The 72089-nt window shown below is 37.6% G+C and overlaps 3 protein-coding genes across 4 annotated transcripts; all 3 read left to right on the forward strand.

Moving 5' to 3' along the window:
* The first annotated feature begins 27558 nt into the window (after nt 1-27558).
* Nucleotides 27559-31803, forward strand: LOC104230273 (ABC transporter G family member 11). Its single transcript, XM_009783042.2, has 10 exons — nt 27559-28456; nt 28612-28901; nt 29007-29178; nt 29306-29428; nt 29761-29889; nt 29979-30173; nt 30416-30502; nt 30604-30876; nt 30977-31084; nt 31180-31803. The coding sequence occupies exons 1-10, from the start codon at nt 28052-28054 to the stop codon at nt 31534-31536; spliced, it is 2139 nt and encodes a 712-aa protein (XP_009781344.1). The 5' UTR covers nt 27559-28051; the 3' UTR covers nt 31537-31803.
* Nucleotides 31804-35033: 3230 nt separating this feature from the next.
* On the forward strand, nt 35034-36679 carry LOC104230274 (probable UDP-arabinopyranose mutase 1). The gene is made up of 4 exons (XM_009783043.2): nt 35034-35373; nt 35603-35853; nt 35935-36103; nt 36202-36679. Exons 1-4 carry the CDS (start codon nt 35071-35073, stop codon nt 36535-36537), a joined length of 1059 nt encoding a protein of 352 aa, XP_009781345.1. The 5' UTR covers nt 35034-35070; the 3' UTR covers nt 36538-36679.
* A 10625-nt stretch (nt 36680-47304) lies between these two features.
* Nucleotides 47305-52453, forward strand: LOC104230276 (SUMO-activating enzyme subunit 1B-1-like). Of its 2 annotated transcripts, none has more exons than XM_009783044.2 (11): nt 47305-47397; nt 47615-47719; nt 47926-47977; nt 48291-48486; nt 49292-49371; nt 49497-49613; nt 49818-49868; nt 51017-51083; nt 51748-51851; nt 51939-52043; nt 52127-52453. In XM_009783044.2, the coding sequence occupies exons 2-11, from the start codon at nt 47631-47633 to the stop codon at nt 52235-52237; spliced, it is 972 nt and encodes a 323-aa protein (XP_009781346.1). In that variant the 5' UTR covers nt 47305-47397; nt 47615-47630; the 3' UTR covers nt 52238-52453. The 2 variants fall into 2 exon arrangements, with proteins under 2 accessions (XP_009781346.1, XP_070027249.1); XM_070171148.1 differs by lacking the exon at nt 47305-47397 and adding an exon at nt 47522-47540.
* Nucleotides 52454-72089: the final 19636 nt, after the last annotated feature.

Below are 72089 nucleotides of genomic sequence, written 5' to 3' on the forward strand. Positions count from 1 at the left end.
TGCTCGTTATTGGTTTCTCATCAACCGAAGATGGAAGAGGCCTAGTACCTAGCCTCACAGTACCGGGAGCAGTGACTAGGGTTCGAAAGTGAGAATTGGCATCTTCCACTATATCACACTCTCCCCATAGCGCTTGGACATCGTCCTCAGTTGGTGTTATTAGCTATTTAGTTTAAGAATTTTGTTGAGATGATGAAGGTCATCGTCTCCTCTGTAGGGAAGCCTCTTTATCACTGGCTTCCCCATCATCATCGATCACCATACTGATTGCAGCTGACTCGGGCGTAGTGTTTTTCACCCTTTTATTTTTACCCTCGGCCGTGGAGGAACGTCGCCTTTCTTGTTTCTTGTTCTCCGGCCGAGGACTTCGATAAGAAGAATCAACACCGAATGACAGTTTAATGGCCCGCATTTGGGTGAAAGCCTCTTGTAGCAACCTCTCCGCATCTGTGGGATCAGCCAAAACATCCTCCTCGTGGATGGTAACAGAGCCCTGTGGAAGATCTGAATTCAACGGAAGAAAAGCTAGCCAATTTTTTTAAATGCAAGGTAAAAACAAAATTAGCTCAAGAATCATCTTACCATGATTTTTGGCCTTTCACCCGTATTTGAGGGTCAGTTCTTTTTACCGGTGGGTCTCAAGCGTGGTAATATCCAAAATCTTTTGGACCCACTAGTCCAAACATTCAACCCTTAGTGGTGTCCACCGAGTTACTGAAATAGTGAAAAGAGATGGATCGGTAACAACATAAAACAACCTTTAATCAAGGAAAAGATAGATGTTGAACTTACGTGTACGAGTCCATGACTTGGGAAAAGATGGATTTGTGGCCTAGATGATGTCCCTGGTTGAAACTACAATGAACCGCTCCATCCATCTACGGTCGTTGTCATCATCCATGCTAGTGTCACGACCCGGATTTTCTACCCTCGAGAGTCGTGATGGCGCCTACTCGTAGAATCTAGGCAAGCCATGAACTTAGAAATCATTAACACCTTTATTTTAAAACTTCTTACCAATTAGATTAACAAGGAACTAAACAGTTGAATAACAGCGGAATATGAAATTTAGCGGAAATCTTAAATAAATATAAAACCAGAATGTTTCGAAAGTCAATACATGCCTCTACCCAGAACCTGGTGTCACAACATCCATGGACTACTAAGAGTACTAAATACAATCGTTTGAAAGAAATATAACATCGTTTGTCTCGAATACTTGAGATAACAGAATGTAAATAAGAAAGAGGAGACGTCGGGCCTGCGGACACCTGCAAGGTTACTTCGGTGTCTTGGTGAACTGAAGACTAGTTCCCCTACTCCTGCTGATCAAGTGTCGCTCCGGTATCTGCACAGAGTGCAGAATGTAGTATCACCACAACCGACCCCATGCGCTGGTAAGTGTCTGGCGTAACCCCGGCGAGGTAGTGACGAGGCTAGGACCAAACTCCAGATAAACCTGTGCAGTTATATAATATACAGCGGAAATATAAACAGGTAATAACAGTCTAAAGGGGAGTGGGAACATGCTTCGAGGAAACATATCAATTTTATCAGAAACTTAATAAAGTATGAAAGAACACTCGATGTCTACAATCAATACAATGACAATAATATTGCGGCGCGCAACCCGATCCAATATAATATATGTTGCGGCGTGCAATCCGATCCACATATATAGTTGTTGCGGCGTGCAACCCGATCCAATATAATATTTGTTGCGGCATGCAACCCGACCCAATATAATATATGTTGCGGCGTACAACCCATTCCAATATAACTTCTATTGCGGCATGATAAACCCTAAACCCTAAATCCTAAACAATAAACCCTAAACCCTAAACCCGATCCACATATATAACTATTGCGGCGTGCAACCCGATCCACATAAATGACTGTTGCGGCGTGAAACCCGATCCAATATAATATCTAATAATGTTGCGGCGCGCAACCCATTCCAGATATACAGTCATCAATAATCATAATTAATTGTCCCGGCAAGGGATCAACAATAGACTATATATCCCGTCAAGGGAACTCAAAAGTACAAGTATATACGTCCCGACAAGGGAGAAACAACCATAACCAAACTTGTTTCAACATCTAACTATCTCAACTATAACTCAACTAGTTTCAACATCTAACAACCTCAGCTATAACTAAACTTGTTACAACACCTAACTACCCAGCTATAACCAAACTTGTTAAAACACCTAACACGAAGAATCATCAACCTAAGCGTCCGTGGTATCAATTAAGAACACAATGCAAGGGAATCTCAACTCAACAATAGCCCGGAAAGGAGGCAACACAATGATCTCTTCTCTTTCTTACTTTTACTTCACAATTCACTTCACAACTCGAGCCAATGCTCTAGAGTTTCGATTATAACTTATACTTTCACAATTTTTTATATAACTAGAGCCAACGCTCCTCAATGTTCATAGGTCACAACTCTTTCCACAACTTTACACAACAAATAGAAATCTTCACCAAGGCATGAATAATCAACGAGATCATGAAAATCACAAGATAAGACTCACGGTCATGCTTGACACCAACGCATAGATACTCGTCACCATGCCTATACATCGTACTCAACAAGAAAAAAATAGCAAATAGGACACAACTCCTAATCCCTCAAGCTAAGGTTAGACCAAACACTTACCTCGACACCTCGAACACAACTCAAGCTTCAATTATAGCTTTACCCCTTGATGTCACTGCCAATTCGCTAGTATCTAGACATAAATTACTTAATTACATCAACAAACTCTAAATGAATCAACCCCAATGCATGAAAAATGCGTTTTCCAAAGTTTTACCCAGAAAGTCGAAAATCACCCCCGAGCCCACATGGTCAAAACCCGAGGTTCAAACCAAAACCCAATTACCCATTCCCCCACGAACCAAATATATATGATTTGTTTTGAAATCGGACCTCAAATCGAGGTCCAAATCCCTAATTTTTGAAAAACCTAGGTTCTACCCAAAACACCCAATTTCCCCCATGAAAATCATTGATTTGAAGTTTAAATCATGTTAAAAGATGTTAATGATTAAAGAAAACTAGTTAAAAATGACTTACAAATGATTTGGAGAAGAAAGGTTGTTTGAAAAATCGCCTCTTATGTTTTAGGGTTTTAAAGAGTGGAAAATAACTGAAAGGTCCGTTTAAATATACTCTTCTCAGACCCTCACCGCAGACCGCACAAAAAGGCTGCGACCGCGGAGCTCCACCGTGGACTGCATAAAAAGGACTGCGGCCGCGAAAGCTCCACCGCGGACCGCAACAAATTGAGATTTGCCCAGAGGCTTGGCCTTGCTCACCGCTGACCGCACCAATCCCACCGCGGTTGCGGAGTCCCCACCACGGCCGCGAAGCTTCCATCGTGGACTGCGAGGCCTGGCTTCAGAGACATGCAACTTTTTCCTAAGTTCAAAACTTCCCAAAACACATCTGAAGCACACCCGAGCCCTCGGGGCTCCTAACTAAACACACATACTAACTCAACAACATCATACGAACTCATTCGTGCGTTTAAATCACCAAAATAACCTCAATAACAATGAATCACACCTCAAAATCAGGAACTTTCTTTTTCTCAAACTTCATCAAGTATCAAATTTAGCAATTTAGGTCCGAATCACGTCAAACGACGTTCGTTTTCAACCAAACTTTACAGAAATGATTTAAACCATATATAAGACATGTACCGGGCGCCGGAACCAAAATACGGGCCCGATACCATCATGTTCTAAGTAAATTTCATTTCAATTTTTCTTAAATAGTTTCAGAAAATAATTTCTTTTAAAAATTCATTTCTCGGGCTTGGGACCTCAGAATTCGATTCCGGGCATACACCCAAGTCCCATATTTTCCTACGGACCCTTCGGGACCGTCAAATCGCAGATCCGGGTCCGTTTACCCAAAATGTTAACCGAAGTCAAAATATTCATTTTACAGTCAAAACTTATTATTTTTCACAAAATTTCATATTTAAGCTTTCCGGCTATGCGCCCAGACTGCGCACGCAAATCAAGGTGACTCTAAATGAGGTTTTCAAGGCCTTGGAGACAACGAATTCAATTAAAAGCAAGTGATGACTTGGTTCATCACATTCTCCACCTCTAAAACAACCGTTCATCCTCGAACGGACAGAAGAAGGAAGTACCTGAGTCGGAGAAAAGATGGGGATAACGGCTTCGCATATCAGACTCGGACTCCCAGGTCAATGCCTCAGAAGACTGACCTCTCCACTGAACACGAACAGAAGGAAAACTCTTCAACCTCAATTGACGAACCTGCCGATCTAGAATAGCTATCAGCTCCTCCTCATAAGACAAGTCCTTGTCCAACTAGACAGTGCTGAAATTTAACACGTGGGATGGACCGCCGTGATATTTCCGGAGCATGGACACATGAAACACTAGATGCACGGCTGATAAGCTCGGCGGCAACGCAAGTCTATAAGCCACCTCTCCCACTCGATCAAGTATCTCAAATGGATCGATGAACCTAGGGCTAAGCTTGCCCTTCTTCCCAAATCTCATCACGCCCTTTATAGGCGACACTCGGAGCAATACCCGCTCTCCAACCATAAAAGCCACATCTCGAACCTTGCGGTCTGCATAACTCTTTTGCCTGGACTAAGCTGTACGAAGCCTATCTTGAATAATCCTGACCTTATCTAAAGCCTCCTAAACCAGACTATACCCCAACAATCGAGCCTCTCCCAGCTCAAACCACCCAACCGGAGATCGACACCGCCTACCATATAAAGCCTCATAAGGAGCCATCTGGATACTCGACTAGTAGTTGTTGTTGTAGGCAAACTCTGCCAAAGGAAAGAACTGATCCCACGAGCCTCCAAAGTCAATGACACAAGCTCGGAACATATCCTCCAAAATCTGAATAGTCCGTTCGGACTGCCCGTCTGTCTGAGGATGAAATGATGTACTCAACTCAACCTGGGTGCCTAACTCTCGCTGAACGGCTCTCCAAAAATGTGAAGTAAACTGCGTACCTCGGTCCGAAATGATAGATGCAGGCACACCATGAAGGCGAACAATCTCCCAAATATAAATCTCAGCTAACCTCTCGGATGAATACGAGACTTCTACAGGAATGAAATGCACTGACTTGGTCAGCCTATCAACAATGACCCACACTGCATCGAACTTCCTCCGAGTCTACGGGAGTCCAACAATGAAATACATAGTGATCCGCTCCCACTTCCACTCGGGAAGCTCTATCCTTTGAAATAAACCACCAGGCCTCTGATGCTCGTACTTAACCTGCTGACAATTCAAACACCGAGCTACAAATGCAATGATATCCTTCTTCATTCCCCGCCACCATTAATGTTGCCGCAAATCTTGATACATCTTCACGGTGCCCGGATGAATAGAGTACCGGGAGCTATGGGCCTCTTCTAAAATCAACTCTCGAAGCCCATCCACATTAGGCACACAAACTCGACCCTGCAATATCAAAACTCCATCATCATCTACGGTAACCTGCTTGGCACCTCCGCGCTACACAGTGTCTCTACGGACACACAAATGGGGATCATCATACTGCCAATCATGGATACGCTCCAATAAAGAATAACGAGTGACCGTGCAAGCTAATACCTGACTAGGCTCAGAAATATCCAACCTCACGAACTGATTGGCCAAGGCCTAAACATCCAAAGCAAGCGGCCTCTCACCGACCGGAATATAAGCAAGGCTGCCCATACTGGATGACTTCCTACTCAAGGCATCGGCCACCACATTGTCCTTTCCCGGGTGATATAAGATAGTGATATCATAATCCTTCAACAACTCCAACCACCTCTTCTGCCTCAAATTCAACTCCTTTTGCTTGAACAAATACTGAAGACTCTTGTGATTCGTGAACACCTCACATGCCACGCCATACAGATAATGCCTCCAAATCTTCAATGCGTGAACTATGGCTGCCAACTCTAAATCATGAACTGGATAGTTCTTCTCATGAATATTCAACTGCCGTGAAGCATAGGCAATGACCTTGCTTTCCTGCATCAACACTGCACCAATCCCAATACGAGATGCATCACAATAAACTATATAAGGCCCTGAACCCGTAGGCAAAACCAACATCGGTGTCATAGTCAGAGCTGTCTTGAGCTTCTAAAAGCTCGCCTCACACTCGTCTGACCATCTAAACTAGGCACCCTTGTAGGTCAACCGGGTCATCGGGGTTGCGATACATGAAAACCCTTCCACGAACCGACGATAGTAGCCTGCTCCCAAGAAACTCCGAATCTCTGTAGTTGATGCTGGTCTAGACCAGTTCTTGACTGCCTCAATTTTCTTCGGATCAACCTGAATACCCTCTACGGACACAACATGACCTAGGAATGCAACTGAACTCAACCAGAACTCACACTTCGAGAATTTAGCATATAACTGACTATCCCTCAAGGTCTGAAGAACCACTCTAAGATGTTGCTCGTGCTCCTCCAGTTGCGGGAATATATCAAAATATCATCAATAAAGACTATCATGAACAAATAGAAATAAGGCCTGAACACTCGGTTCATCAAATCCATAAAAGTTGCGGGGGCATTTGTCAGCCCGAATGACATAACCAAGAACTCATAATGCCCGTACCGAGTGCGGAAAGCTGTCTTAGGGACATCGGATGACCTAATCCTCAATTGATGGTAGCCAGATCTCAAGTCAATATTCGAAAATACCCTGGCACCCTAAAGCTGATCAAACAAATCATCAATCCTCGGCAATGGATACTTATTCTTGATTGTAACCTTGTTCAACTGTCGGTAATCAATACACATTCTCATCGATCCGTCCTTCTTCTTAACAAACAAAACTGGTGCACCCCAAGGCGAGACACTCGGCCTAATGAAACCCTTCTCAAGCAAGTCTTGCAACTACTCCTTCAACTCTTTCAACTCAGACGGGGCCATACGATACGGCGGGATAGAAATGGGCTGAATGTCCGGAGCCAAATAAATGCAAAAATTAATATCCCTGTCGGGTGGCATACCCGGCAAGTCTAAGGGGAAAACATTAGGAAACTGTCGAACAACGGGCACAGAATCAATAGAGGGAACCTCGGCACTAGAATCACGAACATATACCAAATAGGCCAAACACCCCTTGTCGACCATACGCCAAGCCTTCACATAAGAGATAACACTACGGGTAGAATGACCCGGAGTCCCTCTCCACTCTAAACGAGCCATACCCAGTAAAGCTAAAGTCACAGTCTTGGAATGACAGTCCATGATAGTGTGGTAAGGTGATAACCAGTCCATCCCCAATATAACATCGAAATTGACCATGTCTAAACGCAACAAATCCACACGAGTCTCAAGACCCCCAATCACCACAATACAAGAACGATGGACTCGATCAACTACAATAGAATCACCCACCGGTGTGGACACATAAACGGGAACACTCAATGAATCACTAAGCATAACCAGATACGGTGCAAAATAAGATGACACATACGAGTAGGTAGACCCTGGATCAAATAACACTGAAGCATCTCTATCACAAACCAGAATAGTACCTATAATGACTGCATCTGAAGCCTCAGCCTCGGGCCTAGCCGGAAGGGCATAACATAGGAGCTGGGGCCCACTACCCTAAACTACATCTCTGGGACGACCTGCAGCTGGCTGGCCCCCACCTCTGGCGGTCTGAGCTTCACCTCTAGTACCTCTACCTCCACCTTTAGCACCTCTACCCCCACCCCTAGATGGCTGGGCGGTTTGTGGAACACCTGGTGTCTGGACCATAGCACGGGAACCCTGTTGGTGCAACTAAGTACCCGCCAACCTCGGACAAGTCCTCCTGATATGACCATACTCACCACACTCAAAACATCCACCTGAGTATTGTGGCTGAGGAAACTGAGACTGACCCTGGCGACCCGAATGACCACCCCGAAAACTTTGGAGCAGTGGTGCACTGATAGGAGCTAGTGGTGCACTGTAGGACTGCTAATCGGAATACTGTATCTGTGAACCACGGCTACCTGAAGCACCGTAAGAGACCTAAAAACTAACTGAAAGGGCTTATGAGGATGGCCTCTACCATGTGAATCTTTGCCTCCAGACGAGGCACCACTAAATATACCTGAATGACGGGGCCTCTTATCCGACCCATGACCACCTCCCTGTGACAGGACCATCTCCACTCTACGGGACACATTGGCCGCCTCCTGAAAAGTGATCTCACTCCCAGCCTCCCTAGCCATCTGAAGGAGAATCAGCTGAATAACTCACCCCATCTCTCTCTCGGTAGGAAGTATGACAAGAGCATGGCGAGCTAAGTCGATGAACCTATTCTCATACTGGGTAACCATCATGGAACCCTGCTGGAGATGCTCAAACTGCCTTCGATAGGCCTCTCTCTGAGTAACGGGGAGAAACTTCTCCAGGAATAATACTGTAAACTGCTCCCAAGTCAAAGCTGGCGATACGGCTGGTCTCACTAAGCAATAATCCCTCCACCAAGTCTTGGCGGATCCAGAAAAGCGAAATGTAGCAAAATCAACCCCATTGGTCTCAACAATACCCATGTTCCTAAGAACCTCATGGCAGTTGTCTAGATAATCCTGGGGATCCTCACTAGATGCACCGCTGAAAGTGGAAGTGAAGAGCTTGGTGAACCTATCCAGCCTCCACAAAGCATCGGCAGACATAGCCGCTCCATCACCAGGATGAGCTACCACACCCGACTGTACTGCTCCAACTGTCTGAACCGCTGGAGTCTGAATCTGAGGAGCTACCTGCTCCAGAGTGCGAGTAGCAGGAGTCTGGGCTCCTCCTCCAGCCTGAAAAACGGTTAGTGCTACAAGAAGCAAGCCTGCTCGGGTGACACTCTCCATGAGGCCCACTAATCGGACCAGAGTATCCTAAAGAACTGGGGTAGCAATAAATCCCTCTAGGACCTGAGCTGGGCCCACTGGAACCGCTGGAACCAGAACCTCATCATCAAAGTCAACCTGAGGCTCCGCTACTAGGGCTGCTGCTCGGGGCTGAGCTCTACCCCTACCTCGGCCTCTGGCACGGCCTCGTACTCTACCCCTTGTGGGAGCTACTGATGGGGGCTCGGGATACTGAGCGGTAGATAAGTAAGTGTGTGCTCTCGCCATCTACGAAAGAACAGAGTAGAAATTCAATTAGCATTGAGAAACAAAACCGCATGATAGGAAAGAATAAATGTGAAGTTTTTCCTAACTCTATAGACTTTGGGGGATAAATACAAACGTCTCTGTACCGATCCCTCAGACTCTACTGAGCTTGTTCGTGAATTGGGAGACCTATATAACCTAGAGCTCTGATATCAACCTATCACGACCCAGATTTTCCATCCTCGGGAGTCGTGATGGCGCCTACTCGTAGAAGCTAGGCAAGCCATCAACTTAGAAATCATTAATTCCTTTATTTTAAAACTTTTTACCAATTAGATTAACAAGGAACTAAACAGTTGAATAACAGCAGAATATGAAATTTAACGGAAATCTTAAATAAATATAAAACCAGAATGTTTCGAAAGTCAATACATGCCTCTACCCAGAACATGGTGTCACAACATCCAGGACTACTAAGAGTACTAAATACAACCGTTTGAAAAAAATATAACATTGTTTGTCTCAAATACTTGAGATAACAGAATGTAAATAAGATAGAGGAGACGTCGGGCTTGCGGACGCCTGCAAGGCTACTTTGGTGTCTCGGTGGACTGAAGGCTGGCTCCCCTACTGCTACTGATCAAGTGCCGCTCTGGTATCTGCATAGAGTGCAGAATGTAGTATCAGCACAACCGACCTCATGTGATGGTAAGTGTCTGGCCTAACCCCGGCGAGGTAGTGACAAGGCTAGGACCAGACTCCAGATAAACCTGTGCAGTTATATAATATACAGCGAAAATATAAACAAGTAATAACAGTTTAAAGGGGAGGGGGAAATGCTTCGGGGAAACATATCAATTCTATCAGAAACTTAATAAAGTATGAAAGAACACTCGATGTCTACAATCAATACAATGACAATAATGTTGCGGCGCAACCCGATCCAATATAATATATGTTGCGGCGTGCAACCCGATCCATATATATTGTTGTTGCGGCGTGCAACCCGATCCAATATAATATTTGTTGCGGCGTGCAACCCGACCCAATATAATATATGTTGCGGCATGCAACCCGATCCAATATAACATCTGTTGCGGCGTGCAACCCGATCCACATATATATCTATTGCGGCATGCAACCCGATCTACATATATAACTGTTGCGGTGTGCAACCCGATCCAATATAATATCTAATAATGTTGTGGCGCGCAACGCATTCCAAATATACTGTCATCAATAATCATAGTTAACTGTCCCGGCAAGGGATCAACAATAGACTACACTATCCCAGCAAGGGAACTCAACAGTACAAGTATATATGTCCTGGTAAGGGAGAAACAGTCATAACCAAACTTGTTTCAACATCTAGCTATCTCAACTATAACTCAACTAGTTTCAACATCTAACTATTTTAGCTATAACTAAACTTGTTACAACACCTAACTACCCAGCTATAACCAAACTTGTTGCAACACCTAGCACGAAGAATCATCAACCTAATCGACAGTGATATCAATTAAGAACACAATGCAAGGGAATCTCAACTCAATAATAGCCCGGAAAGGGAGCAACACAATGATCTCTTCTCTTTCTCACTTTTACTTCACAATTCACTTCACAACTCGAGCCAATGCTCTAGAGTTACGATTATCACTTATACTTTCACAATTCGTTCTACAACTGGAGCCAACGCTCCTCAATGTTCATAGGTCACAACTCTTTCCACAACTTTACACAACAAATAGAAATCTTCACCAAGGCATGAATCATATAACGAGATCATGAAAATCACAAGATAAGACTCACGGTCATGCTTGACACCAACGCATATATATTCGTCACCATGCCTATACGTCGTACTCAACAAGAAACAAATAGCAAATAGGACACAACTCCTAATCCCTCAAGCTAAGGTTAGATCAAACACTTATCTCGATGCCTCGAACACAACTCAAACTTCAATTATAGCTTTACCCCTTGATGCCACCGCCAATTCGCTCATATCTAGATACAAATTACTTAATTACATCAATAAATGCTAAATGAATCAAACCCAATGCATGAAAAATGAGTTTTCCAAAGTTTTACCCAAAAAGTCAAAAATCGCCCCCAGACCCACATGTTCAAAACCCGAGGTTCGAACCAAAACCCAATTACTCATTCCCCTACGAACCTAATATACATGATTTGTTTTGAAATCGGACCTCAAGTCGAGGTCCAAATCCCTAATTTTTGAAAAACCTAGGTTCTACCCAAAACACCCAATTTCCCTCATGAAAATCATTGATTTGAAATTGAAATCATGTTTAAAGATGTTAATGATTGAAGAAAACTAGTTAAAAATGACTTACAAATGATTTGGAGAAGAAAGGTTGTTTGAAAAATCACCTCCTATGTTTTAGGGTTTTGAAGAATGGAAAATAACTGAAAGGTCCATTTAAATATACTCCTCTCAGGCCCTCACCGCGGACCGCACAAAAAGGCTGCGACCGCGGAGCTCCACCACGGACTGCATAAAAAGGATTGCGGCCGCGAAGCTCCACTGCGGACCGCAAGAAATCGAGCGCAACCGCGAAGGCTTGGTTTTGCTCACCGCGGACCACACCAATCCCACCGCGATCGCGGAGTCCTCACCACGGTCGTGAAGCTTCCATCGCGGACCGCGAGGCCTGGCTTCAGAGACCTGCAACTTTTTCCTAAGTTCAAAACTTCCCGAAACACATTCGAAACACACTCGAGCCCTCGGGGCTCCTAACCAAACACACGTACTAACTCAACAACATCATACAAACTCATTCGTGCGTTCAAATCGCCAAAATAACCTCAATAACAATGAATCACACCTCAAAATCAAAACTTTTTTTTCTCAAACATCATCAAGTATCAAATTTAGCAATTTAGGTCTGAATCACGTCAAACAACGTCCGTTTTCAACCAAACTTTACATAAATGACTTAAACCATATATAAGACCTGTACCGGGCGCCGAAACCAAAATACGGGCCCGATACCATTATGTTCTAAGCAAATTTCATTTCAATTTTCCTTAAACAGTTTCAGAAAATAATTTCTTTTAAAAATTCATTTCTCGATCTTGGGACCTCGGAATTCGATTCCGGGCATACGCCCAAGTCCCACATTTTCTTACGGACCCTCCGGGACCGTCAAATCGCGGATCCGAGTTTGTTTACCCAAAATATTGACCGAAGTCAAATTTATTCATTTTACAGTCAAAACTTATCATTTTACACAAAATTTCATATTTAAGCTTTCCGGCTACGTGCCTGGACTGCGTATGCAAATCAAGGTGACTCTAAATCAGGTTTTCAAGGCCTCGAAGACACCGCATTCGATCATTCGATCCAAGGAGATCTCTTCCCATGTCTCCTGGCATAGTTGTCGCAGACATGCTACCGTCCGCCACATAGAAGGGCTCACCTGTGCCAAACAGACTTGATACTAGAAGAAGAACTCCAAGATTACGGGGTCAAGTCCCCCACTCAATGAGAATGGGTCCAAAGTAAAGGGATACATATAAACATACATAAAACCCTTCTTAGGGAAGGTTACTCTCTCCGCTAGGTCAGGAGCGATATTGTCTAGGTCTTGGCAACCACAATCTTCCTTCACATTAGGAATGCTAGAAGGACGAAAGGAAGAAGGGTATACACCAACAACCCATGTACGAAAGTTGGCAGAAGGAAACTTCTCTTCAAAATCCTTGGTTGTACTGAGCCTTCTAGGAATGATGGTGCTCGCCGTGGGAGGAGCAGCATTGGTACTTTCTTTGATTTTTGAAGAACATGAGTTCTAGAGGAGGAGGCTATGGTTAGCAGAAAAAAGTAAGAATCCTTTGAAGAATAAGGTTAAAGAAGAGGGGGGAGCAAGAAAGAGTTGAGTAAGAGAAATTGAGAGAGTTCGGAAAATTTGTGAAGTGTAAAAGAAGAAGGATGAGACGTATAAGTAAAGGAATGGACGGCTAAAATCGTGGCCATGATTACCTTGAGAACCGGCAAAAGTATTGCTAAATTGCAGAGTTATGCGTGTTCAGGGCATTAAATGCGGAGAGACGTGCGTTTAATCAAGCGTCATAAACTTTTTAGAGGAGATCATAAAACTTCTTGCCAAAAAGGTATCTTCACCAACTTCCCCGGTAACACAAAGATGTACCACCAGAAAGCAGGGGGACTATCTGTATAGGGTAAAAGTAGTTCATATTAAATACTCGTATAATAGAGTGACATTTGGAACCGAAGACAGACGGAAAGCGAGACAGGTGAAAACCAAAACCGGGGGCAGTAGCTTTGGTTGGCACTGGAAACCCCCGAAGAGAATATTGCTAATGAAGACAAACGAATGCCTACCACCCGATAGCATTCAATGAAGAATATTCTACAGTATTAAATACACAGCCCGTTATAGAGAATTTTGACATTCATAGCCTGTCGTTACACATTCGTCAATGGACTTCATAATTATCATTTAAGAGGGGCTTGATCCTAGGACCTTATTCTCTAGGTACAACTATAAATAGTGACTTCAACAACCATCGTAAATGAGAGAATTTTTTGACAAACTTATACTCTATACTATTCAAGAGCTCAATAATACTTATTTCTTTCTTATTGGGATTTATATTACTGCCTTCTGAAGCTATGCTCTAGGAAACAAGCTATCGGCTGCCTTATCTCGATTTCAATACTAAGTCTTGTATTTTTATTTAATTCATTTATCATTTGGGGATTAAATCGATTTGTTTGTCTATAAACCACGTATAAATTTAAATTGTACTGTTTTACAGGTAAATAACAATAATACATGAGAAGATTATTCTGAATAAACATAATATAAATAGTTAGAAAAATGTTGATAGATTTATAATTAGTTTAAAAGTATAAATTTGATCCTTAAAACGAACGAAAGTTAAATACTTGAGAAAATTATTATGAAAAAATATCAAATAAATAGTTAAGAAAAAGTCGAAAGAGAAGGAAAACAAGCTTTCGTCCGAATTCTTTATTTCTAAACTATCCAAAATTAGCGCCATTAAATCGTATGGGTAAAGCAATTCAAAAGCCAAAACTCCCAAATGTCCAAGATTTATACAAAAATAACAATAAGAGATGTATCTATAAAAATAAATAGAAACATTCAAACCTTGTTGCCTAGTATGTACATGAAAATATGCAAAATTTGGGAGTTGTTTTATGTAGTCATTGCTGGTACCCATACCTTGAATGTCTTCTCTCTCGATATCTTTGACTTATGCTAGGATTGTATATACTAAGCGAGTCAAAATATGTGCTAATAGTTTCTAATAGCATAATTATCTTTTCTACCAAAAAAAGCGGCAATCACTAGGCCTATTGGGAGAATATATCAAAATTATTTAAAGTTCTTGTTTTCCTCACAAAATGAAGTCTACAACAGCAGGAAAATTACAACAAGTTTTTGGTATGGGCATAACCAAGCTCACTTTTATTACTCCACTACAATAGACTGAGGACCATAGATAGGGATAAAATGTGAATTTTATTAAATATCATATGGGGGACCAAAAGGGGAATGTACTCGTTGAACTGGTACTACTACTCTTACTCAGCCTGGCCCAAATACAATATCTGACAATGGCCTTGACCCAGCCCAATGAAAAAGCCCAAATGTATTTGCTAACTTGTTGACAAGGACTATATAAAAATAGCACGGGCTAGTTAGTTTTCGGACTGGTCATTCAAAAATAGCCAGCATTTGCAAAGTTATTGAAAAATAGCCACTATTTTGCTGTAACACGGAAAGTTCCAGCATAATATACTGGAGATCAGTGCGTCTATGTATGAACTTCTAGCATATTATGTTAGAACTCCAACACGCAGAAAGTTCCAGTATAATATATTGGAGTTCCAGTATATTATACTGGGTTATTTTTTTGGATTTTGAACAGTATTTTTGTTCAGATTTATCTTTATATGAAAAGTGGCTAAATTTCGATTATTTTTGAAACCGTGGCTATTTTTGAATGACCACTTGTAAATCTGGCTATTTTTGAATTTCTCCCAAGGACTGTATATACATGTTTTACATGAGCATGGCTCAATCTCCGTAAAAATAGGATGGACTATGGATGGGCCAATTTTTGAATCGGTAATTAAAAAATAAAGATCTATATTAAATAGAATCTATCTAATCTCATAAAGTAAAAATAGTCAGCGATGTATTATATATATATTCATGTATAATATATGTATGATTGTATATAATTAATGTATAAATTTTGATTACTTTTGAATTTGTGACTTATTTTCAATGAGTGTATATAATTAATATATAAATTTTGATTACTTTTGAATTTGTGGCTTATTTTCAAAAACCAGCGATAAAAATTTGGCTATTTCTGAATTTTACTCTCCGTCTGCGCTATGTTCTTCCATTATGGGTTCATAAGATGCCAGCATGTACTATTGTACCCGCGGCAAATTATTAGTATGAGAGTGATGTAATAGCAAAATAATTAAATATCTTTTATTAAAATTACACCATATTAAAGATTATAGTTGCCATTCTCAGTTCATAAGATGCCAGCATGTACCCACTGCAAAATATTATAAGATCGATATAATAGAAAATAATTAAACAATTTTGTTATTAACGATAGTATTCCGCTTTAACTTTTTTATTGGGTATGTGCTATCTAGGAATGTTAAATTTGACCCAAGCCCAAATGACCCGCCCAACCCGTTCAAGGTTGGGGTAGAAATGGTGTGGGATAGCTATTTTTTAATGTGGTATTTAGTTTTTATTCAATATTTTTAATGTTGAGCAAAAATAGTCAATACTCTATTAAAATTAATATGAAAAAACGTTTCTAGCCTTTCTTCATGAGTGTTATGTAAATATTAAGGACATTTTGTCCTTAATAGTTACACAACACTCATGAAGATAAGGACATCATGTCCTAAAGTTTAACAACAGAAGGTGTAAATACAGGACACTTTGTCCTTAATATTTATACAACCCTCATGAAGTTAAGGACACCATGTCCTTAATATCTACACAACGCTAATAAAGTTAAGGACATTATGTCCTTAACATTTACGCTACACACATGGATTTAAGGAGACTATGTCCTTAACATTTACACTGCACATATGAAGTTAAGGACACAATGTCCTAAAGTTTAACAACAAAAGATGCAAATACAAGTTAAGGACATTATGTCCTTAACATTTACACTGCACACATAAATTTAAGGACACCATGTCCTTAACATTTACACTGTACATATGAAGTTAAGGACAAAATATCCTAAAGTTTAACAACAAAAGGTGCAAATACAAGACATTTTATCCTTAATATTTGCACATCACTCATGAAGTTAAGGACATCATGTCCTTATTATTTATACAACACTCATGAAGTTAAGGACACCATGTCCTGAATATTTACACATCACCATGTCTAGCACTGGGGGTAGACACTGGGGTATTTTCGTCCGGGTGGGTAAAAATTTATTAAGCACTGGATAAAGAGTAAATACATTTTAAACAGTGGTTAAAGTATAAAGACATCTCTAATTAGTGGCTAACTGTGCACTTCCCCCAAGGTTGGACTGGTTATTGACCTGCCTATTTATTGAACTTAGTCCATCTCGACCTAACACATCTCAACCCATTTAAAGTTGGGCTAATTTTTTGCACAAATTGATCCATGAGTAACTTTACCAAAATATCTTATAAATAATTTTTTTTTTTGATATGTTATATATGACCATAAGAAAAGGAAAAAGTTTTATTTAGTAATTATACAATTTATAAGAAAATAACACATATTAATTAAAGCTTAATAAGAGTTTGGCGGGTTGAATTATGACCCGAATTTTAGCCCATTTTAGCCCAAATAACTTAATAACCCGCCCAATTATTGACTCAACTCATTTTTGCCGCCTATTTGACACCCGTGGTGCTATCTCACCGGTAGATGTAAATGTAATTCTATACACTGAGAGAAGTAGAAAAGAAAGAAATTACCAAATATAATTCTACACAATAAGAAATTGCTAAATGTTTCTTTGTCTGAGTTAAAATTGGAACTTGACTCACCCATGCTTGTTATCCCACTTCAGTCACTTACAACTAAATAACTAAATACACAAATTTAAGGGTGTGTTTGGTATGAAGGAAAATATTTTTCAATTTTTCCATGTTTGGTTGGCTTAAATGTTTTGGAAAACGTTTTCCTTATGAACTCATTTTCCTCCAATCGGAGGAAAATATTTTCCTTATCAAGAGAACGAAAAATATTTTCCAAAACTCCTTCTCAACCTTCCCCACCCTCACCAACTCACCCACCCTCTCTCCAAAAAAGATTTTTTTTCTTCGAATTTCAGTTTTTCCGTTACCACCCACTCTACTACCCCTCCACCCCCTCCTCCCGCAAAAAAAAATATTTTTTTTGCCTTATTTTTTTTTTTTTTGCAATTTCAAATTTTCATTTTTTCGTTTTTCTGCACCACCCACCACCCACCCCAACCCCCCCACCCAAAAATTTAAATTTCTATTTTTTTCGATTTACTGCCCCCCTTCCGTTACCACTCACCCAACTACCCCTCTATCCCCGCACAAAAAAAAAATTAAAATATATTTTTCAGTTTTAATTTTATTATTTATCGGTTTAAAGGCTCAAAATTTTACAAGTTCCAAAATTATGAGTTCAGAGGTTTATGTGTTTGGAAGTTTACGGGTTTAGAAATTATAAAGTTTATGGGTTCGAAATTCCGTGGTATTAAATGCTTAGTAGTTCGAAAGCTTATGAAATTTATGGGTCTGGGAGGTTGTTGGTTTGAAAGTTTATGGCTTCATATTTATTATATCTAAATTATTTATGAATACTCTTCAGAAGTCATTTTCCTTAATTTGCGTACCAAACACTGAAAAATGAATAAAATTACTGCTTATTTTCCAAGAAAACATTTTCCATTATATCAAACACACCCTAAGTCTTATCCACAAAGATGCCAAAAAAAAAAAAAAGTATCCCAACTCTTACATGCTGTCCATTATTTATTTTTCAAATGATTAACCTTATATGATTAGTATAACACATACTTGAAGGTTGGTAGTTAGCTTTAAGTCATCTAATTGTATCAATTATTTTTATTACTCTCGATAAATAAAACTTAACTCAAAATATATATATCTTGATGTACTGGAAAGAGGCGTCCCATTAGTACTTCAAATTCGCTAGTTGTAAAACCAAACTCGGTCGAATTTTGTCATGTTCAAATTAACTCCACTGAATAAACCTTCTATGTTCAAATTACTCCACTATAGAGTAGCAAATCTAGCTAAAACATAGCTACTGCCCATCGATAATTCAATGAAAGTTGTTAGGTTTATTTACTACTCTCTTAGTCGGCGTAGCTACTTTTAGGCCATGCTATTAGAGTTTGGTCTATTTTTAAAGAAATTTTACATGGTATAACAAAATTATACATTATATTTATCATAAATAAATATACTTAAAATTAATTATAATACATAGCTACATATTGAATTTTATAGCAAATACCCTCTCTAAGGGATTTATAACCCTAAAGTAACTATTTCCTCTCTTCCTACTTACATCTTGGTACTATAGTCTAGTCGCCTCCTCCATCTCCCTTAAACTCTCTATCTACCGACCTCTTTTTTATTTTTCTCTTTCCTTTGTATTCTCTCTTCTCTCACCCCCTATGAAAATTCCTCAATTTAGTACCTAAAATTTCTCAATCCAGATCGGCCTCGTCATTACCTCCACCATCGACCTTATCTCTTATTGGAATCCATGGCCAACGGACCGGATTCCTCAAATCCGTGTATTTTCTTAAATTTGAGTATATTTTATTTCTTGTCGCCAAATTAAATACAATGAAATACACATTCTGACCAGAATTTGGTAGATACAATGTGATAGTGTATCCTCAGATCTAGCCGGAATTTTTTTCGTCTTCATTTTTTAGTTTTAATATAATATATACAGTGTTTTGCTTGGCCGAAAGACGTCATCTCCGACGAACTTTCTTTTCTTCTTTACTATTAAATCACATGCAATGATACAAATACACTCAAATTTGAGTACTGTATTCGGTATTTTTCAATGCAAGTATAGTTTTTTTTTTTGTATTTTTGCTTGTATTTATGTATTTCGAAGGTTATTTTTGTGATAAATCCTGTATTTTTAAATTTTATTATTTAGATGCGGCCAAATTAAATGCAATATAAAAGTAATTACGAATGAATACACTGAATTGAATACAACCGAATATCATTGTTTTTATGATTTTTTTTGTTGTTTAAATACAGTGAAATTGAATATAATGTAAAATAGTTGTTGATACCCAATTTTTCCCTCATATATTTTTTAAATACATATACTTTCAAAATAGTTCATGAACATCAACCAATATTTTTTCATAATTTTCTATAATATTTAAAAGGATTTTAATTAATTTATTCCAACATTTTATTATCTAAATTATTACTAATTGCATCACAAATAATTTTATATTGATTTATTACTTGATTTTTATTATTTATATTTATATTAAGCTTTAATAATTTTATGCATAATTATATTTGTATCTTTAGGCTATAATTGCAATAACTTTGCAATAATAGACCATATATGTATAATTATATTATTTATACGGAAAATGACTTTTTATATTTTTATAATATTAAATAATTATTTTAAATTATTTTAATATAAAAATGATATTTTTATCATTTATTATCTACTTTTATAAATTATTTTATCAAATTAATTGAGTATTTAACATATAGCCTCTTTTAATTTGATTTTCGGACCTTCGCCCAATTTCCACCCCAGCCTAATTAAATTAACCCATAACTCATAACCCTAATCCATACCCGCCCCAACCCAGGTTCAATCCTGGCCACCGATCTCAAAAGATCAACGGTCCAGGATTTACCTTCCATTTTAATTAACCAAACAACCCCCAAACCCTATTCATTTTTTTAGATCCGCCGTCACTGAAATCCTTCCTCCTCTATTCTCTCCCACCCTCCTCCTAGCCCTAGTCTACCATCACCAAAATCCCTTCGATCCATGGTTTTTTTTTTCGATTCCAGGTCTTATCTGGCCTCCTATCTCTACTGGTGTTATGATTTTCGTATTGGAGATTCGAACCGGATTTGGTTCAAATCCCTCATATTCTCAATGAATCCGTCTATATTCATTCCTATGTCTGTGAGTACTAATATCTTCGTGTTTATGGCTTCAAATCTGTGGTTCAAACCAGATATTTCTCACATCTGTTTATTTTTTATAACCTAGCCATTTCTGGCTAAATCCGTTCAGATCTCTTTAGACCCAAAGCAGTTTGAGTTTGTTTGTTACTTTTCCTTTAAGATTCTGTTGTTTTCCCTATTACTGTTAACCGATTTTTGTTTATTACCTAAAAACTAGGGTTTCAATTTTTTTAAAGAAGTTTCTACAAAAATGTTTTAAAACGTTTAAGTGTCTAACTACGGTTTTCTTCCTTTACCTTTCGACTGATTTTCATCCCTATGTCTTTATGCCCTAAGATTTCTAATTATTCTACTGCTTGCTATAATGTTCGCCCGTTTACTTTGGCTGTCAATTAAACTGAGTATTTAATTTATTTGCCTAATTAAGGTTTGAAATTACAACTTCGTTTACCCATTCTTTCCTTATATAGATGATTCGTACTACTTTCCTTAATTATACTGGCCTGATTTCTGGGCCTTGATTGTTATGACCGACCTTTGAGGGATATCTGGACTTATTACTTATCTTATTAAACTTCAATCTTGTCTGCTAATTGATTTCGTATAAGATTCTCCTTTGTCTGTGTAATAATTCCGTAATTTTGTCTTATTAAGTGATTTGCGTTTAACCCTAATTGATTGATTAACTGATTTCTTTGACTTATTTATGTACCATTGATTCTCCTACCTTATTTGGTTTTACTCTATTGTATGCTATAAAACCCTTCATTGTTCTGATTTTCAAACACACACTCAGACACACAAGCTCACACCTACAAACCTACACTTACACATTTACACTCACACAACTTGAGTTCTTTCTATCACTCTGATTTGCTGCATTGTCTAGTCGGCTGAAAGTCAAGGCTAGATTCTTGGATTCCAATTGCCTTCACCTTTGAGTTTACTTTCTCCCTAACTGGTATGCCTTAATTCTTGTTATCTTGTTCTATTCTCTATGCTTATGTAGTCAGTTTTATCATAGACCTCAACATGCTTCTGTTTGATACACGATTCCTGACCATCTCTTTCTCAACTGTTATGCTTTAGTTCTTGTTATCTTGTTCTGTTCCATGTGATTATATGATTAGTTTACTTCAAACCTCGATGTGCTTCTGTTTACCATATGTTTTCTGTTTGCTTTCTTCCTAACTAGTATGCCTTAATTTTTGTTAACCTACTTTGTTCTATGTGCTTGTGTGGTTAGTTTACCTTAGCATGCCTGGCCCATGATTTTTGTTTACTTTATTCTAGACTAGTATGTTTTAGTTCCTACAACCTTGTGCTATGTGTTTGTTGGTTAGTTATTTCAAACTTCAGCATGTTTATGTTTAATACACGCCTATAAGGTCCCACCTAGTGATAATTAATAAACTAAGTAATTTTTAGTAATGTGAAACATTAGTGGATTCAGTTATATGCTCCCTATTTAGAATAGGTTTAGGTATTGCCAATGTGTGTGGTCAATCATGTCTGTAATTCAACTATCTCTGCTCTTGTTGTGATTGCTTTACTTACTAGTATATCATCCATGTCTGAACTAATACCAATCTGTTAAATATGGACTTTGTTCTATTTGTAGTCTTGTAATTTGAACTTGTTTCTTCCTAAAAATCAAATTGTTTTCTAAAATTGTCCCCTACCCCTTATATATACTATTTTTCAAACTTCTACTATTAGCTATCTAGGTTCCTACCACCTCTAAGTGTTAGCACTCTCTAGGGTCCTTGAGACTCCTTTGAACTCTGACACATTGGAGCTGGTTTTCCAATCTCTTATGAATTCTGTGTTGAATGTGCGGATCCAGTGTGAGCATTGCCCGGGGTCCTTGAGGCTCCTTGGGAACTTTGACACACTGTAAGCCTTTCTTAAGGTGTTCTGGATCCCTGCTACTGTTTCAAGACTGTTGTGCTGAAGACCTGACTCTCAGGTTTATATTGTGCCTGCTAAGGTTTCCTATAATGTAATAGGTACTGTTATATAGTTTATTCATTATGGGTTGTAATAATTTCTGTAATAAATAGATCTGGGGTATGCTAGTAAAAGCTGGGGGGAAGGGAGGTTATTCTATATCTTTGCTTGAAACTCGGGTAGAAAACATGCCTATAGGTTCATTGGTGATTATGTGAGTGTTACTACTTATTTAGAAATCATGTCTATAGGACTTTCTGATTGTTTTGTTCTGTACTTCACTCGCATGCTATAAATCCTGTTCATGGATTCTTTGCATTAATAATCCTGTCTATAGTATCCATGCACATTTTTACATGCATTAGTAACCGTGTCTATAGGATCATATCTGTTCGAATAATAATTTTCCTGGCAATGTGCTTAAAGAATTCTGCCCACATGTGATCAATAGATATCATGCCTATAGGAACTAAAAATCATTTAGATATCATGCCTATAGGAAATAAAGGAATCAATTTCAAACCTAGAAATCATGTCTATAGGATTTAATCTAATAGATATCATGTCTATAGGGTGATCAGTTTGTAAACTTAGGAATCCTGCTAATAGAAATTCAAATCAAGTCAACACTTAGAGATCATGCCTATAGGATTTTAAATATATACAACAATTGGAAAGCATGCCTCTAGGATCTAAAGAGTTAAAGCCTACCTTTACGAGTTAAAATCAGTGACTTGCTTAGAAACCATGCTATAGGTTTATAATTGTAGATACCATGCCTATAGGATTCTCTTAATCACTCAGGCAAATTTGTAGGGTATTAATGATTCCGACATTTTAAAATGCTGATATTTACTGCCTGAAGATGCCCAAATTCAAGGCTTAATAAAATCAATAGGTAAAATTAATAGGTCCAGATGCCCGCCTCAGTAAGCTGCTGTTCTGTATTTTGTTTCCGCTCATCTAGATATCCTGTCTATAGGATCCCTAATTAAAAAAACATGTGGATTCAACTGCGTGCGTTTGTTGTCTATTTGTGGAGGTTAATATGAGCCCTTATTTTCTCCTTACATGATAGTCCTATCTGAATTTTGTTTGTCGCCTAACTTTTCTCATTTCTAAGCAATATAGGTCGGTCTAGAACCACCCTAAGTAGAGGTCCTAAATACCTCCGGGACCATAGGTAAGGGATGACTAGTTCACGCATAAGGTACGCATTAGAAGCTACTAGAACCCTTAGGTAACAACTGAAAGATAGTAATTGGGTAGTAAAGGAAAAGATGACCCGTGCGCTAATGCTATGTGTAGCACCCCTACTTGAGAAAAGTTATCAAGTATTGCATGGAAATGATCCTATAGGTTAAAAAAAATCTAGGACCCCTTTAATTCCTGTTTTAAAGTAATGTCTATTTGTCTGAATTGTTTATTTTCCCATAAGACTAATTCGCTTAATTTAAGTTCGGCTGGAACCCACCATTGTGGGCCTCAAGGGATGTCTAACACCTTCCCCTCAAGGTAATTTCGAGCCTTTACTCGATCTCTGGTGACGCAATTGGTTATATGAGTTAATTGTTCTAGGTGCCCTAATGCATCTTAATCCGTTAGTTGGCGACTCTTCAAATCCCTTACCCAATCCCAAAAGGAAAAGAGTTGTCCCAAAAAAGTCGAAATCCGGACTCCGCGAGGAAAAAGAGGGCACGACAATAGTTAAGAATGCATATAACTGAATTGAATACAAAGTATGCAGCCGAATTGACTAGAGGGGTATACACCCTATATCTTTATTTTGTTTTGTTGTTTGAATACAACTGAATTCAATATTGTGAAGTTGAATATAATGTAAATTGTAAAATATATAAGAACGAATCATCCGAATTGTATATAGTGTATATAACCGAAATGAATACGGCGACATACATCCCATAGCAAGCAATTAGTAGCTACGGAATGTAATTAGCTAAATTATAGTGATTTATGAAATTTTTCCTATTTTTAAATGCATTGGCAACAGAGCCACCGATCTGACTAAATCAATATTTTTCTCCCCAACAAAAATATGAAATACTACTCCAGCAATCGATATTGCAGTTCGAAGCTCCGAAAATAATTCTCGATTTTTGAGCCTTTGCTAATGTAAAATCAAAGAACAATTCCTTGAGTTCAAACCAAGGTATCGGAAGCAATATGAAAGATTCAAACCACGGTAAACGTTACTAGGGTTTGAACCTATAAAGGTAACCCCAATAATCGTTGTCAATGTTTGAACCTATAAAGGTTTGAACTCTAGTAGTTGTTGCTGGGATTTGATCTAAAAGGAATATTTTCACCAATACCATCTCTTTTGAACTCAAGGGTAATATCGTGGAGTTTCAACTTGTAGAAGTTCGAACTCCATGACACAATTATGGAGTTCAAAATAAGATACCATTACTGAATTTTGAACTTATAAATGTTTGAATTTCAATATTGTATGCTAGAACTTTACGTTTAATAGCTCTAAAGTCTTGTACCGTATATTTTGAGTTTCACATGTATAGAGTTTTTCGGACTCTAGCATATTATACTGGAATTTCACTTGTAGAATAATTGAAATTCATTTGCGATTGTTGAAGTAATTTAATGTGTTGGGGGTATTTTGTCCAAAATATTCCTGCGTTTAAATAGAATAGCTAAAATCTAATAACTTTCACATTGTCGCTAACGTAATAGTAAGGGTAAAAAGTGGCTAATTACTAATATTGCGCCAAAAAAGTGCAATCACTAGGCATATTGGGAGAACATATCGAAATTATTTAAAGTTCTTGTCTTTCCTCTCACATTGAAGCCAACAACAACAGGAAATTAGACCTAGTTTTTGGTACGAGCATAACTACTTCATACTACTTTGTTTCATATTACATGTGTTATTTTTAAATTTTTTTTTTAATGAGATGATTTATAATCATACAAATATTTATATTTTATTTTAGATCATAAATTTTAAAATTATTTATTCTTTTTTAAACACTATGCCTAATCAAATATTAGCATATAAATTGGACGGAGGAAGTAATAAACATGATAGACTGAGGACCATAGATAGGGATGAAACAGAAGTTTTTTAATATTATATGGGGGACCAAAATAGAAATGTACTCATTGAATGGCACTTACTACTTGCTATTTTGCACCAATCTGTAAGTTTGAGCCTCGCAAAAATATAGAGGTATTATTACTTTTAGCCAGGGTGGTTTACGGTTTGACGGAAAACGATCCAAATCGAAAATTGATCCAAATCGATTAAGTAAACCGATATTTTTTTTAATTTGGATTGGTTTTGGTTTTAAATTTTAAAAACCGATAATATTTGGTTTGGTTTTGGTTCTATTATAAAAAACCGGAAAAACCGAACCGATTAATTATATAAAAATATTAATAATTATTGATATATAATATAATATCTTTTGGTTCTATCAGTTATTTTTTTCATTGTTCCCAACATGTCAATATTGGTATTAATGGTACGTACAATTAAATAACTTTTATCTTAATGATAATGAACGTGTATACATGTTAATTATTTGATTGGGTATATATAGTACCTCTCACCAATGCATGTAACGGTAATCCTACCTACTAAGAAAAGTAAATACACAAGTTTAAGTTTTATCCACAAAGATGTTTTTTAAAAAAAAAAAACTTACGTCCATTATCTATTTGAAATCAAATGATTAACCTTATATGATTAGTATAACACATACTGGAGGGTTGTAGTTAGCTTTAAGTCATTTAACTGTGTCAATTAGTTTTATTAATCTCGGTAAATAAACCTTAACTCAAACAAAATATCTTGATGTACTAGAAAGGGGCATCCCATTAAGACACTTCAAATTTACCAATGGTAAAAAAATCTTGGTTGGAATTTTGTCACGCGTATTAACTCCGTAGAGTAGCAAATAGAGCTAAAACATAGCTACTACTGCCCATCGATAATTTAATGGAAGTTGTTAGGTTTATTTACTACTCTTTTAGTGTCCTCCCCTTATCATCTTTCTTCCAGAAAGCACACGTTGACACATAGAAACTATTAAAGACTGCCATTCATCCATCCCTAGCACAAAACTTCGAGTCAATATTTAAATTTTATGTGTTTGAAATTTAATCCTTTTAAGTTATTAAGTTTTAAATTATTAATTTATATACATTAAATAATATTTTTAAAACAAATATAAAACTTGAATGAAAATTTTACGACAAATATAAAACTTGAATGAAAATAAGTTCGATCGAATCTGTACCTTAAAATCTCGTCCCCTGCAAAAATTGAATTATGAATCAAATATACTACAACAACAACTACAACAAAAAATCCAGTGTAATTTCATAAGTGGAGTCTGAAGAGGATAATGTATACGCAGACCTTATGCCTACCTTGAGAAGGTAAAAAACTATTTTGAATAGACCATCGACTCAAGAAAAAATGAAGAAAAAAAAAGCGAAGCAAATATACTCTGCACATGTTATAAAAAATGTGCAGCTACCATACTTTTTATCCTTTTAAAATGAATTTTTTAAATAGAATAATTTGTGCAAAGTTCATTAATCATACGGTGCTGACAGCTGAAGAATACTGTAGTAGCAGAAGTATTTTAGAGCATGATACGCCTTGTTTGAACTACTTAGTCCTTGAATATTCGATGGAAAAAGAAAAAGAAGACTAATAAGAGTCATTATTTGGGTCGGTTTGGAATAAATGCCCCCCCAACTAACTCCTACCAGTACCCATTTAATGAGCCCACAAAACTAAGAGAAAAATGGATTGATAGGAAAATGTCAATTTCTTCTTCTATTTATTTATCCTTTGGGAATGGAGTCGAGTACAAAAATTTATTAAGGGTTAAAATTGGAATTCCACCCAACTTTTTATTATAATATCTTCCATTTTTCTACAATTCATAAACCAATGGCATCGCACTCAAAAATAAATAAAAAATTAACGTATCCATGACATTGACCTAATAGTCAATGAAATGAAAAAACTACAATTGAAGATCAAAGTTCAAACTCATGTAGAGATATAAAAAATACTTCCTTAATACTTGTACTGGTAAAAGATACTAAATATACATAAAATAATCGAGGAGTATACAAATTAACGGGGCACAATTTTTTTTTTGAAAAAAAATACTTAATGATTAAGGTATCCATAATTTCTTCTTCCCTTAATTGAAGTGGATGGTCGATAGTTGTTATGGGCATGTGAAGCAGTGAAGAGAGTGTGATGTGAAAGAATTCAAGCCAACCAAAAATTCCCATATCCCCTTTTTCTTTTTGCATGAACCATTTTCAGTCAAATTCATAACAATTTCATTTCCTCTCCCCTTCACACATACAATATTCATTTCACCATTTTGTTGCCATATTCAGCACACAAAAATAATAGATTAGTACCTCAGCTTGTCCATACCTATTCTGTAGGGGTAGATGCAAACCCATTCTTGGTTTTTTCTTGTATCTAAAACCGACCATGCTTATGCTACATTGAGCATTCCCTTTTAATTTTTCTGCTTTCAGATTCAAGAAAAGTCCAAAACTTTAAGTCAAAAATTTCTTGGCTGTCTGTTAGCTGTTGTTTCTTTCTTACTTCATACTCTATATCTTTTAGCTGTTCTGTCCTCTTACTTCATATACTCAAATCTTGTCCAAAACAGAATTAAGTAGAAAAAAACATAAGGATGAGAAACACGTCATCATCAACAACATCAGCAAATGATGTGATGATGGAAATTGAAGCAAGTAAACCACAAGGTCATGGTATTGTTGTAGGTGGATTAAGTCCTTTAAGTGAAACATTATGGAAAGAAAAAACAAACACAGAGTTTATTGGAGATGTTTCGGCTCGTTTAGCTTGGAAAGATCTGACTGTAATGGTTACTCTTAATAATGGAGAAACACAAAATGTTTTAGAAGGACTTACTGGTTATGCTGAACCTGGTACTTTTACTGCTTTGATGGGTCCTTCTGGTTCTGGCAAATCTACACTTCTTGATGCTTTATCTGGTCGTCTTGCTGCTAATGCTTTTCTCGCTGGACGAATTTTACTAAATGGTCGTAAAGCTAATCTTTCTTTTGGAACCGCCGTAAGTATATCTTATTTGTTTATGGGTTCTGAACTTACCATCGAACTCATACCTAATTTTAGTTACTGGTTTCACGGTTAAAAATGGACTAATACAGATACAAGATTTAAGCAGAAGCTACTGTGTTGAAACTTATGTTTTTTGTTAATGTACAGGCATATGTAACACAAGACGATACGTTGATTGGAACTTTAACAGTTCGGGAAACAATATCGTACTCAGCTCAACTACGGCTACCTGATCGGATGCCGTGGTCGGAGAAACGGACATTGATTGAAAGCACTATTATTGAAATGGGACTTCAAGATTGTGCTGATACAGTTATTGGGAACTGGCACTTGCGTGGTATAAGTGGAGGTGAAAAGAGGAGAGTTAGTATTGCACTTGAGATTCTTATGAGACCTAGATTGCTTTTTCTTGATGAGCCAACTAGCGGTCTTGACAGGTAATAATATTTTCAAGCTTATCTCTTTTTTTCTTGTTCAGCAAATAGATCTATGGATAACATTTGAAATGAAATTACTAAATGTTTTTCTTTTTTCTTTTGTAGTGCTTCGGCTTTCTTCGTTACACAGACGTTGCGTGGACTGTCCAGAGATGGAAGAACTGTGATAGCTTCAATTCATCAGCCGAGTAGTGAAGTATTTGAGTTGTTTGACAGATTATATTTGCTTTCTGGAGGCAAAACAGTTTACTTTGGTCAGGCTTCTGAAGCATATGAGGCAAGATTTCTCCTCGCCATCGTATTAACTTATATGCATCGACAATATTATTGTTAAGATTTTTGCTAACACTCAGATCAAGAACCGCGAAAGTCTCAAAAAAATTGGTTGTGTTTTCACTTTGCAGTTTTTTGCACAAGCTGGATTTCCTTGTCCTGCTTTGAGAAATCCATCAGATCATTTCCTACGTTGTATCAACTCTGATTTCGACAAAGTTAAGGCAACTCTAAAAGGGTCGATGAAGCTACGGGTATTCAAATTTCTTTCCTTTGATCATCTTGTTTCACTTCAAAATTCCAAATCTTTGTTAGCTTAGTGTTCTACAAAATTAGTAAATGTTTTTTTATTTGCTATTGTTGCTCTGTTTCACGGAGGGAAACAACTGAAGTATGCGTACCATGTGCTTTTGTTTCCGATAATGTGCAATAAAATAATCAATAAACTATACAATCTGCACCATTCTGCTGTTCTTTCTTTTAACCTAATGACCTATTCTTAGTTTCTTTAAACCAAAGTAAACTACTTTTCGCAATATTAACCTTGTTTCCTTCGTCTAACTTTATATTTTCTGATTCTTATCAGTTTGAGTCCAATGAGGATCCTCTTGACAAAACAACAACAGCTGAAGCTATACGCACTCTAGTTGACTATTATCGTCGTTCTCAGTACAGTTACTCAGCTAACGAAAGGGTTGAAGAAATGTCGAAAGTTGTAAGTTTTGATGTTCAATACTCTGTCATCGTCTAACCATTTTCTCCTATCAAAGATGATTATTAATTATTCATTTTGGTGAGTAACAGAAAGGAACAGTGCTGGATTCTGGAGGAAGTCAGGCTAGTTTCTTCATGCAGTCCTTCACCTTAACCAAACGTTCCTTTGTTAACATGTCAAGAGACTTTGGTTATTACTGGTTGAGGCTTGTCATCTACTTAGTGGTCACTATCTGCATTGGAACTATCTATCTTAATGTTGGAACCAGTTATAGTTCCATCCTGGTAATATCCTTCTCCTTGAATTAAACAGTAATTAAAAGATTTAACTTTTATATTTTGACAGTGCAAAAGAACTTTTAGACGATTAGGTCAGCTAAAAGATAACTACAGCAGGTTAAAAATCCACTCTTTTACACTTTAAAAGCAAAACAACAACATAGTTGAAGGATTTTAACTTGTTAATTTGTAATAAATGAAGACAAGTTGACCTCATTTGTGCTGTATGTTCAACTGCTATGAAACAGGCAAGAGGAGCATGTGCATCATTTGTCTTTGGATTTGTGACATTCATGTCAATTGGAGGATTCCCTTCTTTCGTTGAAGATATGAAGGTTAGTACCTTGTATCCTAATCTTGAAAAAGCTATCCAATTTTTCGACACACACACACACTATATATAACAACTTGAGCCATTTTCCCCCATTGAAAACAGGTTTTTCAAAGAGAGAGGATGAATGGACATTATGGTGTTACTGCATTCGTCGTGAGCAACACCTTATCCGCGATGCCATTCCTGATATTAATCACGTTCCTCTCAGGCACTGTCTGCTATTTCATGGTCCGTTTACACCCGGGTTTCACACACTATTTGTTCTTTGTGGTGTGCCTCTATGCTAGTGTTACTGTTGTCGAAAGTTTGATGATGGTCATAGCTAGTATTGTCCCTAATTTCCTCATGGGTATCATTATAGGTGCTGGAATTCAGGTACTAAAAAACTTTATTAGTTTCCCTTCAATTAGTCATATTACAACCATTTCCAACAGTCTAAATTAATGTTATTGTTCTGTTTTCCTCTTGATGCTAGGGCATATTTATGCTTGTGTCTGGATACTTTAGACTCCCCAATGACATCCCAAAGCCTTTCTGGCGTTACCCGATGTCTTACCTCAGTTTCCACTTCTGGGCACTACAGGTAAGACTACAAATTCAGTTTAACTTCTATACACTGACAGAATTATCTGTACATTGCACGTCTTATTTGTGTTAACCAAATGGTGGATGGTGCAGGGGCAATATCAAAACGATTTGATGGGGTTGGTGTTTGATAACTCAAGTCCTGATCTTCCAAAGATTCCAGGTGAATTCATACTAGAGCAGATATTCCAGATCGATCTGAACAGATCAAAATGGATAGACGTAAGTGTCATCTTCGTTATGATAATCACCTATCGGATCATCTTCTTTATCATGATCAAGATCAACGAGGATGTCACGCCTTGGATCAGAGGTTACATTGCCAGAAGAAAAATGCAGCAGAAAAATGGGAATCAAAAACAGACTATTGCTCCTTATGGTCTCACTCAATCTCCTTCTCTTAGAGCCTACGTGGGAAATAACCATGGATCAAATAGCAATCGTCACTAGATAAAGTGAGGCATAGTAATGTTAACTAATAATGTCAAAAAGACCCCCAAAAAAATCGAAAGGCTTATTATTCGTTACTACAAAAATTTGTATCAAATTATATACGAGGAGATGGTATTTTTTTTTATTTTCCATATTTAACCATTCTTCAGCTTGGTGCTTTAAATATGCGCTAGTATGAAATTATCATATGCCAAGTGTTGCTTTTTTTCTTCTCCTTTTTGTATTATTGTTTATGCAAGAGAAACTTCATATTTTGTATGTCAATAGTGTTGGGCATATACTATTAATCATGCATTTGGATATAGTATATTCTAATAATTATCATGGTTAAAAGTCTAAGTGGGAGATTGTTGGGATATATACTATTAACCATGAGTTTGGTTTAGATATAGTATTTATTATGAAATAATTGTTTATTCAGTTTTAATAAAGTTTTAAATAGATCATATAATAGTCTGTGTCCTTTGCTTATATAGTAGATGATTTAGTGTATAGAGTTTAGCTTATACACGGAAGATTAAATCATCGGTTCTTATAAGTATAAAGTTTGAGTTCACAATCTAATGATGGAATTGGACAAACCATCAGGAATGATTGTAGCACAAGATTAAATATAATTAATCTTGATTATGGGAATGGTTTAATTCCAACTTCTTGTGCTAGTACATTTTGTATGTATTGAACGGACCAGGTAGAGATAAGTATTTTATACTGACTTAATAAAATAAACTCTCTAGCCATTAAATGTACTTATACTCTTAATCTTGATATAATTATTATTAGCTGTGTATATTATTATTGTTTTGATTTATTAAAAGGCGAGATTCTTTCGTGGGTCAATATGCCTGGTAAATTGGATAATAATAATATACATTGGCGAAGTAATAGTTAGTTGATGGAATCCATGTCTCGGTTTAGAGATTGATGATATACCTTTATGAAAGCTTATAAGTTTTCATGTGTAAACCCGGCCGGTGGATTTTGTATCCGACACATGAAATAAGTTAAGCGAAAGTCTAAAGGAAATAATCAATAAATTAAATCGTCAGTAATTTAATTTAATTGATTCGTATCTGAATCTTAACATGGGGAGTTAAATAAGATTTAATGGATGAATTTCGAAATTGAATAAGGAGTGTAATTACGAATTTTTAGTGGAATAATTCGTAATTAATTATGGTGGATATTAATTTCGAAAATTACAAATTAATTCCATAATTGGAAGCCTTGTTAATTAAATTCTGTGGTCCCTACTGTGCCTAAATAATAGGAAATAAAAGAATCTTTTTTCTGGTGGAAAAGAAAACCTAACAGGTTTTGGAAAAGGGTCTTATCCCTTAAAACTTGTGCTATAAATACATAAGGTTTTCCACCTAGAGGGATGAGTACATGGTGGCTGAAATTTTCAGCCAAGTTTTCCTAGAAATTTCGCCCACACGAAATTGCTATTTTCGGGTATTATTTGGGTAACACAGTAGAAGACCGTGGAACGTTCGAGGATCACGATTGTGCGGGTGATGGAGATTCCATTGAGAAGTTATGGAACTGAAGGCTCACGTGGTAGAAGAGATATGTTCACGCTTCAAGAGGTAACCCGTGAAATCCCGTTTATGCTAGTTGTCTAAATTACATGTGATTTTGATATTGGGATTGCTTCCGCTGCATATAATAATCCATCAAATAGGTGTGAGTCTTTGTTGTTTTTTTCTTTTGCTAAATATTTGGTCAAACACTTCAACTTTAAAAAAAAGTAATTTTTTTTTTGAAAAAGAAAAGATACATTTGACTTTGGAGAACAAGCTATAAGTATCATTTGCTGTTGTTTTCAAGTTTTAATACGTAGGAGTATTCCTTTTGTCCAATGTATGTGCACCTTTTTGCTTAACTTTGTTTAACTACTTATATAGAGTTATAATTCTAATTTCACTATTAATATTTTATAGATAATTATGACTAGCATTTTTTAAACTAGTACTCCTATTCCATCATTTGGAATGAAATTATATGGGTCAAATACTTGTAAAACACATATTAGCAACTTAGCATTACTTGAGACACATTTATAAGCTATTCTGATTTCAGTTATTAACCCCAGATGAGACATTTTATATCTCAAACAATTTGAGACGATGCTAAAAGCTCGCACATGGATCGAGACATATACACTTATTACATTAAAATAAAATCTGAAACTTTTGTACAAAAAACAAAGAGTTTAGACCATTAGTGAAACAATGAGACTACTACCGAGACTTATAATCTAGTGATATCGGTAAGAGTCTATCACACAATAAACATTAATTCAATTCTTATTGTTCTTTTCTCTGACATAATAAAAGGTAGTAACAGAAAAACAACTAGAACCTCATCAAGGATCTAGTGTTAGAATGCATACATACTTTTCTTGTATCTCATAATTAATCCACCGAAAAAAACCCTGTAATGTTAGTAAATTTTAGGTAAATTCCACTAAACACCCTTCTAATATGACTTAACCGCAGATACACCTCATCTACTCTTAAATTAACCAACTACACCCCTATATTATGAAAATCTTATACAAATTTTAGTTTGAATAACATTTTCATTTTACAAATATGTTATATATCTTCATTCAGTCAACTAGTCAACGAATGAAGATATATGTAAGGTAAAAACTTTAAATATTTCTTCCCGTGAGAAAGCAATTATCTTTCAAAAGAGCACATCTCATTAATTTATGACTTACTAATAATTTAACATCTTGGTTTGATTTACTTGTTCGCTGATTCAAGTGGTACGTGAGTTGGGTTTAGAACGTCGTGAGACTCTTTTCTCTATTAAACTATGGAAAGCACTTTATAGTAGCGACACGGATTCACCACAACTTATGACTTCGCCAATGGGGCAAACGAAGGCTAACCCGTTCTGGTTGTTATGACTGGCAAGAATCCGCCAGAGAAAATGCAAGACGATAGAAGAGTTCGCTCCGCCGTGTTCTTGGATTTCTTGTTTGGGCTCATCATATGTTTACTGTGGGCGCGACCCCAGTCAGCTCGAAGAAGTAGCTCTTTCAATTAATCCATACTTTTCTTGACGCGATACAAAAGGCGACTTTCGAGAGTCACTTAGCCCCTTGACCTCTTCTCTCAAAAAAGACGTTGTGCGGGCAAGTCGATCAAAGTCAGAGCGGGGAGGGAAAGTTTATTTACAGTTGTTGTAGTACGACTTTTCATTTCCTGTTCGGTCTATAGTTGAAACAAGCAAATTAGCAAGTTAATTACAAAGTATCAGATTTCTAAACTATAAAAGAGTAAATAGTAAAAGAGCTGCCATTTTTTACTTGGAAAGAAAATCAACATCATACTATTAGAAACATAGTAATAGAATATGAAATAGTTTGAAAATCTAATCTAGATTAAGTTTAAAGTAACAACTTAAGAGTTAACATCAGAAGTTACACCTCTGATAACTATATATATCCCTCCCTATATGTCATGATACTCACAACTCAAGAAAAAGAAACACCATTTGCAAAAAAAACAGAAGAGAATGGCTCCTATTTTGAATGGTGAGGTAGACATTGTGATACCAACAATAAGAAGCTTGGACTTCTTGGAAAATTGGAGGCCATTCTTTGAGCCATATCATTTGATCATCATTCAAGATGGAGATCCTACCAAGGTGATTAAGGTCCCTCAGGGCTTCGATTATGAGCTCTACAATCGCGATGACATTAATAGGATTCTTGGTCCTAAGGCTAGTTGCATCTCTTTCAAGGATGGTGCTTGTCGTTGCTTCGGGTTCTTGGTTTCCAAGAAGAAGTTCATTTACACCATTGATGATGATTGCTTTGTAAGTAGCACTTTCTCTTATTGTTCATGTTTTTTTTTGCATAGATGTTCATTTAGTGTCGAGGGTCAATTGGAAACAGTCTCTCTACCCACAGTGTAGGAGTAAAGTCTGCATACACACAAACCTTTCCAGACCCCACTTGTAGGATCATACTGGGTTGTTGCTGTTTTGTTGCATAGATGTTGATTTATTTGGGATATGAGATTGATTTTTTCGTCTTGTGATAAAGGTGGCAAAGGATCCAAGTGGGAAAGATATTGATGCATTGGCACAACATCTTGACAATCTGACAAAACCATCCACACCCTACTTCTTCAACACTCTGTATGATCCATACAGAGAAGGCGCTGATTTCGTTCGAGGGTATCCATTTAGCTTGAGGGAAGGTGTGCCAACTGCTGTGTCCCATGGCCTGTGGCTTAACATCCCTGATTATGATGCTCCTACTCAGCTTGTCAAGCCTCGTGAGCGTAATACCAGGTTAGTTCATATACAAAAAATCGAATGCATACATACTTTTCTTTGAAAATACTAATGGCTTTCTAGTATTGGCTCAAACAGGTATGTGGATGCTGTGATGACAATCCCAAAAGGGACACTCTATCCCATGTGTGCTATGAATCTTGCATTTAACAGAGAACTTGTTGGTCCTGCTATGTATTTTGGGATTATGGGAGATGGCCAACCTCTTGGCAGATATGATGATATGTGGGCTGGTTGGTGTTCTAAGGTATGATAATCTGTTTCTTGATTTGTTTTAAATTGACACAACGTGATGTTTGAAGCAATCGTACATTATGTTTAACGTAAAAATGCTGAAAATTGAAGGTGGTGTGTGATCATTTGGGCTATGGAGTGAAGACAGGGTTGCCATACCTGTGGCACAGTAAGGCTAGCAATCCATTTGTGAATTTGAAGAAGGAATTCAAAGGGTTGTTCTGGCAAGAAGAGATGATTCCCTTCTTCCAATCTGTTGTCTTACCAAAGGAATGCACTAATGCCCAACAATGCTACCTTGAGCTGGCTAAGATGGTGAAGGAAAAGCTTGGTCCAATTGATCCCTATTTCCACAATTTTGCTGCTGCTATGGTCACTTGGATTGAGGCTTGGGAAGAATTCAATGCACCAGCAAAGGCTAAGATTGACTCTGTGAAATCTGCTTAGACACCAAAGTTCATTTAGTTTCTTGATGTTGTATCTTGAAACTTTATTGCTATCGCTTTGATTCAGTTCAGTTCTGTTTTTGTTTTTGAATAAAAAACCTTTTCTTAGTCAGTGTACTAGGAAATGAGTTTCAACAGCAGCAGGTTAGTTTTAGGCTTACTTCTCCTGTTTTGCTTAAGAATAAACAATGAATTTACTTTTTATGTCCAGGGTTTGATATATAGCATTATTCATAGCATGTCTTCAATCTACAAAAAAGGGCAGCCCGGTGCACTAAGTGCTATACACAGCCTTACCCTGCATTTCTGCGAGAGGCAACAACTTTACTAGTTACGCCAAGGCTTTCCATCATGTCTTCAATCTATAGACTAAACAAATTGATATTGCCAAAACATTTCCTAACCATTTCTTAAGTCTAAGGAGAAACATATATAAAAGATCCCAACAACAAAATGTGCAAGTTTAACAAGGTAGCCTCATTATTCTCAAGTCAAAAATTGAAAATGAACAACAGTTATATGAACAATACCACCTAAACAATTGTAAGTTTTATAAGTAAAAATGATTATTTCACTCGAAATACATCTCAAACAAGCTTTTCAATATTTCAACTATCGAAATTCATTATTTGCAAATGTTAAACATCAATACAAAGGTCATGTTGGGAGTTGAAAAACCTCTTCAGCTTGTTTTCCTGCTATCAAGAATATGCCTTGCGAGAATGCTGATATAGTAATAGTTAAAAGAGCCATGAAAAGCAACCATAAACAAGTTATAGAATACCAACTCCTCCGTTTTGGCAGATTAACTGATGCCTTGACATCACCTTCAACCATCCTGATTTCTCGATCTTTTGATTCTTTTTCAGTTGCAAAAGAAGAGGTTGATGAGCAAGAAATTAAGGAATCATTTCTGTCCATTTGTTTAAGTAAACCAAGACAATCACTGCATATTTCCTCTTCACTAATACAACTTCTCTCATCATTTTCCTCGAACAAGCGTCTTCCTTTAAGTTTACCACTGACTAAAGCAGTCCTTCTGTCCCTTAGTATTTCTTCAACAGCCAAATCATTCTTCTTCACTTTCCAATTAAACCCTTCTAATTCTAGTGGTGATTTGCTGTCCTGTAGTGAAGACATTAGACTTCTTGGAGAGTTTCCAAGAAGTTTAAAAATATCCAGGCTAGTACTAGAAGAGTCTGATTTTGCAGAAATCTGAGAAAAATTCAGTGATTTATAATTGGATTGCTTGAAACTGTCCCAATCTTTTTGAAGATTTATGAACTGTTGGTACAGTGCTTCATTTTCACTTTTTTTGTTCCCTCCTTTTGATCTTCTCATTATGACGGTTTGTTCTTTACAGTTTGCGACAAATCTTGCTTCTTCTTTTTTTGTTGTTGTGGGGTTGGGTTTCTATAGTTTTAACTTTAAAAAAGTTAGTTTTCCAAGAAAAGAAGGAATGTGTTGTAAACTGCTTGAAGTTAAATCGGGATTTTAGGCTACTTAGCCACGATGCGTAATCATCCTGTGACCTGTCTTCTGGTTTTTGAAATTTGATTTTGTGTGATAAGAGTGGTTAAAATCTTTAAAAAGTGTTAAACGGTGTTACCGGTCTATTTCGAACTAATAGCCTTTGGATTCTCTAACCCAAACGAACATAGTAGTAATTCTATTAATTATTATATATTCGGTATGAGGCTCCACGACCAAGGAATGTTTCGGAATTGTACCACAATCCATTTGATTTGATGGATTCGAAATCAGTAATTTAACATATACTTAACGAGTTTTTTAAATACATATACAAGGTTAAGCTAAAAGTAGTGAATTAGGATGAAATCATACCTCACCTTCTACATTTGTCCTGCGTGTACATAGAGTTGCATCAAGTAGCAGCCTAATGCCCTGAAAACGACGGAATTTGGTCATGGGTATAGTATTACTTGGTACTAAGACTTTCTACATGTGTATAATTTCTTATTTTATCCTACTTTCTCTATTTGGGAACTATCTATTGCTCGCAAGTATTGGACATTCCAAGATTGATTAACCTTTTACTTTATCATATTATAGTTGAGAATGACATGCGAACAATACAATAAACAACTTCTTCGGAACATATAAAATCCTTCCAGGATGGTAAGATCTATCGAAGCAACAAAAATTAAAACTAACCAACTAGACAAAAACTTAGGGTAATAATTAAATTTAGTTACAGCTTATAACATAAATTTTGTCAAGTTGACCCTTCGTTCACTTCGTATTATACCTATAATAGAGTACACGTTGACATTAAGACCTTTAGAAAATTAGATACGGTTTTTGGGTCATTCATATAGTTGAAATAATTATGCACATTTCTCCCTTATACAAAGCACACAAATTAAAATAACTCTAGATTGGTCTTAACATTGTTTTAAGTTACCACGCTTAGGAATGATGTTGGTCACAATAGGTATTGTTAAAGTGTAAAACAGCTTTAGCTTTCACATTCCAACTAATAGCCCTTGGTTTACCAAGGAAGTTGTGATTGATAAAATTCTATCTGTATCACGATATTTACATCACGATATTTACATCAAATCCTATCAATTTATCATGATTAAGTATTTAATAAAGTAATAATATGTATCAAAGAATCATGATAAGGTGAAAGAAATCCATATGCAAATATATTTTATGCATCTATTCATTTGGTATAAATATCGAGTGTGGATAAGTTTTTACCCGTTTATAACTCTCAATAAGTAAAACGTGCATTCTTGTGCTTTTGAATCTTGTTGACATGTGTCACAGTAGGTATCAACCTGGAACTGTTGCATAAAAAAAGTAATTTATCTTATTTGGCACAATAACATAACCTTAGTCCATGTGATTAAACAGTTTGGTATGTGATAGAGCCTTAATACCAAGTCCAAATCCTGGTTGAGCTTACTAAGTGTTGGGCCTTTCCTTATTGGGCCATCTTTCATTTTGACATTTCAGGGAACCGAGCCTTATCCGGATAGTTCCACATTCATTTGTACATATAAATAGAGTTAGTTGACTCTATTTTTAATTAATGGATTAATTTCTAGTTACTTTATCGTCTCCCGTTCTTCTCTCTCACCGACTTAGGCGATTAGGGGTTTCTACTTGATCCAATTCTCAAATTCCTCGTTGATTTTATAGGTTAACATGGTATCAGAGCATCGATCCGAGTTGTCAGCAACGCTCTTCATTATTTCATCAGTTTAGTTTCTTTGGTTTCGTCAATCACGATCTTCCCCGACGATTTCAACGGTTCAGACAATGTTTGGGGTTATCTGCAAATTTCGCCTTTGGAGGATCAAGTTTCACTTTTCTTGAGTTCAATCAAGGAATTCCGGTAACATCTCTTCGATTCCTTACAGTAATTGATAGAATGTTCAAGTTTGTGCTCTAATTTTGAAAATTGTTCATATTTGTGTCTGATCTTCTGTGTACTTGATATGAAACATTGGGTTTGAGACTTTGTTGTATATGTCAAATAGTTTCAATCTCTATTTTCAACTTTGAATTGCACGCATGGCCCCAGACTCGATTCCTACCTCATCACCTACCTCTACTGCAATTCCCCTTAACACCTCACTTGATCCTTCTCATCCGTTGTATGTGCATGCATAAGATAATCTGGGAGTTACACTGGTAACTATTCCTTTTCTCTGGTACTGGGTATGTATCTTGGAGAAAGAATGTTCTTATTGCTCTATCTGCTAAGAACAAGGCTGGGATGGTTAATGGGAGAATCACTTAGCCATCACCTGACTCTCCTTGGTATGGCCATTGGCTAAAATGCAATGACATGGTCTTTGCATGGTTGAGTAATTAAATGTCTAGGGATATTGTTGACGGTGTACTTCATTGTGACACTGCAAGGGATCTTTGGAAGGATATAGAGGAGAGATATGGTCAATCTAATGCTAGTAGATACTACCAAATTCAAAGAGAAATTGGTGGAGTCTCTTACGGTTCTACTGACATTGCTAGTATTACACTAGGTTAAGAAAATTGTGGGATGAGTTAAAACTGTTTCATTTGGGCCAGCTTGTACCTGTGGAGCAGAACCACATTGCAGTGAAGGACAAAAGCTCATTCATTTTTTTACTGGGTTGAATGAAGCATACTCCAATGTTAGAAGTAACATCCTCATGATGATTCTTGTGCCTTCTTTGAGTAAAGCCTATTCAATGTTACTACATGATGAGAGTCAAAGGGAAATTCAAGCTTCAGGATCTCCATTTCTTTCTGAATCAACTTCCTTTCATGCCAAATCTACTCCTGTTCAAAACACTTCAACAAACAAGTTTTACTCTTAAAAAATCAATTTTGAGAATAAAAGGTCAAATATTGTGTGCAAATATTATAGAAAACCTGGTCATTCTGTTGACAAGTGCTATAGGCTGCATGGGTTCCCTCCTGATTTCAAATTTACCAAAGGGCATAAGGCTGTAGCCTGTGTTCAGCTTGATGACCCTAGAACTGATTCCTTTTTACCTCCTGAAGCTCTACCTGGAAGTCCAGTCCATGGTTTCAGTAAAGAGCAGTATCAACATCTCATGAGTCTATTCCAACAGTCTCAAATTTTTGCTGCAACTCAGGATCCCAGCATTGCCTCTTCTACTATGGGAGCATTTCTGGTGTGTTTTGTAGTTTTGTTATGTATTCTTTTGCTTTATGTTGTGTTTCTCAATTAAAGGTTAATATTTGGATTCTAAATTCAGGAGCTACCAACCATATGACCCCATATAAAGAACTCTTACACAATATTCAACCATTACCTTGTCCTTACTTAGTAATACTACCAAATGGTTACAAAGTAAAAATAAATTGCGCTGGTTCTTTAAAAGTATAATGATCTTGTTTTAGCAAATGTTCTTTTAGTTCCTTCCTTTCAATTCAATTTAATTTACGTTCCACAGTTAGTTGATCAATTTCAATGTATAACCCTTTTTACCAATATCTCTTGTTGTATACAAGCCACTTCTCTGAAGAGGCCACTGGAAATTGGTAGAGCTGCTAGTGGATTGTATATCATATCTCATTGTGGGATAGTCTGTTTCATCTGTAAATACCATATCAGCTATATTTTCATCTCTTAAATGTGATTACAGTGCGTGTACAACTACTTGTAATCATGTTTCTTCTATCAATAAAGCTGATCTTTTTTGGCATCAAAGACTAGAGCATATGCCATTTAATAGAATGAAATCTATTTCAGTTCTTTCTGATAAATTGTCTTCAAAACAATCCTTTATTTCTCATGTTTGTCCCTTAACTAGTCAACAAAGACTCTCATTACCTGATAGCATTATCAAGTCCACTCACTCCTTTTAACTTGTACATATTGATCTATGGAGTCCTTATCATACAAGGACATATAATGGGTTTAGGTATTTCTTGACTATTGTTGATGATTTTTCAAGAGTGACCTGCACAAACTTACTTTCTTGTAAGAGTAATGCTTTTTCTATTATCAAAGCTTTTGTTTCCATGGTCCAGAATCATTTTAACTCTAAAGTTCAAACAGTTAGGTGTGATAATGCATTTGAGCTAGGCTCCAGTGCTCAAATCTTATCCTATTTTGCTGATTCTGGGATTTTTCACCAAACCACAATTCCCCACACTCCTCAACAATATGGGGCTGTTGAGAGGAAACACAAACATCTTTTGAAAACATCAAGAGTATTTTTATTTTATTCTAAACTACCTGTTAATATTGGGGTGATTGTGTGCTTACTGCCACCTACCTGATCAACAGGTTTTCTTCTAGTGTTTTACACAACTTGTCATCTTTTGAGAAACTTCATGGTCATCTTCCTACATATTCTTATCTAAGAACCTTTGGTTGTCTTTGCTTTGCTACCTTGCGAAAGGTGGGTAGGGATAAATTCCAACCTAGAGCATCTCCATATGTTTTTCTAGGTTATCCTTTGGGAAAGAAAGGGTATAAGTTGCTCAATCTTACATCTCAATCCATCATATTTTCTAGGGATGTCAATTTTCATGAGAATATATTCTCTTATCATTCTTCATCTCCTCCTCTTGCTTTGTCCATTTCACCTGATCCCTTTACAGACATTTCCCCTACTGCAACAACTTTTGCACCTTTACATGTTTAGGTTCTTCAACCTGCTTCACCAGTGGCTTCTTCTCCTCATGCTCCTCATTCCTATTCTCTTTTTCCTTCTCCTTCTCCTACCCTTTCCACTGTTCCCTTTACTGTACCCCTTGGGATATCCACTAGAGAATCTAACACACCTGCCTATCTTCAAGACTATGTCTACTACACAGCCATTCCCACTTTTTTGTGAATTCCAAGGTTACCTCTATTGAGATTCATATGCATGAACATCAGCTTTACCGTCAAGCAGCACCTCATCCTGCCTGACAGGATGCTATGGTTAAAGAATTTCATGCCTTGGAGGCAAATTATACTTGGGATATTGTTCCTTTGCCTCCAAGAAAGAGGGCCATACCATGCAAATGGGTATATAAAATCAAACAAAGGTCTGATAGTTCAATTGAGAGATACAAGGAAAGATTAATGATTAGAGGTGATTCTAAGAAAGAGGGCATACACTAGTTTGAAACTTTCAGTCCAGACAACTGTTAAGTGCCTTCTCACCTTAGCAGTCAAATATGGTTGGGCAGTCCACTAATTGGATGTCAACAATGCTTTCCTACATGGTGATCTCCATGAAGAGGTATACATGAAAATCCCTTTAGGCTTGACTGTTGCTCCTTCTTCCTATGATCCTCCTTTGACTTGCAAATTGAATAAATCCCTCTATGGTCTAAAGTAGGCTTCTAGATAATGGTTTGCAAAGCTCTCCCAGTCTCTTCTTTCCATAGGTTACTCCTCTAGCAAGAATGACTCCTCTTTATTCACCAAAATCACTGCCTCCTCCATTGTTATTTTGGTAGTGTATGTGGATGATATCCTTTTAGCTGGTAATAATGGTCAAGAAATTGCAGATTTGAAAGCCTTTATAGATTAACAATTCAGAATCAAAGATCTTGGTTCTATTCATTATTTCCTTGGCCTTGAGTTCTCTTTTGTAGAAGGTGGTTATGTAGTACATCAACACAAGTACACAAATGATCTCCTATCTGAATTTCACTGTCAAGATGCCAAGCCTGTTATTACTCCTCTTGATCCCCAGAACAAGCTCCATATCGATTCTGGTGATCCTATTTCTGATCTTTCTATCTATAGAAGGTTGATTGTCAAGTTGAACTTCTTGCAACACACAAGGCCTGACATCTCTTTCTCTGTTCAACATTTTAGCCAGTTTCTGGTATCTTCTAAAGTTTCTCATATGTTGGCTCCACTACATGTTCTTAGATACATTGCTAATGACCTTGCTCAGGGTATTTTACTCAGCAGCTCTTCTGATTTCACCCTCAAAGCTTACTCTGATTCTGACTGGGCTACCTGACCTATCTCAAGGAGATCTTTTACTAGATATTATATTCTTCTTGGTGATTCTCCTATTTCTTAGAAGTCCAAGAAACAACCTACTGTTTCGTTAAGCTCTGCTGAAGTAGAATATAGAGCTTTGAGACAGGTGGTTGCTGAGATTTCCTGGCTGCTTAGGCTTCTTGCTGATATGGGCTTGTCTATTACTTCTCCTGTTTCTATTTTTGTGATAGTCAAGCTGCTGTACATATTACTAGAAATCCCGTTTTCCATGAGCGCACCAAACACATTGAAGTGAATTGTTATTATGTTAGGGATGTTCTTTCTTCTGGGTGATTTCTCTTCAGCATGTGCATACTTCTGCCCAACTAGCTGATATGCTTACCAAAGCCTTAACTGATGTTCCTCATCATAGAGTTTTATGCAAGCTTGGTGTTCAATCACCCTCAAGCTTGATGGGGGGGGGGAGGGTGATAGAGCCTTAATACCAAGTCCAGATCCTGGTTGAGCTTACTAAGTGTTGGGCCTTTCTTTATTGGGCCATCTTTCATTTTTACATTTCAGGGAACCGGCCCTTGTCCGGATAATTTTAATTTTAGCCACATTCATTTGTACATATAAATAGAGTTAGTTGACTCTATTTTTAATTAATGGATCAATTTCTATTTACTCTGTCGTCTCTCAGTTCTTCTCTCTCACCGACTTAGGCGATTAGGGTTTTCTACGCGATCTAATTCTCAAATGTTGATTTCATAGGTTAACAGTACGTGTGAACAATTCCTCTATGTTTTTAGATTTAAAGGTCAACGTATCTTTGAAAATATAGTTATTTCTTTCGTTTTTAAAAGTAGTTGTAAATAAACTATGTAAAAATCTTAAAATTGTCTATCTTATGAAGAAATACAATTATCCAATCATGAACGGAAAAATAAATGTCAGTAAAATTTAATATCTTTAGCCATTTTCATTAGATTAATTACGCGACTATTGCACTTCATGTTCCTAGAACATTTCTAGTTTCCCAACATATTGTTTATGAATGGAAATGAACCCACCCCCCAAAACACCCCACCTCCTCTCCTTCTGGATTTTCATTCGTTTTACATTCTTTCTACTTCACCTGAATTATCTGTTAAGAGAAAAGATACCAAAAGCAGCATAAAAACGGAGGTCCTCTTCTTGTATAGAAACATTGACCATGCCTACTAATCTAAAGCAAGATTATGACCAAAACCTTGGTAAGTTATTCAGTTAAATTTCATCATGATTAACGTAGTAAACTCCATACATTATATATATAAAGCTGGAGTATATATATGAACTCCCAACGGATATAGAATTATTTTAATTCATTTATTTATGTTGGGCTTCAGGTTTGAAGACGTTATTATGTCATGTAGAAGAAGAAATTGCACAACATGTTATTTTAACAAGATGTCAGATGCTCATTCCCATGTTTACCAGGTACTATATAATATCAAGCTTCGCTCTCTACTTTGTTTCCCTACTAAATAATAACAAAGAAAAAACATAACTCGATGGTTGTAGACAGCGGTGGTAAACGAGCGGGTCGGATCGAATATGGTCATATCGAAAACGTGTATTGTAAAAACGAATAAAAATATCGGCCCGGACTATATTTAATACGGATAGAAAATGACCAGTTAACCAACGGATAATAGGAATATCCATATTGTCTATGATTTCTTGAATATGATCAGTGATCACATTTGGCAGAATTTCTAGTTTCCCAAACTTGAAGAACACCAAATTTGTGTCTTTGCAAATTTAGAAGTCAAACTCATTGGTTATCCATTTTTAAGTGAATTATAATATGGATCTTATCGATATTTGGCCTATTTCTAAAAAGTTCTTATCGATTCAACGCCGGTATCTAATCTTTTTATTTATGTTCGCGAAAATACACATAACAACTTTTGTCTAGTTAAAGATTGAACATCAATACGAACCAAATAATAAAATTGTACTAAAATTGTTTAATATGAATGAAATTTCTTCGCCCTTAATCTAACTTCTGGATTTGAACCTTGAGAATGAGGAGACTCCAAATAGGAAACACTTCACTTTAATTGGCTATAGATTGCTCGACAACTAATTGGTTTTCGAATAACGAATTTTTTGTTAAAAGAAAGAAGAGAATTGTTGACTTCTATGGATGTTTTATACTGTACTCTATACTTCTTTACTTAGAGATTAATTATGGAGATCTCTATGACTAATTTCTTTTTGTTCAATAAGGTTTTCACTTTTTCTTAAGAAATTCCCAACAGGAGGATTTAATTTTTGCAAATCTCGTGTGTTACTCCAGATGTGCTCCTTACTCCTTAGACTCTCCGCAATTTGATTCTCTAATTTTCTTTATAATGTTTAATCGAACTTTTGACTTGAAATTTAATGTGAATATAAGCATGTCGAAGAAATACTTATTCTTATTATTTTTTGGGTACATTTATTATTTTATTTTGTTGTGAAAACATCGCTATAATCTCTCTGTATTTGTTACACTTTTGTTTTTTTGGTTCCTAAATTGGTGTCTAGTATATGTTTTGAGACTCGACTAATTCGATCGATTTTGTATAAAAACATTCCTAAACCCTATGGGCGAAGCACTTTTTACCAAGAGGACCTTCGTTCTCATAGAGTAAAAACTTACTCGCATCAGATGTTTACACCAAACCAATAAATATATGACACACGTCTTTTTAGGTATTGTTAAATTACTAAACTATAAATATATGACATACGTCTTTCTAGGTATTGTTAAATTACTAAACTATAATTACATAGTAATACATTTTCTCTTCTTAATTTCTGACTTTACCATGATATAAGATCTAATATAAACATTCGGTAAATTTTTACTATTTTCAGCTCGAACGTAAAATCTTTTGTTAGGATAGAAATATTAATTTGCAAGTTCGACTCTGCATAGAGTGTAACTTTAAAGAATATAACATCAATCACTGGAATATATCCGTTTGACCATAAATTTTGGCTCAAATATTTGAAATAATGTTTAAAAATTATTTTAAATAATATCAACTTGGCACATTGTTTCAATTTCAAAATAATGAATTGAAGTTTGAAGCATGAACTTTTGGATTAATTTGATAAACTTTTTGAAATTAAAAAACACTAGATTAATTTCATTCTTTTAAAATTATATTTCCTAAAAAATCAGTAGTAATAAATTGCTTAAAACTTTTCTCATATCAAAGTTTAAGAAATTAAATCTTGAAAAATTAAATCAGAAGTCGTCATTGATAGGAGTACTAATTTTCACAGTTTTACTTTGACTTCATTATTTGACCAAACAGAAAGCAAAACCAAAGAGAAGAAAACAGAGACGCTACGAAGTAGAACCCTTTATTCTTCTGCAAACAAGCTCAGTTCTTCTGTGTATGCTCTCTTTCGTCGTCTTCTTTTTTCTTTCTTTTTTTCCAATTTTCCTTCTTCCAACAACCCTAGAACCGAACCCGACCCGGAGGTTTTTTGAGCTGAGTGTGGGGGTTGCGGGTCGGGGAGTTTCTGTTTGTTATTGCGTGGGTTCCGACTTGGTTTTGAGGTTATAATGTGTTGTTATTGCTTTATACTTGAGTAATGCTATTTTTTTCAGGCTGCAATTGGGACAAATGGGAACGGAAGGTGAACAATTGACGGAGCAGGAAACTGCCATTTATGATCGTCAAATTAGGGTTTGGGGTGTTGATGCCCAGAGAAGGTGAATATTAATATGACGCGTCACGAACAGATAGCTGTTTAACATGTACATCCACTCGCTGAGTAAAAAAGAAAGAAATATACATCGACTTAAACACATAAATTTGTATACCAGTTTTTTATTTGGAAATAAAGAAAATAAGTAGTAGAACATCTCTATTTGGTCAATTTGGATTTCAATCTGTATTATGTGTTGTTTTGCTTCAGGCTCAGCAAATCTCATGTATTTGTCAGTGGACTGAAAGGAACTTGTGTTGAGGTAGCTTTTCTACTTTTGGACTCTTTTTGTTGTTAATATTATTTTTTTACTATGGCAGTGTTTTTCGCTGCAACATTCAACTGAACGTATTAACCACTAATTATAGTTTTGACTCTTTGAATTGGGACTATTACGTGATAATTCACCAAGCTTTATTCATAAATATTACACATCATGATTATTGGCCCCTTGATATGTTCCTATCGAACATCTTGAGTACCAGTTGCTAAAATTAATTTTGAGTAGCTTCTTGTACTTGTTCTATCTTATTTTTTTCTTTATGTTTTGTTTAATTATTTACCTTTTTTCCCAGTTCTGCAAGAATATTGTTTTAGCTGGAGTAGGTAGTTTGACGCTAAATGATGATCGCTTGGTAACAGAAGAGCTATTATTAGCTAATTTCTTAATTCCTCCCGATGAAAATGTATTCCGTGGGAAGTCCATTGCTGAGCTTTGCTGTGATTCATTGAAGGATTTCAACCCTATGGTTTCTGTTTCGGTAGAGAAAGGTTGTTTTTTTCTTCAAATGAACTATTAGTTTGCTTCTTTCCTCTAGCTCATGCAAAATTTTGTATTTCCATTGGTGTTCCTTGATCTGGACATTGCTTCTCAAGTTGAATGCAGGATGAAAGGAACATAGTAAGTTGGTGGGATTAAAACGGAAGCAAGAAATTAGAAATAATTAAGCACAGCATCACAGTTTCACTAGCATCATCTGTCAAAACGAATGCGGAGGACATTTTGACAAGTATACTCAGTTTCAAGGGAAAAACGTCTCACAAAAAAAGAAAAAAGAAGAAAGAATTGGTTTCTTCTTAGCTTTGTTTGACATTTTGCAGAATAAGCATTTGCATTTCTTCATTCGCTATTGTGGTGCATCAGGAAATTTTTTACGGAGTGTTGTAAACTTAGGCTCTAGAATATTTTGACTAACGACTATAGTCACCTGAATCTAGATCAGCTCAATGTCAACCAAAGAAAATTCTCACTATCTCCCAACTTTGCCTCAGCTGTCTGGTTGTTCATCTAATTGCTTACATTATTATAGTGATTTTTCTTTAAGGTGACCACTGAATGAGGCTGTAATGCACACGTGCATTTTAAGCTGTTAGATAACTCACTCAATAATTGCAAATCCTAAAATACAACGAGCTTGTTATTATGTTATCTTTTAGCTTGACTTCCTGATGTACTTGTTTTTGGCATTTCGTTATCTGTTAAGTAACTTTGTCTATTTAATGTCAAATTCAATTTTTCTGTTGTCAAAGCTGTTGGATTTAATTTCTCATGTGACTTTTATGCTATATTTTTCAGGCGCTCTCTCCAATTTTGACGCTGATTTCTTTCAGAAGTTTGATGTTGTTGTTGTTAGCTGTTGCTCCCTTTTGACGAAAGTAAAATTATCCTTCCATTATATGCTGTTTTAACTTCTCTCTAATAAAATTATCAGATTCCTTCCTAACTGGTACCTTTCAGGAAATACTGACAATAGTTGTTTTGATAATGTTTCCTCTTGCAGAAATCAGTAAATGCTAAGTGTCACAAGTCGCCAAAGCGTGTTGCATTTTACAGCGTAGAATGCCGAGACTCCTGTGGTGAGATATTTGTTGACTTGCAGAAGTACAGCTACTGTAAGGTTATAACCAACTCATTTCTTTGTTTATTCCTCTTTATTCTGCTGGATTATATCCTTTTCTCTCTTAAATGTAATCTTTCCTCCCTAAATGATTAAGTAGAGTCACTGATCTTTTTTCCCTTATTGTCCACTTGGTCTGTCTTTTCATATCAAAAGAAATAGGACCATAAGGCCTTCAGTAAATTCTTTCTGTTACTTTTGCAGAAAAAAAATGAAGAGACAATGGAATGCACATTGCAGTATCCAAGTTTTGAGGTATAACTTCATTGAAGCATAAACTAATAACATTTGTTTTATTTAGCCATAATAATATATCGCTAACTTGTTCCACTGTTGAACCTATATATCTTTCTATTTATGATAAATATTTTTAGGTTAAATAAATTTGAAGTCTTTAGTCAGCAAAAGCTTAGTCCAATTGAAAGTTGAAACTGAAATAAATTCTCATTGAGGTCAATCTTAGAAATAATTTCAACTCAAGGTTATAACATCTCTGTGTCTGGTAGAAAGTATATCATGACTATCAAAGATTGGAGACGCTATAGTAGTCCCAACAAACAAATGATATTTTATTTCGTATTACAAGCTTATAGCATGCATGTTTCACCTTCTGAACATAGAGCCTGATGTTTGTGTTTCCATTTCTTAATTCATTTTTTACCTTGTTTTAGTGCATTTAGAAGTACTTGATAGTCAGCTTAACTTTGTATGTGGTATTTGTGTAGCTTGTAAAAGTATATGGCAGCTTTTAATTGTAGACGATTTTTGCGTAAGTGATTGTCCATATTGTGCAAGTCTATGATTCAGACTAACAAGAACAGAAAGCACAGAGATGATCTCCTTACATACCACATCCTTCTGAATGTGTTGTCAATGCCATTGAGGAATCATCAATACTTGCTTCCTGTGGTTTCTTTTGCACCTTGTCTCCCGTCATTGCCTTTTCTATACTACCCATTCCCAACATGGATTACAGCTTTGGCAACTTGTTTATCACCAGTCTCAGCACGGATATAGTTCATATTTCCAGTTCTAGTTTAAATTCAGACACATTTGGTTGCATCTAGATTAGAAATTCTTTTGAGTATTAATCTTCCTAAAAATAAACTAGGACAGAAATGCATAAACTTTTTGAATAAATTAAGATGCAATTCTGAAATCATAATATCGTTACAAGGTACTGACAAATACCTAAATTATCTTACACGATAATATTTTCTACACACTGAAGAATCCTTTTTGAACCCGTTAACAACAAAATGTACACTAAAGAATCCCTTCATACCCCGTTAACAAAAATATCCAAGGAAAAGCTTGACTTCATCATTACTCGTTTTTTAAGTCCATAGGGTTTCCTATGTTGCAGAGTATTACCACAATTGCCCTAAGATTAATATTTACAGGAAGCCATTGCAGTCCCCTGGAGATCACTACCCAAGAGGATGTCAAAGCTATACTTTGCAATGAGAGGTAATTGTATTGCTCAGTTTCTTTTAATTTCTTATGCAGCTATTGTGATGGGTTGTCTATTACAGTGACTTCTTATCTGAGATTTGCTAAATGTGACTTGGTATTCAGCATTCCATAAAGAAGGAGAGTTATCTGAGTCAGAACTATGATGATTTGCTTAATTTCTGAAAACTTTTGCTTGTCCATAGATCAGAAATACATATAGGACCAATCATATACATCTGAGAAGTGCACCTATAGGAAATGTTAATCTCCAGCATGCAGTAATGTTAGCATAATCGTGTCCCCCCTCCCTTATCTCCCGCCTCTGGGAAATACATATGGAAAACGTTTATATCCAGCAGGCAGTATGTTAGCCTGGTCGTGGACAAACACAGCCCCCCGTCCCCCCCCCCCCCCAAAAAAAAAAAAAAAAAAAAACCCTACAGAGATGCAAAACAAAAATTTTCTCAGAATGTTGTAGGCTAATGTCAGTTTTTGGTCATAATCCAAATTTTGGCAGCCTGAACGTGTAATATATTAATGACGATCTTATTGTTAGTGTTCTGAACAGTAATAATGGTGACAAATTGATAACACGTTCTTCTGATATATAGCTTGAGCAGAAGAATAATTTTTTTAAGTGGCTTGTCACCTGACTCCTTGACCACTAACTCTGTTGCAGTTATAGAAAGGTTTGAAGAGCTTGAGGGCCGGAATCCTGGAGAAACTTCTGCTGATGACCTTCCAAATGTTCAGAAGTTGAGAAAGGAACTCTGTGAGGCACATGTATAACCCCGGAATCTGATATGCTCTTGTATATAAGTTTCATTCCTTTCCTCGAGGTTGTTAACCTATATTGCCACTTGATTACAGTGCTTAAACGAATCTCAGATCCCAGATTCTCTTCTGCAAAGATTGATAGCAAGTAGAAGCGAATTTCCTCCTGTCTGTGCAATCATAGGAGGAATTCTTGGACAGGTAATTATGCCACTGTTGTGTTGAGTGTTGACTAAAACTTTTGGACTTCTTTACTAATGTGTTGTAATTCTCTTTCTTTGCAGGAGGTGATAAAAGCAATATCTGGCAAAGGAGATCCTCTTAAGAACTTTTTCTTCTTTGATGCCATGGATGGTAAAGGGATAATAGAAGATATATCTAATGTCAACAGCTGAGGATGCTCTGACTTAATGATAGAAACCGTCTTTTAAGGAACGCTGACCTTTCTGGAGTGTCTTTTAGGTAAACCATATGACTAATTACAGCTAAACTTGTGGACATTCATTCAACTTAGAGTTCTGATCAGCAAAATTTATGATGTTTTTGATACTTGGGACCATCAGTTGAGGGTTCACGTTGTCTAATATTCTGAAACATGCAGTATTATCTCATTTTCAGTTGTCTCTCTTCTCTCGAGATCTCTAGGCATGATAAGTTTAGAGACGACAATGGGGCGGGTTTGAACCTATGCGGGATGGGCGGGTTTGGGCCTGTGTGGTTGTGGGCGGGTTGACTTTTTAAAAATAAAATATTTGCCCGGGTTCGAAGCGGGACACAATTAAATAGAGATGAATCTATTCTACACAAATTCTATGGTTGTATTGGTGAAAAGGTCTATTGTTGACTATTTTAAAATTCAACCCCTTCCTCTTGAACACACCATATCCCCACCCTCCAGAAGAAACAAAAAGCCAAAGATAAAATGACAAGTATGCTTTTACAATGAAACGAGGAAACGCCAACAATTTTCTTCAAAAAAAAGTTCTTTTGATTTGTTTCAACTTTGTAATTCATCTACATTAATTATTTTCAGTTTTTTTTGGGGGGGGGGGGAGGGAGGGGGAGGGGGGTTAAACTCCTAATAGCTGAAAAGCATATTCTTCAGCACCGAAATGCCTCTAGTCTTAACTCTTAAATATAACCCAGATTTGAAATCCCAAAAGAAACGTTCCATTTGATATATACCAAAGAAAAAGGAAAACGAATTAGTTTAATGAAAGTAAATATAATTAACTAACTTAAACAGGTTGAGCAGAAAATTCAAAGTAAAAAAAAAAAAAAAAAAGTAGAGCGGGCGGGGCGGGTTGAAATTTTGTGGGTTAAAACAGTACCCACCCCTGCCCTGCCCCGTTGCCATCCCTATGAGTAGTAGTAGCCTAAGTTACTCTCCTCATGCTGCCTTCATGGCCTAATAATGAAAAGAACAGGTAAATAACAGATTTGCTGCTTCATGTCCCCATACACGAAGCTATATATTCTGAAGTGCATGTTTTGTAAAACAGTCTTCACTCAAACCCTTCTAATTCTTAGTTGTACATGATCTCTTCTGCCAGTCATTGATTTCAGAATCACCAAAAGGACAATAAAAATAAAATTGGTTCACTCCAATTTCACATAATTTTATGTATATTCTTCTTCATAAATGATTTATTCAGCATGCTCAACTTTCCAGTACCGAGTAAAGTTGTTGACCGTTGCAGATCATGTTGAAGAGTAACTTTTCTGTTGATATTATTTCAAGTTCAAGTTTTAAAATATGCTATTACGAGCTTTGTTATTAGAGTTAAACAAGCGTTGATCAGCTTGCTCAAGTTACGAAATTTAGACGACAGAAAAGACTACAAAAACATGCATGAGAATATTAAAATGTTGAAGGAGAGATTTACGAGCAGAAACAGAAAAATATATAACAGTTTAAAGTAATAATCCAAAAACGAAATTGTTTTCGGATAACTGAAGAGAGATTGATAGGAATTAAATTGGCCCATGAGGGGCTGGTCTTAGCAAAATATCCCCATAATTAGTGCCATTTGAAAAATACCTCCGGACCTGAACACACATTTATTGCTCTTCTGGGATTTTTATACCGGATTGGTAGATCTAGTTTGTGCTATATTTACTCAGTCTATGTTATTAATTATTCACAAACTCTACCCAGATGGCATAATTTTGTGTTTGCTCAATTGTTCACCAAATTCTACCATATTTAGCTAACTTTATGTTATCTGCAATTGAACTACCCAGTTGGATAATTTTATGCTTGGTCAATTGTTCATCAAACTTCACCAAATTAGCATGATTTGTGTTATTTGCAAGCAACCTAGCCTTTAAAGTTTTATTAAAAATTACCTAGTTGACGTACTTTGTCTGTTTGTTCAACAAATTATTTTTCGAAATTGCAATTTGGTACAAAATAGTATGACAAAATGGTAGAATTTTTAGCTATACATGTTATACTATATTGTCAACTTTATCAGAGTAAAGAGAGATTGAAGAGAGGATATGAACAGAGGAAGACTTGGAGAGAAAACTAATTGATTCTCATTTCTTCTGCATTCGTTAGTACTGTACAGAGTGAAGTATATATACAATATTTTTTAACTAACACCTCTAACTAACTTGCTTTACATAAATAGCCATAGCCACTTCATTAAATAACTAGCCAGCTATCACATATACACTTACAACCAGCTTACACTTTCAACACTCCCCCTTAAGCTGATGCTGTGAATATATTCTTGACCCCAAGTTGATTCAACAGAACTTCATGTTGTGCTATTCCAAGGCTTTTAGTCAGTAGGTTTGCCAGTTGATCCTTTGTTGAGAGATGATGAGTTTTAATTGCTCCTTGACTTAGCTTTTCCCTTACGAAATGACAGTCAATGTCTATATGTTTGGTCTTTTCATGAAATATTGGATAACAGATCAACAGGTTGTTGCACTTCAACTTCAAGTTCCTTGAACGACCTTATTAACCAAGTAACTTCAGCTACATATGGTGTCATGCTTCTAAATTCAGCTTTAGCTGAACTCCTAGCTACAATTTCCCGCTTCTTGGATTTCCATGACACCAAAGCCTCTCCAAATTTCACTAGGTAGCCTGTAACCGATCTTCTGGTCTGTAGACATGAACCCCAATCAGAATCGCAGAAGGCTTGTAGCTGTCTAGTTTCAGTTGATGGATTAAAAGTCCCAGACCTGGTGATGATTTCAAATATCTAACAATCCTTAGGGCAGCCTCCATGTGGGATTGTTTTGGAGCATGCATATACTGACTTAGCACCTGTACTCCAAATGAGATATCTGGCCTAGTCATGGTCAGATATAGAAGTCTCCCTACCAGTCTTTGATACTCTCCAGCATCTTCTAGTATTGGATCTTCATAAGCTGCATCTTTGTTGAATGCTCTATCAAACTCTATTGAATTAAGTTTCTGATTACATTCTAGTGGAGTTCCAGCTGTTTTAGATCCTCCTAAGCCACGCTCAGAAATCAGCTCCAAGGAATACTTTCTTTGACACATATGTATACCCTTGCTTGATTTGGAAAATTCAATGCCTAAGAAGAACTTCAATTCACCTAGGTCTTTCATTTTGAACTTTTTCTGAAGATCTCCCCTGGTTTTTACCAATAGATCAAAGTTATTTCCTGTGATGATCAAATCATCTACATATATAAGAATCACAACTATGTCACTTCCTAGATGCTGTATGAAGAGTGAGTAGTTAAAGTGACTCTGGACAAAGCTAAGTTGCTGCAGAGCTTCAGTAAGTTGGAGGTTCCACTGTCTTGGTGCTTGTTTCATGCTATACAGTGATTTGTAGAGTTTGCAGATGTTACAACCCATATCCACATGTGTTAGTTCATGCCATATATTAGTTAACATAAATCCAAGAAGGAATTATCTTTGAGATGATAAGAAGTCAATCCTATTGGTCTTAAGTGATACAAGAGTGTATAAGGGTGATTAACAAGTATTAGAAGTTAAATGAATCAAGGATGTTGTAACTCATATTTTCAGGTAAATCTAGCGGTGCTTAATACACTCAAGAGGTCATGTATTAAGGTATTTTAATCATATAATATCCGTATCATAAGTCTTGAAGTCAAACGAGTTATGAAACAAAAGTCGACAAAAGTTGTCGCAACTTAGGTTCATAATTTTACTTAAACATTAGGTCAAATGTTTCTAATCTTTTCTCCTAATTTACAAGGAATTACGGGGTGATTTACCAACCAAATTAAATATCTATGAGTCTAGTTTCCAACGCATTAAACCGTTCATTGATATGAACTCGGAGTAGAGAGATATTTGCATTTTCCCGAGACCGCGTCAAGCACCTCTCTATGGGGCCCACTAAGGCGGTTTAAGATATTTGGACCTATATAGGATGTCTCCAACCCGTTTTAAGTCATTTCTTCTCACTATTTTCAGACCTTATAACCCTAGGAACATCCTCTCAAGGTTCTCTCAAGATTCAAGACCCAAAAAAGGGCAAACAACACAAATCAAGTGTCGGGAATTCCGTGGCGCTAGTAAGTCTCTTGTTCTTCTTGTTGTTGCTCATTTTTGTGTCGTTCCAGCTCGTGTGGGAGGTTGTTTTAAAGGGTTTATGTTCTGTAAATACTCCCTCATGTTCTTAATATCAATCCTAGGTGATTTCAAGCCTTCTAAAGTGATTCTAGTGCCGAAAAACACTAATTGATCGCTAGTTTCGCTTTTTTGTTGTTGTGGCAGCATTGGAGGGATATTTCATGGAAATTTAAGGTCAAATTGGAGTTGTTCTTTCTGTATAAAGGTAAGGAACCTCTTACTCTATATGTATTTAAGATTATCCAAGTTGCGGCTAAGCCATTGAAGCTAGAACTTGTGAAATATATATCGAAAGGCTTGGTAGTAATGTTATTGTTTTGTGGACTTTTTTTCGTTGCTGTTGGGCTGCGTATTTTACTAGTGTTTTGTGGAATTTTGGAGGAGGAAGGGTGTGGAGAAACACCATATATATGTAGGGTTGTGGGATGATAGTTATTCGTAACATTTCCGGGTCGTTTGACACGACTACGGTGGTCGTCGTATGTATGGAGTGATTAGGTTGTGCGTGGACTATTTTGGGAGGCTCAATATGTTTATTATTGATGTTGTTTGGGCTGTTTGGTGATTGTTTTGAATGGTGTGAAGTCATATATATAGGGGAGGTGCTGTCCGTTTCATCGTAAAATAGGTTGTGGTCGATACATAATAGTTATGACGCTTAAATGATAACGATAGTATCGTTTCTCTTATTGTAGACTAAGGAGTTTTGACAATTGCATAGCTTTGAGATTGGGGCAGTATATACAAGGTATGTGAGGCTATCCCTTTCCTTCTTTTGCATGACTCCGATTGTACATAATGTAATGAACGAGCTTCCAAGATACTCTACTCTTAGAAGCTAGCAGTACTTACATTGTTTTCCCTCTTATGGAACGATTGATGTTAATGTTGCTTCTCTTATTCTTATGTTATCAATGTTGTTGGTACTTCCTGATTCTTATAAGGTTCATAGTGAAGAGTTAGTCCTAATAACGTGTACAGAGGATACCGACCTTACGTCACTCCGAAAGGTTTAGAATGTGATTCCATGAGTCGAGCATGCATTATATATATGTATCTATTTTACTCTACCGAGCCACGCTATAGTTGGCCGGGTACGGCACCTATTGTGCAACCACTGATCAGTTGGGTTTTACCGAGCTCCACGTGGCCGGGTACGATTCTACCGAGCCTTATGATGGCCGGGTAGGTTTTTTACCGAGCCTATTATGGCCCGGTACGATATGATGATGATGATGCCCACAAAGGCGAATGTTTTAAAGGTTTATGTATTTATACATATGTATCATGCATTTCATGTCAGTAGCCCTCAGAGGTACTAAGATGTTACAGGTTGTATATTCTCTATCCTTGCTTACATTACTGATTGTATTTATGGTTCCCTGCCTTACATACTCAGTACTTTATTCGTACTGACGTCCTTTTATTTGTGGACGCTGCATGTCGTGCTGCAGGTCCTAATAGACAGGCAGGTGCAGCTCTCCCACCACAGTAGGCTGTCCAGTTCAGCGGTGATTGGCGAGATCCCTTCTCCGGACTTGCCTTGGTCTTGGTATGCATTTTTGTTATAGACATTATGGGTATGTCGGGGCCCTGTTCCGGCTATGTTGCAGCACTTATGTTCCTTTAGAGGCTCATAGACAGGTGTCGACTCATGTATAGTTTGGTATGCCTTGTCGGCTAGTTTTTGTTGTATAGTCTTTCATGGTAGCGTGGTAGCTCATACCTTATATATAGTTTCTTGATTGTCTGGTCATCCCATATTATATATGTTCATGCCATCAGTTTTTATTGTTGGTTGTCCATGATCCATGTCTACCATTTATATTGATCTCGTCAGCCGTAAAAGATAATAAAGAAGGTTAGATAAAATGTACGTTGGTGCTCGGCAAGTGTGGTCGGGTGCTAGTCATGGCCCTTCAGTTTGGGTCGTGACAAACTTGGTATCAGAGCAAGTTTGTCCTAGGGGTTGTCTATGAGCCGTGTCTAGTAGAGTCTTGATTATGGATGTGTAGCGCGCCACATTTATAATCAGGAGGCTACATGACATCTAGGGTTGTTACCTTCTTCCTGAATCTAGATCGTGCGTAGAGTTGAGTCGTAAGTGTTCGTCTCTAATATTCACCTTGTTTTTTTCAGTGATGCCTTCGACTAGGAAGCAAACGATTAGTAGACGGCTTGATACAGCAGCGGGAGAGGGTACCAGTCAGGTGCCCCAAGTCAGAGCAGGACAAAGTGAGGCTCAAAGTGAGATGCCCTCTCATACCTCATCTACTCCATCTCCTCCAGAGGATATTAGAAGGCACCCAGCGCCTCCAGTTCCTCCGTCTGGCACTCCAGACCAGGATATGCGGAGTGCTTTGCAGTTATTGACTAGCTTGGTAGCTGCTCAGGCTCAGAGGCAGAATACAGGTGCTGCTGAGAAACCAGTTAGTACAAGAGTTCGTGATTTTATTAATTTAGACCCTCCAGTGTTTACCGGATCAGACCCCAAGGAGGACCCACAGACTTTTATTGACCAGGTTCATCGTACACTTCGGGTTATGCATGTTAGTGATACAGAGGCAGTAGAGTTGGCTTCTTATCGGCTACGGGATTTAGCGGTTCTCTGGTATGATAGTTGGGAGAGATCCAGGGGTCCGAACCCTCCTCCAGCTGTGTGGAAGGAATTTTCTGAGGCCTTTCTTCGTCACTACTTGCCAGTTGAGATACGACGAGCTAGAGCTGATAAGTTCTTGAACCTTAGACAAGGTAATATGAGTGTGCGAGAGTACAGTATGCAGTTTGATTCTTTGGCAAGGTATGCTCCCCATATGGTGGCCGAGATGAGTGATAGGGTGCATATGTTCGTGAATGGGTTGGGACCACATCTGATAAATGAGTGTACGACAGCCTCCTTGGTGGAGGGCATGGATATTTCCCGTATTCAAGCTTATGCCCAGACCCTAGAGGATCGTAAGCGCCAGCAGAGGGCAGTTAGGGAGCAGGATAGGGGCCAGCATAAGAGGGCGAGATTTGCAGGGTATTCTGATGACTTCAGAGGCCGCATCAGGCCACAGTTTTCGAGGAGTTCGGCGCCACCTGTAGCTAGTGCTCCTCCACAGTTTCAGAGGCCTCGATATGATCGATCCTATTCTGGTCCAGGTCAGAGTTCGCGGGCATCTGGCTCGCAACATCACAGGGATACTAGTCAGATGAGACCCCCAACACCACATTGTGATCAGTGCGGCAAGGCCCACTTTGGACTGTGTCGTCGAGGTTCTGATGCATGCTATTCGTGCGGGCAGCCTGGCCATATGATGCGGGATTGTCCTAATAGAGGAGGTGATGGTATGGCTCAGCCGACTGGATCTGTGTCTGGTTCTTCCTCATCAGTTCGACCTCCAGCACGGGGTTTTCAGCAGTCGACAGGTCGTGGTAGGGGTAGAGGTGCAGTGCCGAGTTCGAGTGGTGCTCAAAATCGAACCTATGCTCTAGTAGGTCGACAGGATCTCGAGTCGTCTCCAGATGTTGTTACAGGTATTATATCTGTGTTTTCTTATGATGTATATGCGCTGATTGATCCGGGATCTACATTATCATATGTTACACCCTTTGTGGCTAATAAGTTTGGCATTGAACCTGAATTGATAAGTAAACCCCTTGCGGTATCTACTCCGATAGGAGATTCTGTGATTGCTAGAAGGGTATATAGAGGTTGCACTGTGATGATTTGTAGTCGTCAAACCTCGGCAAATTTATTTGAGTTAGAAATGGTTGATTTTGATGTGATAATGGGAATGGACTGGTTGGCCTCATGCTATGCAAATGTTGACTGTCGTACGAAGATGGTTAGGTTCCAATTTCCGGGTGAACCCGTCATTGAATGGAAAGGGAACATTGCTACACCGAAAGGTAGGTTTATTTCCTATCTTAAGGCAAGGAAAATGATCTCAAAAGGTTACATTTATCATCTCGTTCACGTTAGGGATGCGGAGGCGAAGCCGCCTACTCTACAATCAATCCCCGTGGTCAACAAATTTCCAGATGTTTTCCCAGTTGAACTCCCAGGCCTTCCTCCTGAAAGGGAGATTGAGTTTAGCATTGATGTGTTGCCTGACACTCAACCGATCTCTATTCCTCCATACAGAATGGCCCCGGCAGAGTTGCGAGAGTTGAAGGTGCAGTTGAAGGACTTGCTGGATAAGGGCTTTATTAGGCCTAGCACTTCACCTTGGGGTGCACCAGTCCTATTCGTGCGGAAGAAAGACGGGTCGTTACGGATGTGTATCGACTATCGACAGTTGAATAAGTCTACTATAAAGAACAAGTATCCACTTCCAAGAATTGATGACCTGTTTGACCAACTCCAGGGTGCCAAGTATTTCTCTAAGATTGATTTACGTTCAGGGTATCATCAGGTGAGGGTTAGGGAGAAAGATATTCCAAAGACGGCCTTCCGGACAAGATATGGGCACTTTGAGTTCTTGGTGATGTCGTTCGGGCTAACAAATGCCCCAGCAGCTTTTATGGATCTCATGAATACTATATTCAGGCCCTATCTTGATGTGTTCGTGATTGTATTCATTGATGACATTCTAGTGTATTCTCGTTCGGAGGCGGAACATGCGGGCCACTTGCGGATAGTATTACAGACGCTTCAGGATCGTAAGTTATATGCTAAGCTCTCCAAATGTGAATTCTGGCTGAACTCAGTAGCATTCCTTGGCCATGTGATATCTGATGAGGGTATTAGTGTCGACACTCAGAAGATCGATGCAGTAAAGAATTGGCCGAGACCTACAACACCATCAGAAGTCCGCAGCTTCCTAGGGCTAGCAGGATATTATAGGCGGTTTGTAGAAGGATTTTCCTCTATATCATCACCATTGACTAAGTTAACACAAAAAGCTACCAAATTCCAGTGGTCTGACACTTGTGAACGTAGTTTTCAGGAGCTGAAGAATCGATTGACATCTGCACCAGTGCTCACTCTTCCTGAAGGAACAGAAGGTTATGTGGTATATTGTGATGCCTCAGGTATAGGTTTGGGGTGCGTATTGATGCAGCGTGGGAATGTGATTGCTTATGCATCAAGACAATTGAAGAAGCATGAAAAGAATTATCCAACCCATGATTTGGAATTGGCTGCAGTAATATATGCTTTGAAGATATGGCGGCACTACTTATACGGCGTCCATGTTGACATCTACACAGATCACAAGAGTTTACAATACATCTTCAAGCAGAAAGAGTTGAATTTGAGGCAGCATAGGTGGCTTGAATTACTGAAAGACTACGACGTCGAGATATTGTATCATCCCGGTAAAGCCAATATTGTGGCAGATGCTCTCAGCCGTAAATCAATGGGAAGCTTAGTACATATTGAGGCAGGTAGATGGGGGTTGACTAAAGAGCTTCATCAGCTAGCCAATATGAGAATCAGATTGTTAGACTCTGATGACGGAGGTGTTACTGTACAGAATACATCAGAATCATCTTTGGTAGCCGAGGTAAAAGCACGACAATATGAAGATCCTATCTTAGTACGATTAAGAGAAAGCATTCAACAGTGTAAAAGTATGGCTTTTGGGATCGGAAAAGATGGGGCACTGAGATACCAGAGCCGATTGTGTGTGCCTAATGTGGCAGGGTTGCGAGAGAAGATTATGAATGAGATTCATCAATCCCGATATTCCATCCATCCCGGCTCGACAAAGATGTATCATGATGTCAAGGAGCAGTATTGGTGGGATAATATGAAGAAGTCTATTGCAGAATTTGTAGCCCAGTGTCCCAATTGTCAACAAGTAAAGATAGAACATCAGAAACCCGGTGGATTGCTTCAAAATATAGAGATTCCGACCTGGAAGTGGGAGGTGATTAATATGGACTTCATTATTGGATTACCTCGCTCTTATCATAAGTTTGACTCCATCTGGGTGATAATTGATCGACTTACAAAATGTGCCCATTTTCTGCCAGTGAAGACAACTTACACGGCTGAAGATTATGCGAAGTTGTATATCAAGGAGATTGTTAGGCTTCATGGTGTGCCCATATCTATTATATCAGACCGAGGAGCTCAATTTACGGCTAACTTTTGGAGGTCTTTCCAGAAGGGTTTAGGCACACAAGTAAATCTCAGCACTGCATTTCATCCGCAGACTGACGGACAGGCTGAACGTACCATTCAGACACTGGAAGATATGCTACGAGCATGTGTTCTAGATTTTAAGGGGAATTGGGATGATCATCTTCCACTCATAGAATTCGCCTATAACAATAGCTACCATTCCAGTATTAAAATGGCCCCATACGAGGCACTATACGGGAGGAGATGTAGATCACCAGTTGGATGGTTCGAAGTCGGTGAAACAGAATTATATGGGCCAGATTTGATTCACCAAGCTATTGAGAAGGTGAAAGTGATACAGGAGCGATTGAGGACGGCACAAAGCAGGCAAAAATCTTATTCTGATGTCCGACGTCGTGATCTAGAGTTTGAGGTTGGTGATTGGGTTTTCCTGAGGATCTCACCAATGAAGGGTATTATGCATTTTGGGAAGAAAGGTAAGCTGAGTCCAAGGTATATCGGGCCGTATAAAATTCTTCGACGAATTGGACATGTTGCTTATGAGTTAGAATTGCCATCCGAATTGGAATTTGTCCACCCGGTATTCCATGTATCTATGTTGAGGAAATGTATTGGAGACCCTTCTCGAGTCATCCCTATCAAAGATGTACAAGTTACAGAGGACCTATCATATGAAGAAGTGCCAGTGGCGATATTAGATCGACAAGTCCGCAAGCTGAGAACAAAAGATGTAGCTTCCGTCAAAGTATTGTGGAGGAACAAAAATATGGAAGAAATGACATGGGAAGCAGAAGAGGAGATGAAGTCTAAATACCCTTACCTATTCCAGAATGAAGATAACAAGGATGCTGGTGGAAGACAGGATACATTGGAAGGTGAAACGGCTCTATGAGGTAAGAAATAATTTGAGAATACTCCTCCTTAATGCAAAATGGTGATATGTAGATAATGTAAATATGCATAATGCTTTGTGTAGCCTTGTGAAGCCATATGTTGGGCTTAATTGCTTGCAAGTTTTTCTAGTGACCATTTTATAGGGGAAAATTGATCGGAAATTTCCATTGGAATCCACGATGATTTAAACTCCCCATGAACCCTTACATTCGAGGACGAATGTTCCTAAGGGGGGGGGGAGGGTGTTACAACCCATATCCACATGTGTTAGTTCATGTCATATATTAGTTAACATAAATCCAAGAAGGAATTATCTTTGAGATGATAAGAAGTCAATCCTATTGGTCTTAAGTGATACAAGAGTGTATAAGGGTGATTAACAAGTATTAGAAGTTAAATGAATCAAAGATGTTGTAACTCGTATTTTCAGGTAAATCTAGTGGTGCTTAATACACTCAAGAGGTCATGTATTAAGGTATTTTAATCATATAATATCCGTATCATAAGTCTTGAAGTCAAACGAGTTATGAAACAAAAGTCGACAAAAGTTGTCGTAACTTAGGTTCATAATTTTACTTAAACACTAGGTCAAATGTTTCTAATCTTTTCTCCTAATTTACAAGGAATTACGGGGTTATCTACCAACCAAATTAAATATCTATGAGTCTAGTTTCCAACTCATTAAACCATTCATTGATACGATCTCGGACTAGAGAGATATTTGCATTTTCGCGAGACTGCGTCAAGCACCTCTCTATGGGGCCCACTAAGGCGGTTTAAGATATTTGGACCTATATAGGATGCCTCCAACCCGTTTTAAGACATTTCTTCTCACTATTTTCAGACCTTAGAACCCTAGGAACATCCTCTCAAGGTTCTCTCAAGATTCAAGACCCAAAAAAGGGCAAACAACACAAATCAAGTGTCGGGAATTCCGTGGCGCTAGTAAGTCTCTTGTTCTTCTTGTTGTTGCTCATTTTTGTGTCGTTCCAGCTCGTGTGGGAGGTTGTTTTAAAGGGTTTATGTTCTGTAAATACTCCCTCATGTTCTTAATATCAATCCTAGGTGATTTCAAGCCTTCTAAAGTGATTCTAGTGCCGAAAAACACTAATTGATCGCTAGTTTCGCTTTTTTGTTGTTGTGGCAGCATTGGAGGGATATTTCATGGAAATTTAAGGTCAAATTGGAGTTTTTCTTTCTGTATAAAGGTAAGGAACCTCTTACTCTATATGTATTTAAGATTATCCAAGTTGCGGCTAAGCCATTGAAGCTAGAACTTGTGAAATATATATCGAAAGGCTTGGTAGTAATGTTATTGTTTTGTGGACTTTTTTGCGTTGCTGTTGGGCTGCGTATTTTACTACTGTTTTGTGGAGATTTGGAGGAGGAAGGGTGTGGAGAAACACCATATATATGTAGGGTTGTGGGATGATAGTTATTCGTAACATTTCCGGGTCGTTTGACACGACTACGGTGGTCGTCGTATGTATGGAGTGATTAGGCTGTGTGTGGACTATTTTGGGAGGCTCAATATGTTTATTATTGATGTTGTTTGGGCTGTTTGGTGATTGTTTTGAATGGTGTGAGGTCATATATATAGGGGAGGTGCTGTCCGTTTCATCGTAAAATAGGTTGTGGTCGATACATAATAGTTATGACGCTTAAATGATAACGATAGTATCGTTTCTCTTATTGTAGACTAAGGAGTTTTGACAATTGCATAGCTTGAGATTGGGGCAGTATATACAAGGTATGTGAGGCTATCCCTTTCCTTCTTTTGCACGACTCCGATTGTACATAATGTAATGAACGAGCTTCCAAGATACTCTACTCTTAGAAGCTAGCAGTACTTACATTGTTTTCCCTCTTATGGAACGATTGATGTTAATGTTGCTTCTCTTATTCTTATGTTATCAATGTTGTTGGTACTTCCTGATTCTTATAAGGTTCATAGTGAAGAGTTAGTCCTAATAACGTGTACAGAGGATACCGACCTTACGTCACTCCGAAAGGTTTAGAATGTGATTCCATGAGTCGAGCATGCATTATATATATGTATCTATTTTACTCTACCGAGCCACGCTATAGTTGGCCGGGTACGGCACCTATTGTGCAACCACTGATCAGTTGGGTTTTACCGAGCTCCACGTGGCCGGGTACGATTCTACCGAGCCTTATGATGGCCGGGTAGGTTTTTTACCGAGCCTATTATGGCCGGGTACGATATGATGATGATGATGCCCACAGAGGCAAATGTTTTAAAGGTTTATGTATTTATACATATGTATCATGCATTTCATGTCAGTAGCCCTCAGAGGTACTAAGATGTTACAGGTTGTATATTCTCTATCCTTGCTTACATTACTGATCGTATTTATGGTTCCCTGCCTTACATACTCAGTACTTTATTCGTACTGACGTCCTTTTATTTGTGGACGCTGCATGTCGTGCTGCAGGTCCTGATAGACAGGCAGGTGCAGCTCCCCCACCACAGTAGGCTGTCCAGTTCAGCGGTGATTGGCGAGATCCCTTCTCCGGACTTGCCTTGGTCTTGGTATGCATTTTTGTTATAGACATTATGGGTATGTCGGGGCCCTGTTCCGGCTATGTTGCAACACTTATGTTCCTTTAGAGGCTCATAGACAGGTGTCGACTCATGTATAGTTTGGTATGCCTTGTCGGCTAGTTTTTGTTGTATAGTCTTTCATGGTAGCGTGGTAGCTCATACCTTATATATAGTTTCTTGATTGTCTGGTCATCCCATATTATATATGTTCATGCCATCAGTTTTTATTGTTGGTTGTCCATGATCCATGTCTACCATTTATATTGATCTCGTCAGCCGTAAAAGATAATAAAGAAGGTTAGATAAAATGTACATTGGTGCTCGGCAAGTATGATCGGGTACTAGTCATGGCCCTCCAGTTTGGGTCGTGACAACAGACTTGATTAGTTTCCCCTTGTCTAGCAAATCCTTCTGGAATAGTCATATAAACCTCCTCCAAATATCTCTTTGCAAGAAGGCATTGTGAACATCCATTTGATAGATGAACCAATGTCTTGAGGCTGCCACAGCTATTACTGATCTAACATTAACCATTTCGGGAACTGGTGAAAATTTTTCTTTGTAGTCCAAACCAGCTTGTTGACCGTAACCCTTGGCTACTAGTCGTGCCTTGTACCTTTCCACTTCTCCTGATGACTTATACTTGACTTTGAACACCCATTTGCACCTAATAGCTACTTTACCTTTAGGAAGATCAACAATTTTACCGGTGTTGTTGTCTTCTAGTGCTGCAATCTCTAGTTTTATGGCTTCAATCCACTTTGGATTTGTGGCTGCCTCCCTATAACTAGTAGGCTCTACAATGGATGAGTAGGAATTTAAGGAAGTCTTATATGGTGAGGCTAGATGATCATAGAAGATGTAAGAAGAGAGAGGATAGGCACAGTTGGATTTTTTTGTGGTGATAAAGTCTTGCATCCATAGAGGTTGCTTGATAGTTCTAGTGGACTTTCTGAGTGGTTCAGGTTGAGAAGAAGGTTCAGTGGAAGGAGGTAATCTGATGGTAAGTTCTTCTAGGATGGTGTTGCTAGGTGAAGAGTTTATACTGATAGAAGGTGGTAAAGTCAAGTGATTTTCTATAATCAATTTTTGTTGTATGGTTTGGGAGGTTGTCATGCTATTGAGAGAGGTATTGTGACTATTCCTTGAAGTGTCAGGTATAGGCTCTAGCATTAGAAATAAGGGTAGAGTAGAATGAGTAAAGTGTTTAAAAGGAAACGAATCTTCTCAGAACACCTCATTTCTACTTACAAAGAATGATTTACCATGTAGATCATAAAGTTTGTATCCTTTTTGAATAGAGGAATATCCCATTAAGGCAGCAAGAATGGCTCTAGGTGACATCTTATTAGTGATATTGGGGTTTGATGCATAGGCAAGACAACCAAAGATTTTTAAATGATCAAGATTAGGGGGGTGTGAGTGCACCATTTGAAAAGAGGATTTATAATGTTGGGTAGCAGAAGTTAACCTGTTAAGAAGATAAACAGCAGTATCAACAAACTCTCCCCAAAACTTCAGAGGCACAACTCCTTGAAACGTTAAGGATCTGGCTACATTTAGAATAGATCTGTGCTTCCTCTCTACTACACCATTTTGCTGAGGTGTATAAACACAAGAGCTTTGGTGTACAATACCATTTTCTTTAATCAACTCATCAAACTGAGAATTAAAAAACTCACAGCAATTGTTTGTTCTTAATGTTTGAACATTAGAGTTGAACATATTCTTCACTAAAGCTAAAAACTGCTTCACAATGACAAATGTTTCAACTTTATTATTTAACAGAAATATCCAAGTATACCTAGAAAAATCATCCACCAATGTTAGAAAATACCTCTTCCTATCATGTGTAGGTACTCTATAAGGACCCCATACATCCCCTTGCACAAGCTAGAAAGGCTTATTTGAACTAGTAGTGCTGATAGGAAATGGAAGTTTAGACTGTTTCCCTAGTGGACATACAGGGCATTGATGATTTTTGTCTAATTTGCAACGTTTCAAAAACTCTATTTTTCTGAGCATATTTAAAGGAGCATGGTCTAGTCTATTATGCCATACAAATAGTGGCACATTAGTAGACACAGAGTAGTACTTTGTTTTACTGTCAAACTCTTGTAAATGTGGTTGAGTAAGTGGTGTTGTATGAGTTGGAGATGACTTCAGATAGTATAGTCCACAATCTTCTCTACCAATCCCCCTCACCTATAGAATAGGCAAAAATCAGGAAAGAATACCACACAACACTTCAGTTCCTTTGTCAACTTTGACACAGACAAAAGGTTAAACTTGAAGTCAGGAATGTGCAACACATTTTGTATATCCTGATTTCTAAGTATACTAGATGATCATGTATTTGATATTGACACCACATTGCCATTTGGAAGATGCACATTTCCACCTTTTAAACTAGACTCCTTGTCTAATTTAGTCAACAACTTAGAATTTCCTATCATATGGTTAGTAGCTCCAGTATCAATTATCCACCTATCATTGACTATACTGGATAGGAAAGCAAATATACATGCTGCTGTTGGTTGAGCAGAGCTTGTTGCTTCTTCATTTACCTTACCAAGCATATGTAGGATTTGTTGATACTATTCTGGAGTAAAATATGGTGCGGAGGGAAGTGATGTTGCTGGATGAGGTTGAGGTTGACTCCTCTCCTAATGGTTTCCTCCACTGTTTTTACCTGCAAAATTAGGTGCTGAAAATACATCATGACTTCTGTAAGCACGTGATTTTTGACCCTCCCCGGGAATTTTCACGTTCTTAAGCTTAAATATCTAATTTAGGACTAGTATAGCTATTTTAACTATTTTACTTTATTTCGTTGCAAAAAGAAAAATTTCAAAAAATATATATATAAATTTTAGTTTATGTATCTCTCATAAATTTGAAAAATACAAAAATTGTACTTTACTTTTATACCTTATATAATTTCGAAAAAATACAAAAATAATAATTCTATTAAAGTTTTATAGGCATTTTAACTTTGAAAAAATACAAAAATATTACCTCATATTTTATCTTAATATTTAAAAACGGAAATTACAAAAAATAGTTTTATTAATATTTTGTAGCTATTTTAAACCTTGAAAAATATTTAAAAAGATATAGTTTTGTTTAAATACTAGTCTTATTTTTGGTAGTTATTTTGCTTACATAGGACTAGTTAAGCAACGTGTTCCTATTTCTCGGGTCCGGGCAAAAGAATAATATTCGGGTTCAAACTACCCGGTTTTAGGCCTAATTTTCGGACCTAGCCCATAATAAACCGTGTCCAGGACACGTGGGGAACCCCACCACGCGTGGGGGACATATGCCTCGAACCCCACCACGCGTGGGGCTCATTTTCATGGGCATTGAAACACGGACGAAATTTAAAAAGAGGGGGGACCAACGAAAGGACTTGGAATTTGAAAAAGAGGGGACTTTGGAAATCTTAAACAAAGAAAAGAACGGGCAGGAGGACTTTTGGACTTTTGAAATTTTTGAAAGGGGGGACCACTTTTCACCTTTCTTCTTCATAAAGAAGAAAGAAAGAGAACCGAAAGGAGGGAAAAAAGAAACGAACAGGACTGGGGAGTATTTTTAAAAACAGATACTACTGTTCTTCTTTCGGGGAAAAAAAAAAAGAACGAGAAGGATTTTGGAAAATTTTGAAGGGCATGCTACTGTTCACGCATCTTCTTCTTTGAGAAGAAGAAGCAGAAGCCCAGGCTCCATTTTTCCGGACTCCCCCTCCACCAGCTTCACGAACGCCATCAGCAAACCAACCTTCCCTCCGTCCCTTCACCGACGCCATAACCACCAACGTTCGACGAAAAACCCACCAGCTCCTCCCGTCGTCCAACCACCCTCCGCCGACCTCTGCCCAACACCACCACCCAAACAACCCCTACTCACCCGTCGTCAACCTCCAAACAGCCCGTCGACCACTACCCAAACCAGTCGACTCTACTGCATCGCCACCACCAAACGACCATAACCACCCGACGCCATAACCACCATCGTCAACCTCCAGCCCTCCGTCGACCAAGCACCCAACACCACCCGACGCCATAACCACCATCGTCAACCTCCAGCCCTCCGTCGACCAAGCACCCAACACCACCCGACGCCATAACCACCATCGTCAACCTCCAGCCCTCCGTCGACCAAGCACTCAACACCACGCACCAGTCCCATCATCCAGCCTTGTCGACCAAGCAGTCCGCCAACAGCTGACCCCTCATCGTCAACCACTGCCCAAACAACCCACCCTATTGTCGCAACCAACGCCCTCGTCATTTTCCAGTCGACAACCATCACCCCGTCACCATTAAACACTGCCCGTCGACCCCCACAATCGTCGACTAAACAGTCCGTCAGCTTCACGCCACTAGCTGAGCCGGAGTTCATGGAAGTGAGCTGCTCGACTTTGTGTTGAGGTCGAGTTCCAGTCCAAGGTCCAAAGGTTGAGTCGAGGTCCGGTGCGTCGAGTTTGTTCCGGGGTTTTCGTTGTTTGTTCCTTGTTCAGTGAAGTCCGGTCTGAGTTCCGTAGGAAGCACTGTTTGTCGTTCTAGGATTGTTGAGGTTCGAAGGTTGGTGTTCTTCATCCTTTGTTTCATTTCATTCATTTTGTATATTATGGTTCAAGGCAATAAATGAAAATATTCGATATGTATGAATGTCAACAATGCAATTTTGTTGTTGTGTTAAAAATGGTATTTTATATTTAGTTACTGCATGCTCAAAGTAAATGTGAGCATATGAACGAGGTTATTATATTTTTCATTTTTACCATGGATATTATTACCTGTTATAATCGTTTTTTTTTGTTTAATCTCGATTGGCTTCACTAGTAGGAAATTGTAGTTGTTTTAAGTTTGCCCTTAAAAAGTGAAAATGAGACGAGCCTCGCAAAAAAAAAAATGAAAAATAAAAGAAAAAAATGCACAAGCCGCGGGGCCCTCTAAATGTATATATTAAATACTTAGATTTCGGGACGAGCCGTTTAGCAAGTTTCATGGCCCTACCCAAAAATAATAATGCGCTAGTTGCTTTAGGCGCGCCTTTAATGACGTTATCTCCCTAAACTCGGGTGCACATTTATGTGACCCAAATCCAAATCTCAACGGAGTCGAAATGTGTCTCTAGTCACGGGCGCATTGATTGTGGCGTGGCCCGAGATGCATTTCCATGACGTTGCAAATTCCTTTAAAAAATAAGAATGAGATGAGCCTCGCCGAATAAAAATACAAATTGCGGGGCCCTCAGTAAATACTTGTTTTAAATTACTTAGAATTCAGGAGGGCCGCTTAGTGAATTTCGTGGCCTTCCCAAAATAATAACGCGATAGTCTCTTTAGGCGCGTGTTTAATAATTTACTTTCTTAAGCTCGGGTGTGCATTTCATGCGACCCAAATCCAAATCTCAAAACATCAAATAAAATGCGTTCCGGATTGTGGGTGCATTTCATGTGACGCAGTCCAAAGACGTGTTTTAAGCGATGTTCACATTCTTGTAAAAACAATAATAATAAAGCGGTTAAAAGTCAAAATTTGCACATAAGTTCATACTTGTATAAAATCAGATAATCAAGCCGAATATAACAATTGAGCGACCGTGCTAGAACCACGGAACTCGGGAATGCCTAACACCTTCTCCCGGGTTAACAGAATTCCTTATCCGGATTTCTGGTACGCAGACCATAATATAGAGTCATTCTTTTCCTCGATTCGGGATTAAAATTGGTGACTTGGGACACCCTAAATCTCCCAAGTGGCGACTCTGAAATAATTAAACCAATCCCGTTTCGATTGTCCTTTAATTGGAAAAAACTCCCCCTGCGCCCCGCGGGCGCGGAAAAAGGAGGTGTGACAGCTCTGGCGACTCTGCTGGGGATAAAACCCAGAACCACTGGTTCAGGGTTAAGAATTCGAGCTTAGATAAATTGTTATATTTGGCTTTATCTGATTTTTACATGTTTTGAGCCTAATGTGCTAAATGCTGCTTTTACCGCTTTGATATTATCTGAACTGTATATAAATTGTGCCGAAACCTTTCTCTTCTTACCTCCGGGGATGTGCTCACTGGTTGAGACTCCCTATTCTGTTAGTGTCATACCCTAAA

The sequence above is a fragment of the Nicotiana sylvestris genome, chromosome 3, assembly GCF_000393655.2.
Source record: "Nicotiana sylvestris chromosome 3, ASM39365v2, whole genome shotgun sequence".
Lineage (NCBI taxonomy): Eukaryota > Viridiplantae > Streptophyta > Magnoliopsida > Solanales > Solanaceae > Nicotiana > Nicotiana sylvestris.

Bases quoted from the DNA above. Each gene is read 5' to 3' on its own strand.
- LOC104230273 (XM_009783042.2), top strand. From the start codon at position 28,052: ATGAGAAACACGTCATCATCAACAACATCAGCAAATGATGTGATGATG. The intron at 29,179-29,305 runs GCAAGATTTCTC...TTCACTTTGCAG, and splicing joins AGGCTTCTGAAGCATATGAG to TTTTTTGCACAAGCTGGATT. The intron at 30,174-30,415 runs GTAATATCCTTC...GCTATGAAACAG, and splicing joins CCAGTTATAGTTCCATCCTG to GCAAGAGGAGCATGTGCATC.
- LOC104230274 (XM_009783043.2), top strand. From the start codon at position 35,071: ATGGCTCCTATTTTGAATGGTGAGGTAGACATTGTGATACCAACAATA. The intron at 35,374-35,602 runs GTAAGTAGCACT...CTTGTGATAAAG, and splicing joins CCATTGATGATGATTGCTTT to GTGGCAAAGGATCCAAGTGG. The intron at 35,854-35,934 runs GTTAGTTCATAT...TGGCTCAAACAG, and splicing joins CCTCGTGAGCGTAATACCAG to GTATGTGGATGCTGTGATGA.
- LOC104230276 (XM_009783044.2), top strand. From the start codon at position 47,631: ATGGGAACGGAAGGTGAACAATTGACGGAGCAGGAAACTGCCATTTAT. The intron at 48,487-49,291 runs GTTGTTTTTTTC...TATATTTTTCAG, and splicing joins TTCTGTTTCGGTAGAGAAAG to GCGCTCTCTCCAATTTTGAC. The intron at 51,084-51,747 runs GTAATTGTATTG...ACTCTGTTGCAG, and splicing joins GCTATACTTTGCAATGAGAG to TTATAGAAAGGTTTGAAGAG.